Raw genomic sequence first — 70821 nt, 5'->3', positions numbered from 1 at the left:
CTGGTGGAGGGTCTAGGTGCCTGGTGGAGGGTCTAGGTGCCTGGTGGAGGGTCTAGGTGCCTGGTGGAGGGTCTAGGTGCCTGATGGAGGGTCTAGGTGCCTGGTGGAGGGTCTAGGTGCCTGGTGGAGGGTCTAGGTGCCTGGTGGAGGGTCTAGGTGCCTGGTGGAGGGTCTAGGTGCCTGGTGGAGGGTCTAGGTGCCTGGTGGAGGGTCTAGGTGCCTGACTGGAGGGTCTAGGTGCCTAGGGGAAGGGTCTAGGTGCCTGGTGGAGGGTCTAGGTGCCTGGTGGAGGGTCTAGGTGCCTGGTGGAGGGTCTAGGTGCCTGATGGAGGGTCTAGGTGCCTGGTGGAGGGTCTAGGTGCCTGGTGGAGGGTCTAGGTGCCTGGTGGTGGGTCTAGGTGCCTGATGGAGGGTCTAGGTGCCTAGGGGAAGGGTCTAGGTGCCTGGTGAAGGGTCTAGGTGCCTGGTGGAGGGTCTAGGTGCCTGGTGGAGGGTCTAGGTGCCTGGTGGAGGGTCTAGGTGCCTGGTGGAGGGTCTAGGTGCCTGGTGGAGGGTCTAGGTGACTGGTGGAGGGTCTAGGTGCCTGGTGGAGGGTCTAGGTGCCTGATGGAGGGTCTAGGTGCCTGGTGGAGGGTCTAGGTGCCTGGTGGAGGGTCTAGGTGACTGGTGGAGGGTCTAGGTGCCTGGTGGAGGGTCTACGGTGCCTGGTGGAGGGTCTAGGTGCCTGATGGAGGGTCTAGGTGCCTGGTGGAGGGTCTAGGTGCCTGGTGGTGGGTCTAGGTGCCTGGTGGAGGGTCTAGGTGCCTGGTGGAGGGTCTAGGTGACTGGTGGAGGGTCTAGGTGCCTGGTGGAGGGTCTAGGTGCCTGGTGGAGGGTCTAGGTGCCTGGTGGAGGGTCTAGGTGCCTGATGGAGGGTCTAGGTGCCTAGGGGAAGGGTCTAGGTGACTGGTGAAGGGTCTAGGTGCCTGGTGGAGGGTCTAGGTGCCTGGTGGAGGGTCTAGGTGACTGGTGGAGGGTCTAGGTGATTGGTGGAGGGTCTAGGTGCCTGGTGGAGGGCCTAGGTGCCTGGTGGAGGGCCTAGGTGCCAGGTGGAGGGCCTAGGTGCCTGGTGGAGGGTCTAGGTGCCAGGTGGAGGGTCTAGGTGCCTGATGGAGGGTCTAGGTGCCTGATGGAGGGTCTAGGTGCCTGATGGAGGGTCTAGGTGCCTGGTGGAGGGTCTAGGTGCCTGGTGGAGGGTCTAGGTGCCTGGTGGAGGGTCTAGGTGCCTGGTGGAGGGTCTAGGTGCCTGGTGGAGGGTCTAGGTGCCTGGTGGAGGGTCTAGGTGCCTGGTGGAGGGTCTAGGTGCCTGATGGAGAGTCTAGGTGCCTGGTGGAGGGTCTAGGTGCCTGGTGGAGGGTCTAGGTGCCTGGTGGAGGGTCTAGGTACCTGGTGGAGGGTCTAGGTGCCTGGTGGAGGGTCTAGGTGCCTGGTGGAGGGTCTAGGTGCCTGGTGGAGGGTCTAGGTGCCTGATGGAGGGTCTAGGTGCCTGGTGGAGGGTCTAGGTGCCTGGTGGAGGGTCTAGGTGCCAGGTGGAGGGTCTAGGTGCCTGGTGGAGGGTCCAGGGACCCGGTGGAGGGCCGAGGCGGGTCGGGGACGCGGTGGAGGGCCGCGGCGGGTCTAGGGACGTGGTGGAGGGCCGAGGCGGGTCGGGGACGCGGTGGAGGGTTGAGGCGGGTTGGGGACGTGGTGGAGGGCCGAGGCGGGTCGGGGACGCGGTGGAGGGCCGAGGCGGGTCGGGGACGCGGTGGAGGGCCGAGGCGGGTCAGGGACGCGGTGAAGGGGCCGAGGCGGGTCGGGGACGCGGTGGAGGGCCGAGGCGGGTCGGGGACGCGGTGGAGGGCCGAGGCGGGTCGGGGACGCGGTGGAGGGCCGAGGCGGGTCGGGGACGCGGTGGAGTGCCGAGGCGGGTCGGGGACGCGGTGGAGGGCCGAGGCGGGTCGGGGACGTGGTGGAGGGACCGAGGCAGGTCGGGGACGCGGTGGAGGGCCGAGGCGGGTCGGGGACGCGGTGGAGGGCCGAGGCGGGTCGGGGACGCGGTGGAGGGCCGAGGCGGGTCGGGGACACGGTGGAGGGCCGAGGCGGGTCGGGGACGCGGTGGAGGGCCGAGGCGGGTCGGGGACGTGGTGGAGGGCCGACGCGGGTCGGGGACGCGGTGGAGGGCCGAGGTGAGTCGGGGACGCGGTGGAGGGCCGAGGCGGGTCGGGGACGCGGTGGAGGGCCGAGGCGGGTCGGGGACGCGGTGGAGGGCCGAGGCGGGTCGGGGACGCGGTGGAGGGCCGAGGCGGGTCGGGGACGTGGTGGAGGGGCCGAGGCGGGTCGGGGACTTGGTGGAGGGCCGAGGCGGGTCAGGGACGCGGTGGAGGGCCGAGGCGGGTCGGGGGACGTGGTGGAGGGCCGAGGCGGGTCGGGGGACGTGGTGGAGGGCCGAGGCGGGTCGGGGACGTGGTGGAGGGCCGAGGCGGGTCGGGGACGTGGTGGAGGGGCCGAGGTGGGTCGGGGGCGTGGTGGAGGGCCGAGGCGGGTCGGGGACGTGGTGGAGGGCCGAGGCGGGTCGGGGACGCGGTGGAGGGCCGAGGCGGGTCGGGGATGTGGTGGAGGGCCGAGGCGGGTCGGGGACGTGGTGGAGGGCCGAGGCGGGTCGGGGGACGCGGTGGAGGGGCCGAGGCGGGTCGGGGGACGCGGTGGAGGGGCCGAGGCGGGTCGGGGACGTGGTGGAGGGCCGAGGCGGGTCGGGGACGCGGTGGAGGGCCGAGGCGGGTCGGGGACGTGGTGGAGGGCCGAGGCGGGTCGGGGACGCGGTGGAGGGCCGAGGCGGGTCGGGGACGCGGTGGAGGGCCGAGGCGGGTCGGGGACGCGGGTAATCACGGTCTCCACCTCAGGTTTATGGCGCCAAATGACACGTCTCTCCGGCGCTGATTAAACCTTTCCTGAGGTAACCTCAGCACCGTGTTGTGTTGGTCCTGGCGAGACCGTACACGGAGCATGATGCTCCTGGCTACTGCTGGAAGCATGCTGACGATGGTCGCTCCTGGGTACTGCTGGAGCATGCTGACGATGGATCGCTCCTGGGTACTGCTGGAGCATGCTGACGATGGTCGCTCCTGGGTACTGCTGGAGCATGCTGACGATGGTCGCTCCTGGGTACTGCTGGAGCATGACTGACGATGGACGCTCCTGGGTACTGCTGGAGCATGCTGACGATGGTCGCTCCTGGCTACTGCTGGAGCATGCTGACGATGGACGCTCCTGGGTACTGCTGGAGCATGCTGACAATGGATGCTCCTGGGTACTGCTGGAGCATGCTGACGATGGACGCTCCTGGGTACTGCTGGAGCATGCTGACGATGGTCGCTCCTGGGTACTGCTGGAGCATGCTGACGATGGATGCTCCTGGGTACTGCTGGAGCATGCTGACGATGGATGCTCCTGGGTACTGCTGGAGCATGCTGACGATGGATGCTCCTAGGTACTGCTGGAGCATGCTGACGATGGATGCTCCTGGGTACTGCTGGAGCATGCTGACAATGGATGCTCCTGGGTACTGCTGGAGCATGCTGACGATGGATGCTCCTGGGTACTGCTGGAGCATGCTGACGATGGATGCTCCTGGGTACTGCTGGAGCATGCTGACGATGGATGCTCCTGGGTACTGCATGGAGCATGCTGACGATGGCTGGATATGGATAGATGTATGGCAATAAAAGGGTAGACTGGGAGATAATAAACAGGGAACTTACAAACATTCCATGGGAAACTGTTCTAAGTAATACAAGTCCTACAGAAGGAATAGAAAAACTTACTTCAGCAGCGTATCAAGTCTGTCTGAAACATGTTCCTTTGAGGAAAGCCAGAAAGAGATCTAACGTAGAAAGAGAACGCAGACGACACTATAAACGCAGGAAAAAAATAACGGAACTGCTTATGCAGACACGAATTTCCCGTCAAAGAAGGAATAATTTAAATAGGGAGATTGAAGAAATCGAGCGGAAAGTCTTTCTTCAGTTATCAAACTGAAGAAAGGCAGTTAGAACAGAAAGCAATTCAGGAAATAAAGAAAAATCCAAAATATTTCTTCTCATATGCGAAATCAAAAGCAAAAACCACTGCCAGTATTGGGCCTATTCGTACAAGTGAAGGTTCATACACGGAGGATGACAAAGAAATTAGTGAAATCCTAAAAAAGCAGTATGAGGACATGTTTAGCACTCCAATAAACAACATGAAGGTGGAAGATCCAGACAATTTCTTTATGCGGGATATTCAAACCCCTGTAAATATAACTGATATCAACACGAGCGCACTAAATTTTGAAAGAGAAATTGAAAACATGCCCATGCACTCGGCCCCAGGTCCAGACTCATGGAATTCAATATTTATAAAGAAATGCAAAGTGCCGGTAGCACAGGCACTCAGTATAGTGTGGAGGAAGAGCTTGGACATGGGGGAGATACCAGATGCGCTTAAAGCAGCAGACATAGCCCCTCTACACAAGGGTGGGAGCAAAGCATTGGCAAAGAATTATAGATCAGTTGCACTAACATCGCACATCATAAAAGTATTTGAGAGAGTGATTAGGAGTCAGGTCACCAATTTCATGGAGACCAATGACTTTCATAACCCAGGCCAACATGGATTTCGAGCGGGAAGATCGTGCCTCTCACAGCTACTTGAGCACTACGACAAAGTCACTGAGGCATTAGAAGAAAAACAGAATGCTGATGTGATATACACGGACTTCGCAAAGGCTTTCGATAAATGTGACCATGGCGTGATAGCACACAAAATGAAGTCAGTGGGAATAACCGGTAAAGTAGCACGCTGGATACTCAGTTTTCTGTCAAACAGGACTCAGCGAGTAACGGTCAACCATATAAAATCTAGTCCAAGTGCAGTTAAAAGCTCTGTACCTCAGGGTACAGTCCTTGCACCGCTGCTTTTCCTTATTCTCATATCAGATATAGACAAAAATACAAGTCACAGCTTCGTATCATCCTTTGCAGATGACACAAAAATCAGTATGAAAATTATCTCGGCTGAAGACATTGAAAAACTTCAAGCTGATATTAATAAAGTTTTCGACTGGGCATCAGAAAATAACATGATGTTTAACAGTGATAAATTCCAGGTACGGTAAAAATGAGGACCTTAAACATAATACAGAGTACAAAACACAATCAAATGTACCCATAGTAGGAAAACAGCGTGTAAAGGATTTGGGAATAATAATGTCTGACGACCTAACGTTTAGGGAGCATAACCAAGCAAATATTGCGACAGCCAGAAAAATGATAGGATGGATTACGAGAACTTTCAAATCCAGGGATCCCATCACAATGGTTGTACTCTTCAAGTCACTTGTGTTGTCCCGTCTTGAGTACTGCTCAGTACTCACTTCCACCTTCAGAGCAGGAGAGATTGCTGAAATAGAAGGAATACAGAGAACATATATGGCACGCATAGACGCAATAAAGCTAATAAATAAATAAAAAAAAAATAAATAAATAAATAAAAAATAAATAAATAAATAAAAAATAATAAATAAATAAATAAATAAAACTCCTACAAAAAAAATATAAAACCAAAAAACCATTTGTGGTGGCGTCAGAAGTGTAACTACCCTGATGTTGCTAAGATTAGCCTCCTTCAGCCAACTCCATCGGCTCTAGTGCTTTAGGACACCAACAAGGTCACAAACACTAGCCCGCCCAGCCAATGTACTGACACCCCAACATAACACATACGCAAACAAACAACACATACAAAAATGTCAACCCATGGTGGACAGGCCACCGAACTTTCAAACCTCCTCTCTCTCTCTATACCCGCATCCTCTTCCTGAATTTCATCTCCCCATCCCTCTACCTCCCCCATCCTTTCCAATCCCTATGGACATCAAAGCTAAAAGCACCTAAATTATTGGGATCGTCTCAAAGCTCTCCAAATGTACTCACTAGAAAGAAGACGAGAGAGATAACAAATAATATACACGTGGAAGATACTGGAGGGCCAAGTACCAAATCTACACAGTAAAATAACAACGTACTGGAGTGAACGATATGGAAGAAAATGCAGAATAGAACCAGTGAAGAGCAGAGGTGCCATAGGCACAATCAGAGAACACTGTATAAACATCAGAGGTCCGCGGTTGTTCAACGTCCTCCCAGCGAGCATAAGAAATATTGCCGGAACAACCGTGGACATCTTCAAGAGGAAACTAGATTTATTCCTCCAAGGAGTGCCGGACCAACCGGGCTGTGGTGGGTATGTGGGCCTGCGGGCCGCTCCAAGCAACAGCCTGGTGGACCAAACTCTCACAAGTCAAGCCTGGCCTCGGGCCGGGCTTGGGGAGTAGAAGAACTCCCAGAACCCCATCAACCAGATGGATGCTCCTGGGTACTACTGGAGCATGGTGACGATGGTCGCACCTGGGTACTGCTGGAGCATGGTGACGATGGTCGCTCCTAGGTACTGCTGGAGCATGCTGACGATGGATGCTCCTGGGTACTGCTGGAGCATGGTGACGATGGTCGCTCCTAGGTACTGCTGGAGCATGCTGACGATGGTCGCTCCTAGGTACTGCTGGAGCATGGTGACGATGGTCGCTCCTAGGTACTGCTGGAGCATGGTGACGATGGTCGCTCCTGGGTACTGCTGGAGCATGGTGACGATGGACCCTCCTAGGTACTGCTGGAGCATGGTGACGATGGTCGCTCCTGGGTACTGCTGGAGCATGCTGACGATGGACCCTCCTAGGTACTGCTGGAGCATGGTGACGATGGTCGCTCCTAGGTACTGCTGGAGCATGCTGACGATGGACCCTCCTAGGTACTGCTGGAGCATGGTGACGATGGTCGCTCCTGGGTACTGCTGGAGCATGCTGACGATGGACCCTCCTAGGTACTGCTGGAGCATGCTGACGATGGTGACAGTGTCCAGGTGGTGTGGTGACAGTGTCCAGGTGGTGTGGGGGTAGTGTCCAGGTGGTGTGGGGGCAGACACAATAACTTTCACCCACTGCCCACACACACACGTGACGCGTCAGGAAGAAACACAGGTGTAATTATGGGAAAGGTCTTGTGTGTACTCACCTAGTTGTGCTTGCGGGGGTTGAGCTTTGGCTCTTTGGTCCCGCCTCTCAACTGTCAATCAACTGGTGTACTGATTCCTAAGCCTACTGGGCTGTCATATCTACACTGTAAACTGTGTATGGAGTCAGCCTCCACCACATCACTGCCTTATGCATTCCATCTGGTAACTACTTTCATTCTAGATGATGTACTAGATTTTTTTTCTCACAATCTTCTCCGTCACCTGACACTGTAGGCAAGTTACGACCACGGACTTGTAGTTCTCTGCCCTTTGTCTGTCATCCTTCTTGTATATCATTACTTTATTAGCCAGTTTACAATTTATTGGCAGTTTACCTGTTGCCAGTGACTTGTTATACACTATGGAGAGCGGGAGGCACAATGCTTCTGCTCCTTCCTTTAGTATCCATGATGAGATTCCACCTGGGTCTATAGCCTTTGTCACGTCCAACTCTAGAAGATGCTTCCCAACCTTCCCACTGGTAATCACAAACTCCTCTAGTGGTGTCTGGGGTTGATGTTCCCTCTCTTATCTCTGGGATTTCTCCTTGCTCTAAGGTGAAGACCTCCTGGAATTTCTTATTCAGTTCCTCACACACTTCCTTGTCGTTTGTAGTGAATCCTTCTGCCCCTATCCTTAATTTCATAACCTGTTCCTTTACTGTTGTTTTCCTCCTGATGTGGCTATGCAGCAATTTAGGCTGAGTCTTTGCCTTGCTTGCGATGTCATTTTCGTATTGTCTTTCTGCCTCTCTTCTCATCCTGATATATTCATTCCTGGCATTCTGGTATCTTTCTCTGCTCTCCAGTGTCCTGTTATTCCTATAGTTTCTCCATGCCCTTTTACTTTGCTGCTTAGCTAGCCTACATCTCTGATTAAACCATGGGTTTCTCATCTTCATTTCACTGTTTTCCTTTTGGGCTGGGACAAACTTGTTCGCTGCGTCCTTGCACTTCTGCGTGATGTCTTGGGCCGTCTTTCCCCCATGCCCTGTTACTCCATGGCATGGAGTAAGAGGGCATAGGGTGGGGATGTAGGGAGGGCATAGGGTGGGGGGAACATGGGACGCACAGGGTGGGGAAACCAGGGTGGACATTGTCTAGAGAGGAGTATGTAATGGTTGGAGAGACATAGGGGGTGACTGAGGGGAAAGAGCTGTGTGGTGTGACAGCAGTCGGGGGGGGGGGGGGGGGAGGGGGAGGTTCTGTTACACCCATCTCTGGGGAGGTTGGCCTGCTGCTGGAGGGCTCCCCACTCCCCTCTGAAGCTACTGAAGATACTGCGCGGAGGCCTGTGGCTTCCTCCATTCTCTTCCCACACCTTGTGTCTCTGTCCTGCTTCTGCTGCGTGCCTGCTCTCTTCTCTTGTCACGGCCCTCTGCAGAAAAACGTCCTTCTCTTCTTTGACCTGCGGAAGATTGCTCTTCCTGGATATGATTGCCAGTTCTGTTACCTCGTTTACGAACACTATCTTTATCAGTCGCTTCCTTTCCTTTTTGTAGCTACCTAGCCTGAAAACCTTCCCTACACTGCTATCAGCCTCTACCATATGCAAACCCTCCACGATCGATGAAGGTAGTGTCACCTTGAGAAGAACGGTAATTGTGCCCTTCTGGTCTCTTGACACCTGTTCCCATCTTCATCACCTTACACTTGCTGGTGTTGAAATCCAGCAGCCATTTCTTGAACCATCAGTGCAAGTTGTCTAAGTCATCTTAGCAGTTTAATATCCTCATCTGTCTAGACTCATCTCATTAATTTAAATCATGTGTAAACCTGGACACGAAGCGGTCTAACCGCGTAGTTTGGTCATTAATAGTTGGTATATTATTGGTGACACATCCCCCCCTTCCCCCCCCCCTTCCTGCGGCTCATCAACACACCTGAATCATCAAGCAATCATTAAAGTTCAGAGCTAAGCTTTACTGACCCCATGTGCAGCTTATTTTAGCACCTGTGGTTCTCTGGTGTGTCATCCAGCACCCGTGGTTCTCCAGTGTGTCATCCAGCACCTGTGGTTCTCCAGTGTGTCATCCAACACCTGTGGTTCTCTGGTGTGTCATCCAGCACCTGTGGTTCTCCAGTGTGTCATCCAGCACCTGTGGTTCTCCAGTGTGTCATCCAGCACCTGTGGTTCTCTGGTGTGTCATCCAGCACCTGTGGTTCTCCAGTGTGTCATCCAGTACCTGTGGTTCTCTGGTGTGTCATCCAGCACCTGTGGTTCTCTGGTGTGTCATCCAGCACCTGTGGTTCTCTGGTGTGTCATCCAGCACCTGTGGTTCTCTGGTGTGTCATCCAGCACCTGTGGTTCTCTGGTGTGTCATCCAGCACCTGTGGTTCTCTGGTGTGTCATCCAGCACCTGTGGTTCTCTTGTGTGTCATCCAGCACCTGTGGTTCTCTGGTGTGTCATCCAGCACCTGTGGTTCTCTGGTGTGTCATCCAGCACCTGTGGTTCTCTGGTGTGTCATCCAGCACCTGTGGTTCTCTTGTGTGTCATCCAGCACCTGTGGTTCTCTGGTGTGTCATCCAGCACCTGTGGTTCTCTGGTGTGTCATCCAGCACCTGTGGTTCTCTGGTGTGTCATCCAGCACCTGTGGTTCTCTGGTGTGTCATCCAGCACCTGTGGTTCTCTTGTGTGTCATCCAGCACCTGTGGTTCTCTGGTGTGTCATCCAGCACCTGTGGTTCTCTGGTGTGTCATCCAGCACCTGTGGTTCTCTGGTGTGTCATCCAGCACCTGTGGTTCTCTGGTGTGTCATCCAGCACCTGTGGTTCTCCAGTGTGTCATCCAGCACCTGTGGTTCTCTGGTGTGTCATCCAGCACCTGTGGTTCTCCAGTGTGTCATCCAGCACCTGTGGTTCTCTGGTGTGTCATCCAGAACCTGTGGTTCTCTGGTGTGTCATCCAGCACCCGTGGTTCTCCAGTGTGTCATCCAGCACCCTTGGTTCTCAACTGTGTCATCCAACACCCGTGGTTCTCCAGTGTGTCATCCAGCACCTGTGATTCTCCAGTGTGTCATCCAGCACCTGTGGTTCTCTGGTGTGTCATCCAGCACCCGTGGTTCTCCAGTGTGTCATCCAGCACCTGTGGTTCTCTGGTGTGTCATCCAGCACCCGTGGTTCTCCAGTGTGTCATCCAGCACCTGTGGTTCTCTGGTGTGTCATCCAGCACCTGTGGTTCTCCAGTGTGTCATCCAGCACCTGTGGTTCTCTTGTGTGTCATCCAGCACCCGTGGTTCTCCAGTGTGTCATCCAGCACCTGTGGTTCTCTGGTGTGTCATCCAGCACCTGTGGTTCTCTGGTGTGTCATCCAGCACCCGTGGTTCTCCAGTGTGTCATCCAGCACCCGTGGTTCTCTGGTGTGTCATCCAGCACCCGTGGTTCTCCAGTGTGTCATCCAGCACCCTTGGTTCTCAACTGTGTCATCCAACACCCGTGGTTCTCCAGTGTGTCATCCAGCACCTGTGATTCTCCAGTGTGTCATCCAGCACCTGTGGTTCTCAACTGTGTCATCCAGTACCCGTGGTTCTCAACTGTGTCATCCAGCACCCGTAGTTCTCCAGTGTGTCATCCAGCACCTGTGGTTCTCCAGTGTGTCATCCAGCACCCGTGGTTCTCCAGTGTCATCCAGCACCTGTGGTTCTCAACTGTGTCATCCAGCACCCGTGGTTCTCTGGTGTGTCATCCAGCACCCATGGTTCTCCAGTGTGTCATCCAGCACCCATGGTTCTCAACTGTGTCATCCAGCACCCATGGTTCTCAACTGTGTCATCCAGCACCTGTGGTTCTCGACTGTGTCATCCAGTACCCGTGGTTCTCAACTGTGTCATCCAGCACCTGTGGTTCTCAACTGTGTCATCCAGCACCCATGGTTCTCCAGTGTGTCATCCAGCACCCGTGGTTCTCAACTGTGTCATCCAGCACCCGTGGTTCTCAACTGTGTCATCCAGCACCTGTGGTTCTCAACTGTGTCATCCAGCACCCGTGGTTCTCAACTGTGTCATCCAGCACCCGTGGTTCTCCAGTGTGTCATCCAGCACCTGTGGTTCTCAACTGTGTCATCCAGCACCCGTGGTTCTCAACTGTGTCATCCAGCACCTGTGGTTCTCCAGTGTGTCATCCAGCACCCGTGGTTCTCCAGTGTGTCATCCAGCACCCATGGTTCTCCAGTGTGTCATCCAGCACCCGTGGTTCTCAACTGTGTCATCCAGCACCCGTGGTTCTCCAGTGTCATCCAGCACCTGTGGTTCTCCAGTGTGTCATCCAGCACCCGTGGTTCTCCAGTGTGTCATCCAGCACCTGTGGTTCTCCAGTGTGTCATCCAGCACCCGTGGTTCTCAACTGTGTCATCCAGCACCTGTGGTTCTCCAGTGTCATCCAGCACCTGTGGTTCTCCAGTGTGTCATCCAGCACCCGTGGTTCTCAACTGTGTCATCTAGCACCCGTGGTTCTCCAGTGTCATCCAGCACCTGTGGTTCTCCAGTGTGTCATCCAGCACCCGTGGTTCTCAACAGTGTCATCCAGCACCCGTGGTTCTCCAGTGTCATCCAACACCTGTGGTTCTCCAGTGTGTCATCCAACACCCGTGGTTCTCCAGTGTCATCCAGCACCTGTGGTTCTCCAGTGTGTCATCCAGCACCCGTGGTTCTCAACTGTGTCATCCAGCACCCGTGGTTCTCCAGTGTCATCCAGCACCTGTGGTTCTCCAGTGTGTCATCCAGCACCTGTGGTTCTCCAGTGTGTCATAACACCTGTCACAGCTGGTGTCATAACACCTGTCACAGCTGGTGTCATAAAACACCTGTCACAGCTGGTGTCATAACACCTGTCACAGCTGGTGTCATAAAACACCTGTCACAGCTGGTGTCATAACACCTGTCACAGCTGGTGTCATAAAACACCTGCCACAGCTGGTGTCATAACACCTGTCACAGCTGGTGTCATAAAACACCTGTCACAGCTGGTGTCATAAAACACCTGTCACAGCTGGTGTCATAAAACACCTGTCACAGCTGGTGTCATAAAACACCTGTCACAGCTGGTGTCATAACACCTGTCACAGCTGGTGTCATAAAACACCTGTCACAGCTGGTGTCATAAAACACCTGTCACAGCTGGTGTCATAAAACACCTGTCACAGCTGGTGTCATAAAACACCTGCTACCGGTCGTGTGAGAAGACGAGGAACATGTTGCAGACATTGAGAGGCAAGACTGAGGCAGGAGCCATGATAGGTAAGCAGCAGCAGCAGGGGAGACTGAGGGAAGGAGGAGCGTGAGGGGCATATATGAGGGGCCGGCCTCACATCCTGCCCACCTGCTGCCCACGTATGTACGTGGGCAGGGCGCGTGCCCAGGTGGTGGAGGGTGTGCCCAGCTTTCATCCGCACACACAACACCTCCGCCAGGCTGTGTGTATCTCCCACTCTCGCCTTGTTGTTTTGCTCGCATTTTCTGCCACTATCTTAACCAATTTTCTTTCATTTGTAACGGTAAACTTAATCATTTTTTACTCGCTAAGAATATGAGAATGATACATAGAGAGAAGTCAGACTAACGTGGAATACCAATGAGAGAATCTGTAGGAGTCGTGAGAAGGATTCGCACCTGGGATTTTGCTTGGGAATGTCCAGCGCGTTGGTTCGCATCCTCATGACGGCTCTTACCAGTTTTCTCATAACAATTATAGACATTGAAGAAGGCTTATTGGCCCATAAGCAGGCGACTCCTATTGATATCCTACCTAAGCTATTTATATACAAATGTCTAGCCATCGCTTGAAACAACCCAGCGAGCCTACTGCTGTTTTGTTGCCCGGTAATTGTTTCATAAATCATCAACCAACTTCAGTCAGGTGTACACAGCCTGTATGTCATATATGATGAACTTCAGGCAGGTGTCACCAGCCTGTGCATCATATATGATGAACTTCAGGCAGGTGTCCCCAGCCTGTGTATCATGTATGATGAACTTCAGGCAGGTGTCCCCAGCCTGTATATCATATATGATGAACTTCAGGCAGGTGTACACAGCCTGTGTATCATGTATGATGAACTTCAGGCAGGTGTCACCAGCCTGTGCATCATGTATGATGAACTTCAGGCAGGTGTCACCAGCCTGTGCATCATGTATGATGAACTTCAGGCAGGTGTCACCAGCCTGTGCATCATGTATGATGAACTTCAGGCAGGTGTCACCAGCCTGTGCATCATGTATGATGAACTTCAGGCAGGTGTCACCAGCCTGTGCATCATATATGATGAACTTCAGGCAGGTGTCCACAGCTTGTATATCATGTATGATGAACTTCAGGCAGGTGTCCACAGCTTGTATATCATGTATGATGAACTTCAGGCAGGTGTCCCCAGCCTGTGTATCATGTATGCAGATAGAGCAGCGTGAGACAAAAAAGCTTGTGGTCCCCAAGCAGAGAGGGACCACACCACCAGCATAGCTTCAGGGACGGTAAGTCGTGCCTTGGACGCTTAATAGGCCATAATAATTAAGCAAGAACCAAAAGGATGGGCAGATTTCGCCCTCCTGGGCTGAGGTATGTTGAACTCTGTAACTACTATATGAGTACTGGAACACTTGATGATATATTGGACTTGTGCCCAAGATTGACCATGTAATGTATCAATTATACAATGTATGTATGTGATGTAACTATATAACCTGAGCTTGTAACAGCACCTTAATCACCTCCAGTGGTTAAGTGCTTAATAACACACTAGTTTCTCTATCAGCTATCTCACCCTATCAGAGTAGGAGAGACATAAATGTATGTGTATGTATGTGTGTGTGTATAAATATGTATATATATGTGTGTGTATGAATATGTATGTATGTGTATACAGTATATGTGGAAGCTTATCAGAATTACATTTCACCTTTGTAAATGTACATTAATGACACTATGTAAAAGACACATCGAACACTTTATGTAGGGCATACGTAAATCTGTGTATCTATGTATTTACGTATGTAGGTTAGCTTAGCATTTTAAAAGCACCGAAGCACCTTCTGTGGTTGAGTGTTCAAAAACCCTTGAACTATATGTTTAACACATCTCTAACACTGTCCATGGAGGACAGAAGAAAATGTATATATGCTGGTTAGCATTGTTAATGTCTGGCCACGTCTGTGGTAGGATAAATAACTGCATTTTCTCGGACTGTCTGAGAGCCTTTGACATAATACCCCACCAGTGGTGGGTGTCTCCACCACTGGTGGGTGTCTCCACCACTGGTGGGTGTCTCCACCACTGGTGGGTGTCACCATGTACCCGCAGGTCACTAACCATGTACCCGCAGGTCACCATGTACCCGCAGGTCACTAACCATGTACCCGCAGGTCACCATGTACCCGCAGGTCACTAACCATGTACCCGCAGGTCACTAACCATGTACCCGCAGGTCACCATGTACCCGCAGGTCACTAACCATATACCCGCAGGTCACCATGTACCCGCAGGTCACCATGTACCCGCAGGACACCATATACCCGCAGGTCACCATGTACCCGCAGGTCACTAACCATATACCCGCAGGTCACCATGTACCCGCAGGTCACCATGTACCCGCAGGACACTAACCATATACCCGCAGGTCACCATGTACCCGCAGGTCACTAACCATGTACCCGCAAGTCACCATATACCCGCAGGTCACCATTTACCCGCAGGTCACCATGTACCCGCAGGTCACTAACCATGTACCCGCAGGACACTAACCATATACCCGCAGGTCACCATGTACCCGCAGGTCACCATGTACCCGCAGGTCACTAACCATGTACCCGCAGGTCACCATGTACCCGCAGGTCACTAACCATGTACCCGCAGGTCACCATGTACCCGCAGGTCACCATGTACCCGCAGGTCACTAACCATGTACCCGCAGGTCACTAACAATGTACCCGCAGGTCACCATGTACCCGCAGGTCACTAACCATGTACCCGCAGGTCACTAACCATATACCCGCAGGTCACTAACCATGTACCCGCAGGTCACTAACCATGTACCCGCAGGTCACCATGTACCCGCAGGTCACTAACCATGTACCCGCAGGTCACCATGTACCCGCAGGTCACCATGTACCCGCAGGTCACCATGTACCCGCAAGTCACTAACCATGTACCCGCAGGTCACCATGTACCCGCAGGTCACTAACCATGTACCCGCAGGTCACTAACCATGTACCCGCAGGTCACTAACCATGTACCCGCAGGTCACTAACCATGTACCCGCAGGTCACTAACCATGTACCCACAGGTCACTAACCATGTACCCGCAGGTCACCATGTACCCGCAGGTCACTAACCATGTACCCGCAGGTCACCATGTACCCGCAGGTCACTAACCATGTACCCGCAGGTCACCATGTACCCGCAGGTCACCATGTACCCGCAGGACACTAACCATGTACCCGCAGGTCACTAACCATGTACCCGCAGGTCACTAATTATGTACCCGCAGGTCACTAACCATGTACCCGCAGGACACTAACCATGTACCCGCAGGTCACCATGTACCCGCAGGACACTAACCATGTACCCGCAGGACACTAACCATGTACCCGCAGGTCACCATGTACCCGCAGGTCACTAACCATGTACCCGCAGGTCACCATGTACCCGCAGGACACTAACCATGTACCCGCAGGTCACCATGTACCCGCAGGACACTAACCATGTACCCGCAGGTCACCATGTACCCGCAGGTCACCATGTACCCGCAGGACACTAACCATGTACCCGCAGGACACTAACCATGTACCCGCAGGTCACCATGTACCCGCAGGACACTAACCATGTACCCGCAGGACACTAACCATGTACCCGCAGGACACTAACCATGTACCCGCAGGTCACTAACCATGTACCCGCAGGTCACTAACCATGTACCCGCAGGTCACCATGTACCCGCAGGTCACTAACCATGTACCCGCAGGTCACCATGTACCCGCAGGTCACTAACCATATACCCGCAGGTCACTAACCATGTACCCGCAGGTCACCATGTACCCGCAGGTCACCATGTACCCGCAGGTCACTAACCATATACCCGCAGGTCACTAACCATGTACCCGCAGGTCACAATGTACCCGCAGGTCACTAACCATATACCCGCAGGTCACCATGTACCCGCAGGTCACCATGTACCCGCAGGTCACCATATACCCGCAGGTCACCATGTACCCACAGGACACTAACCATGTACCCGCAGGTCACCATGTACCCGCAGGTCACTAACCATGTACCCGCAGGTCACTAACCATGTACCCGCAGGTCACCATATACCCGCAGGTCACCATATACCCGCAGATCACCATGTACCCGCAGGTCACTAACCATGTACCCGCAGGACACTAACCATATACCCGCAGGTCACGATGTACCCGCAGGTCACCATGTACCCGCAGGCCACTAACCATGTACCCGCAGGTCACCATGTACCCGCAGGTCACTAACCATGTACCCGCAGGTCACTAACCATGTACCCGCAGGTCACTAACCATGTACCCGCAGGTCACCATGTACCCGCAGGTCACCATGTACCCGCAGGTCACTAACCATGTACCCGCAGGTCACTAACCATGTACCCGCAGGTCACCATGTACCCGCAGGTCACCATGTACCCGCAGGTCACCATGTACCCGCAGGTCACTAACCATGTACCCGCAGGTCACCATGTACCCGCAGGTCACCATGTACCCGCAGGTCACTAACCATGTACCCGCAGGTCACCATGTACCCGCAGGTCACTAACCATGTACCCGCAGGTCACCATGTACCCGCAGGACACTAACGATGTACCCGCAGGTCACCATGTACCCGCAGGTCACTAACCATGTACCCGCAGGTCACCATGTACCCGCAGGTCACCATGTACCCGCAGGACACTAACCATGTACCCGCAGGTCACCATGTACCCGCAGGTCACTAACCATGTACCCGCAGGTCACCATGTACCTGCAGGTCACAGGTCACTAACCATGTACCCGCAGGTCACCATGTACCCGCAGGTCACTAACCATGTACCCGCAGGTCACCATGTACCCGCAGGTCACCATGTACCCGCAGGTCACTAACCATGTACCCGCAGGTTACTAACCATGTACCCGCAGGTCACCATGTACCCGCAGGTCACTAACCATGTACCCGCAGCTAGGTCACTTACCATGTACCCGCAGGTCACTAACCATGTACCCGCAGGTCACTAACCATGTACCCGCCTCCAACACCTTCAGGAATGCAGGAAAGCTCCAAGTCCGGCTCATCTCTCAGTCACGTCCAACCAGTCCAACACATCCTGCATGTGATGAGGTCCCAGCCCCCAGGACACATCCCTGGCCGCTCCCAGCCCCCAGGACACATCCCTGGCCGCTCCCAGCCCCCAGGACACATCCCTGGCCGCTCCCAGCCCCCAGGACACATCCCTGGCCGCTCCCAGCCCCCAGGACACATCCCTGGCCGCTCCCAGCCCTCAGGACACATCCCTGGCAGGTCCCAGCCCCCAGGACACATCTCTGGCCGCTCCCAGCCCCCAGGACACATCTCTGGCCGCTCCCAGCCCCCAGGACACATCCTTAGCAGTTCTCAGCCCCCAGGACACATCCCTGGCCGCTCCCAGCCCCCAGGACACATCCCTAACCGCTCCCAGCCCCCAGGACACATCCCTGGCCGCTCCCAGCCCCCAGGACACATCCCTGGCCGCTCCCAGCCCCCAGGACACATCCTTAGCAGGTCCCAGCCCCCAGGACACATCCCTGGCCGCTCCCAGCCCCCAGAACACATCCCTAACCGCTCCCAGCCCCCAGGACACATCCCTGGCCGCTCCCAGCCCCCAGGACACATCCCTGGCCGCTCCCAGCCCCCAGGACACATCCCTAGTAGGTCCCAGCCCCCAGGACACATCCCTGGCCGCTCCCAGCCCCCAGGACACATCCTTAGCAGGTCCCAGCCCCCAGGACACATCCCTAGCAGGTCCCAGCCCTCAGGACACATCCCTAGCCGCTCCCAGCCCCCAGGACACATTCCTAGCAGGACCCAGCCTCCAGGACACATCCCTAGCAGGTCCCAGCCCTCAGGACACATCCCTAGCCGCTCCCAGACCCCAGGACACATCCCAAGCCGCTCCCAGCCCCCAGGACACATCCCTAGCAGGTCCCAGCCCCCAGGACACATCCCTAGCAGGTCCCAGCCCCCAGGACACATCCCTAGCCGCTCCCAGCCCCCAGGACACATCCCTAGCCGCTCCCAGCCCCCAGGACACATCACTAGCCGCTCCCAGCCCCAATGTGGCTGGGAGCCACATTGGGGCTGGGGGCCACATTGGAGCTGTGGGCCACATTGGGGCTGTGGGCCACATTGGGGCTGGGAGCCAAATTGAGGCTGGGGGCTACATTGGGGCTGGGAGCCACATTGGGGCTGAGAGCTACATTGGGGCTGGGGGCCTCATTGGGGCTGGGGGCCACATTGGGGCTGGGAGCCACATTGGGGCTGGGAGCAACATTGGGGCTGAGAGCCACAGTGGCACTGAGAGCCACATTGGGGCTGAGAGCCACATTGGGGCTGGGAGCCACATTGGGGCTGGGGGCCACATTGGGGCTGGGAGCAACATTGGGACTGGGGGCCACATTGGGGCTAGGGACCACATTGGGGCTGGGAGCCACATTGGGGCTGGGAGCAACATTGGGGCTGCAGGTCACATTTGGGCTGAGAGCCACATTGGGGCTGGGGGCCACATTGGGGCTGGGGGCCACATTGGGGCTGGGAGCCACATTGGGGCTGGGAGCAACATTGGGGCTGAGAGCCACATTGGGGCTGGGAGCCACATTGGGGCTGGGAGCAACATTAGGGCTGCAGGTCACATTTGGGCTGAGAGCCACATTGGGGCTGGGAGCCACATTGGGGCTGGGGGCCACATTGGGGCTGGGAGCCACATTGGGGCTGGGAGCAACATTGGGGCTGGGAGCCACATTGGGGCTGGGAGCAACATTGGGACTGGGGGCCACATTGGGGCTGGGGACCACATTGGGGCTGGGAGCCACATTGGGGCTTGGAGCAACATTGGGGCTGCAGGTCACATTTGGGCTGAGAGCCACATTGGGGCTGGGGGCCACATTGGGGCTGGGGGCCACATTGGGGCTAAGGGGCACATTGGGGCTGGGGGCACATTGGGGCTGGGAGCCACATTGTGGCTGGGAGTCACATTGGGGCTGGGGGCCTCATTGGGGCTGGGAGCCACATTGGGGCTGAGAGCCATATTAGGGCTTGGGGCCACATTGGGGCTGGGGACCACATTGGGGCTGGGGGCCACATTGGGGCTGGGGACCACATTAGGGCTGGTGGTAACATTGGGGCTGAGAGCCTCATTGGGGCTGGGAGCCACATTGTGGCTGGGGGCCACATTGTGGCTGGGAGCCACATTGGGGCTGGGGGCCATATTGGGGCTGGGGGCCACATTGGGGCTGGGGGCCACATTGCTGATAGCCACATTGGGACTGAGAGCCACATTGGGGCTGGGAGCAACATTGGGGCTGGGAGCCACATTGGGGCTGGGAGCAACATTGGGACTGGGGGCCACATTGGGGCTGGGGACCACATTGGGGCTGGGAGCCACATTGGGGCTTGGAGCAACATTGGGGCTGCAGGTCACATTTGGGCTGAGAGCCACATTGGGGCTGGGGGCCACATTGGGGCTGGGGGCCACATTGGGGCTAAGGGGCACATTGGGGCTGGGGGCACATTGGGGCTGGGAGCCACATTGTGGCTGGGAGTCACATTGGGGCTGGGGGCCTCATTGGGGCTGGGAGCCACATTGGGGCTGAGAGCCATATTAGGGCTTGGGGCCACATTGGGGCTGGGGACCACATTGGGGCTGGGGGCCACATTGGGGCTGGGGACCACATTAGGGCTGGTGGTAACATTGGGGCTGAGAGCCTCATTGGGGCTGGGAGCCACATTGTGGCTGGGGGCCACATTGTGGCTGGGAGCCACATTGGGGCTGGGGGCCATATTGGGGCTGGGGGCCACATTGGGGCTGGGGGCCACATTGCTGATAGCCACATTGGGACTGAGAGCCACATTGGGGCTGTGGGCCACATTGGAGCTGGGAGCCATATTGTGGCTGGGAGTCGCATTGGAGCTGGGAGCCATATTGGTACTGGGGACCACATTGGGGCTGGGAGCCACATTGAGGCTGATAGCCACATTGGGACTGAGAGCCACATTGGGGCTGGGAGTCACATTGGGGCTGGGAGCCACATTGAGGCTGGTAGCCACATTGGGACTGAGAGCCACATTGGGGCTGGGGGCCACATTGTGGCTGGGAGTCACATTGGGGCTGGGGCCCTCATTGGGGCTGGGAGCCACATTGGGGCTGAGAGCCATATTGGGGCTGGGGGCCACATTGGAGTTGGAGGCCACATTGGGGCTGGGAGCCACATTGGGTCTGGGAGCCACATTGGGGCTGGGGGCCACATTGGGGCATGGAGCCACATTGGGGCTGAGAGCCACATTGGGGCTGGGGGCCACATTTGGGCTGGGGGCCATATTGGGACTAGGGGCCACATTGGTGCTGGGGGCCACGTTGGGGCTGAGAGCCACATTGGGGCTGGGGGCCACATTTGGGCTGGGGGCCACATTGGGACAGGGGCCACATTGGGGCTGAAAGTCACATTGGGGCTGGGAGCCACATTGGGGCTGGGAGCCACATTGGTGTTGGGGACCACATTGGAGCTGAGAGCCACATTCGGGCTGGGAGCCACATTGGGGTTGGGGGCCACATTTGGGCTGGGGACCACATTGAAGCTTGGGGCCACATTGGGGCTAAGAGCCATATTAGGGCTGGGGACCACATTGAAGCTTGGGGCCACATTGGGGCTGGGGCCACATTGGGGCTGAGAGCCTCATTGGGGCTGCGAGCCACATTGGGGCTGGGAGCCACATTGTGGCTGGGAGCCACATTGTGGCTGGGGGCCACATTGGGGTTGGGGGCCACATTGGGGCTGGGGGCCACATTGGGGTTGGGGGCCACATTTGAGCTGGGGCCACATTGTAGCTGGGGACCATATTGGGGCTGGGGGCCACATTGGGGCTGGGGGCCACATTGGGGCTGGGGGCTACATTGGGGCTGATAGCCACATTGGAGCTGGGAGCCATATTGGTGCTGGGGACCACATTGGGGCTGGGAGCCACATTGAGGCTGATAGCCACATTGGGACTGAGAGCCACATTGGGGCTGGGGGCCACATTGGTGTTGGGAGCGACATTGTGGCTGGGAGTCACATTGGGGCTGGGGGCCTCATTGGGGGCTGGGAGCCACATTGGGGCTGAGAGCCACATTGGGGCTAGGAGCCACATTGGAGTTGGAGGCCACAATGGGCTGGGAGCCACATTGGGTCTGGGAGCCACATTGGGGCTGGGAGCCACATTGGGACTAGGGGCCACATTGGGGCTGGGGGCCACGTTGGGGCTGAGAGCCACATTGGGGCTGGGGGCCACATTTGGGCTGGGGGCCACATTGGGACTGGGGGCCACATTGGGACTAGGGGCCACATTGGGGCTGGGAGTCACATTGGGGCTGGGGGCCACATTTGAGCTGGGAGCCACATTGAGGCTAAGTGCCACATTGGGGCTGGGGGCCACATTGGGGCTGGGAGCCACATTAGGGCTGGGAGCCACATTGGGGCTGGGAGCCACATTGGGGCTGGGAGCCACATTGGGGCTGGGGGCCACATTGGGGCTGGGGGCCACATTGGGCCTGGGAGCCACATTGGGGCTGGGAGTCACATTGGGGCTAAGATCCATATTAGGGCTGGGGGACACATTGGGGGTGGGGACCACATTGAAGCTGGGGGCCACATTGGGGCTGGGGACCATATTAGGGCTGGGGTAACATTGGGGCTGAGAGCCTCATTGGGGCTGGGAGCCACATTGTGGCTGGGGGCCGCATTGGGGCTGGGGGCCACATTGGGGTTGGGGGCCACATTTGAGCTGGGGGCCACATTGTAGCTGGGGGCCACATTGGGGCTGGGGGCCACATTGGGGCTGGGGGCCACATTGGGGCTGGGGACCACATTGGGGCTGATAGCCACATTGGAGCTGGGAGCCATATTGGTGCTGGGGACCACATTGGGGCTGGGAGCCACATTGAGGCTGATAGCCACATTGGGACTGAGAGCCACATTGGGGCTGGGGGCCACATTGGAGCTGGGAGCCACATTGTGGCTGGGAGTCACATTGGGGCTAGGAGCCACATTGGGGCTGGGGGCCTCATTGGGGCTGGGAGCCACATTGGGGCTGAGAGCCACATTGGGGCTGGGGGCCACATTTAGGCTGGGAGCCACATTGGGGCTGGGGGCCTCATTCTGGCTGGGAGCCACATTGGGGCTGAGAGCCACATTGGGGCTGGGAGCCACATTGGAGTTGGAGGCCACATTGGGGCTGGGAGCCACATTGGGTTTGGGAGCCACATTGGGGTTGGGGGCCACATTGGGGCTGGGAGCGACATTGGGGCTGAGAGCCACATTGGGGCTGGAGGCCACATTTGGGCTGGGGGCCACATTGGGACTGGGGCCACATTGGGGCTGAGAGCCATATTGGGGCTGGGGTCCACATTTGGGCTGGGGGCCACATTGGGACTGGGGGCCACATTGGGGCTGGGGCCACTTTGGGGCTGGGAGCAACATTCGGGCTGGGAGCCACATTTGGGCTGGGAGCCACATTGAGGTTGAGAGCCACATTGGGGCTGGGAGCCACATTGGGGCTGGGAACCACATTGGGATTGGGGGCCACATTGGGGCTGGGACCACATTGTAGCTGGGAGCCACATTGGGGCTGAGAGCCACATTGGTGCTGGGGGCCACATTGGGGCTGGGGGCCACATTTGGGCTGGGGGCCACATTCGGGCTGGGCGCCACATTGGGACTGGGGGCCACATTAAGGCTGGGAACCACATTGGGGCTGAGAGCCACATTGGGTTTGGGGGCCACATTGGGGCTGGGGGCCACATTGGGGCTGGGAGTCACATTGGGGCTGGGAGCCACATTGGGGCTGGGAGCCACATTGGAGCTGAGAGCCACATTGGGGCTGGGAGCCACATTGGGGCTGGGGCCCACATTGGGGCTTGGAGCCACATTGGGGCTGGGAGCCACATTGGTGTTGGGGGCCACATTGGGGCTAGGGGCCACATTGGGGCTGAAAGCCACATAGTGCTGGGAGCCACATAGTGCTAGGAGCCTTATAAAGCTGGGAGTTTCATAGTGCTAGGAGCCACATATGGCTGGGAGCCACATAGGGGATGGGAGCCACATAGTGCTGGGAGCCACATAGTGCTGGGAGTCACATAGTGCTGGGAGCCTCATAGTGCTGGGAGCCACATAGTGCTGGGAGCCTCATAGTGCTGGGAGCCTCAAAGTGCTGGGAGCCTCATAGTGCTGGGAGCCACATAGGGCTGGGAGCCACATAGTGCTGGGAGCCACATAGTGCTGGGAGCCACATAGGGGCTGGGAGCCACATAGTGCTGGGCGCCACATAGTGCTGGGAGCCACATAGTGCTGGGAGCCACATAGTGCTGGGAGCCACATAGTGCTGGGAGCCACATAGTGCTGGGAGCCACATAGGGGCTGGGAGCCACATAGTGCTGGGAGCCACGTAGTACTGGGAGCCACATAGTGCTGGGAGCCACATAGGGGCTGGGAGCCACATAGTGCTGGGAGCCACATAGTGCTGGGAGCCACATAGTGCTGGGAGCCTCATAGTGCTGGGAGCCTCATAGTGCTGGGAGCCACATAGTGCTGGGAGCCACATAGGGCTGGGAGCCACATAGTGCTGGGAGCCACATAGTGCTGGGAGCCACATAGTGCTGGGAGCCTCATAGTGCAGGGAGCCTCATTGTGCTGGGAGCCACATAGTGCTGGGAGCCACATAGGGCTGGGAGCCACATAGTGCTGGGAGCCACATAGTTTTTTTTTTTTTTTTTTTTTTTTTTATTATTTTCTACCACAGACGTGGCCACACATTTACAATGCTAACCAGCATATATACATTTTCTTCTGTCCTCCATGGACAGGGTTAGAGAAGTGTTAAACATACAGTTCAAGGGTTTATTGAACACTCAACCACAGAAGGTGATTCGGTGCTTTTAAAATGCTAAGCTAACCTACATACGTAAATACAAAGATACACAGATTTACGTACGCCCTACATAAAGTATTAGATGTGTCTTTTACATAGAGTCATTAATGTACATTCACAAAGGTGAAATGTAATTCTGATCAGCTTCCATATTTGCTTTATACCCATACATATACATACACACACACACATACACATACATATATACACACATACATGCATTCACATACATTTGTCTCATTTACCCTGACAGGGTGAGGTAGCTGATAAAGAAACTAGTGTGCAATTAAGCACTTAATCACTGAAGGTGATGAAGGTGCTTTTACAAGCTCAGGTTATATAGTTACATCACATACATACATTGTATGATTGATACATTACATGGTCAATCTTGGGTACAAGTCCAATATATCATCAAGTGTTCCAGTACTCATATAGTAACTACAGAGTTCAGCATACCTTAGCCCAGGAGGGCGAAAGTCAGTCAGTATGGGACATTCACATAGTGCTGGGAGCCACATAGGGGCTGGGAGCCACATAGTGCTGGGCGCCACATAGTGCTGGGAGCCACATAGTGCTGGGAGCCACATAGTGCTGGGAGCCACATAGTGCTGGGAGCCACATAGGGGCTGGGAGCCACATAGTGCTGGGAGCCACGTAGTGCTGGGAGCCACATAGTGCTGGGAGCCACAAAGGGGCTGGGAGCCACATAGTGCTGGGCGCCACATAGGGGCTGGGAGCCACATAATGCTGGGAGCCACGTAGTGCTGGGAGCCACATAGTGCTGGGAGCCACATAGTGCTGGGAGCCACATAGGGGCTGGGAGCCACATAGGGGCTGGGAGCCACATAGTGCTGGGAGCCTCATAGTGCTGGGAGCCACATAGTGCTGGGAGCCACATAGGGGCTGGGAGCCACATAGGGGCTGGGAGCCACATAGTGCTGGGAGCCACATAGTGTTGGGAGCCTCATAGTGCTGGGAGCCACATAGTGCTGGGAGCCACTTAGTGCTGGGAGCCTCATAGGGGCTGGGAACCACATAGTGCTGGGAGCCACTTAGTGCTGGGAGCCACATAGTTCTGGGAGCCACATAGGGGCTGGGAGCCACTTAGTGCTGGGAGCCACATAGTGCTGGGAGCCTCATAGTGCTGGAAGCCACATAGTGCTGGGAGCCTCATAGTGCTGGGGGTTACATAGTGCTGGGAGCCACATAGGGGCTGGGAGCCACATAGTGCTGGGAGCCTCATAGTGCTGGGAGCCACATAGTGCTGGGAGCCTCATAGTGCTGGGAGTCACGTAGTGCTGGAAGCCACATAGTGCTGGGAGCCACATAGTGCTGGGAGCCACATAGTGCTGGGAGCCACATAGGGGCTGGGAGCCACATAGTGCTGGGAGCCACATAGGGGCTGGGAGCCACATAGTGCTGGGAGCCACATAGTGCTGGGAGCCACATAGGGGCTGGGAGCCACATAGTGCTGGGAGCCACATAGGGGCTGGGAGCCACATAGTGCTGGGAGCCACATAGTGCTGGGAGCCTCATAGTGCTGGGGGTTACATAGTGCTGGGAGCCACATAGGGGCTGGGAGCCACATAGGGGCTGGGAGCCACATAGGGGCTGGGAGCCACATAGTGCTGGGAGTCACATAGTGCTGGAAGCCACATAGTGCTGGGAGCCACATTGTGCTGGGAGCCACATAGTGCTGGGAGCAACATAGTGCTGGGAGCCACATAGCGCTGGGAGCCACATAGTGCTGGGAGCCACATAGGGGCTGGGAGCCACATAGTGCTGGGAGCCACATAGTGCTGGGAGCCACATAGTGCTGGGAGCCACATAGTGCTGGGAGCAACATAGTGTTGGAGCCACATAGTGCTGGGAGCCACATAGTGCTGGGAGCCACATAGTGCTGGGAGCCACATAGGGGTTGGGAGCCACATAGTACTGGGAGCCACATAGTGCTGGGAGCCACATAGTGCTGGGAGCCACATAGTGCTGGGAGCAACATAGTGCTGGGAGCCTCATAGTGCTGGGAGCCACATAGTGCTGGGAGCCACATAGTGCTGGGAGCCACATAGTGCTGGGAGCCTCATGGTGCTGGGAGCCACATAGTGCTGGGAGCCACATAGTGCTGGGAGCCTCATAGTGCTGGGAGCCACATAGTGCTGGGAGCCACATAGTGCTGGGAGCCACATAGTGCTGGGAGCCTCATGGTGCTGGGAGCCGCATAGGGGCTGGGAGCCACATAGTGCTGGGAGCCACATAGTGCTGGGAGCCACTTAGTGCTAAGAGCCTCATAGGGGCTGGGAGCCACATAGTGCTGGGAGCCACTTAGTGCTGAGAGCCACATAGTGCTGGGAGCCACATAGGGGCTGGGAGCCACATAGTGCTGGGAGCCACATAGTGCTGGGAGCCACATAGTGCTGGGAGCCACTTAGTGCTGGGAGCCACATAGTGCCTGGAGCAACATAGTGCTGGGAGCCACATAGTGCTGGGAGCCACATAGTGCTGGGAACCACATAGTGCTGGGAGCCACATAGTGCTGGGAGCCACATAGTGCTGGGAGCCACATAGTGCTGGGAGCCACATAGTGCTGGGAGCCACATAGGGGCTGGGAGCCACATAGTGCTGGGAGCCACATAGTGCTGGGAGCCACATAGTGCTGGGAGCCACATAGTGCTGGGAGCCACATAGTGCTGGGAGCCACATAGGGGCTGGGAGCCACATAGTGCTGGGAGCCACATAGTGCTGGGAGCCACATAGTGCTGGGAGCCACATAGTGCTGGGAGCCACTTAGTGCTGGGAGCCACATAGTGCTGGGAGCCACATAGTGCTGGGAGCCACATAGTGCTGGGAGCCACATAGTGCTGGGAGCCACATAGTGCTGGAGCCACATAGTGCTGGGAGCCACATAGTGCTGGGAGCCACATAGTGCTGGGAGCCACATAGGGGCTGGGAGCCACATAGTGCTGGGAGCCACATAGTGCTGGGAGCCACATAGTGCTAGGAGCCACATAGTGCTGGGAGCCACATAGTGCTGGGAGCCACATAGTGCTGGGAGCCACATAGTGCTGGGAGCCACATAGTGCTGGGAGCCACATAGGGCTGGGAGCCACATAGTGCTGGGAGCCACATAGTGCTGGGAGCCACATAGTGCTGGGAGCCACATAGTGCTGGGAGCCACATAGTGCTGGGGGTTACATAGTGCTGGGAGCCACATAGTGCTGGGAGCCACATAGTGCTGGGAGCCACATAGTGCTGGGAGCCACATAGGGCTGGGAGCCACATAGTGCTGGGAGCCACATAGTGCTGGGAGCCACATAGTGCTGGGAGCCACATAGTGCTGGGAGCCACATAGGGCTGGGAGCCACATAGTGCTGGGAGCCACATAGTGCTGGGAGCCTCATAGTGCTGGGAGCCACATAGTGCTGGGAGCCACATAGTGCTGGGAGCCACATAGTGCTGGGAGCCACATAGTGCTGGGAGCAACATAGTGCTGGGAGCCACATAGTGCTGGGAGCAACATAGTGCTGGGAGCAACATAGTGCTGGGAGCCTCATAGTGCTGGGAGCAACATAGTGCTGGGAGCCTCATAGTGCTGGGAGCCACATAGTGCTGGGAGCCACATGGGGGCTGGGAGCCACATAATGCTGGGAGAGACATAGGGGCTGGGAGCCACATAGTGCTGGGAGCCTCATAGTGCTGGGAGCCACATAGTGCTGGGAGCCTCATAGTGCTGGGAGCAACATAGTGCTGGGAGCCACATAGGGGCTGGGAGCCACTTAGTGCTGGGAGCCACATAGTGCTGGTAGCCACATAGTGCTGGGAGCCACATAGTGCTGGGAGCCACATAGTGCTGGGAGCCTCATAGTGCTGGGAGCCACATAGTGCTGGGAGCCACATAGTGCTGGGAGCCACATAGTGCTGGGAGCCACATAGTGCTGGGAGCCACATAGTGCTGGGAGCCACATAGTGCTGGGAGCCACATAGTGCTGGGAGCCACATAGTGCTGGGAGCCACATAGTGCTGGGAGCCACATAGTGCTGGGAGTCACATAGTGCTGGGAGCCACATAGTGCTGGGAGCCACATAGTGCTGGGAGCCACATAGGGGCTGGAAGCCACATAGTACTGGGAGCCACATAGTGCTGGAAGCCACATAATGCTGGGAGCCACATAGTGCTGGGAGCCTCATAGTGCTGGGAGCCACATAGTGCTGGGAGCCACATAGTGCTGGGAGCCACATAGTGCTGGGAGCCTCATGGTGCTGGGAGCCACATAGTGCTGGGAGCCACATAGTGCTGGGAGCCACATAGTACTGGGAGCAACATAGTGCTGGGAGCCACATAGTGCTGGGAGCCACATAGTGCTGGGAGCAACATAGTGCTGGGAGCCACATAGTGCTGGGAGCAACATAGTGCTGGGAGCCACATAGTGCTGGGAGCCACGTAGTGCTGGGAGCAACATAGTGCTGGGAGCAACATAGGGCTGGGAGCCTCATAGTGCTGGGAGCAACATAGTGCTGGGAGCCACATAGTGCTGGGAGCCACATAGTGCTGGGAGCCACATAGTGCTGGGAGCCACATAGTGCTGGGAGCCACATAGTGCTGGGAGCCACATAGTGCTGGGAGCCACATAGTGCTGGGAGCCTCATAGGGCTGGGAGCCACATAGTGCTGGAGCCACATAGTGCTGGGAGCCACATAGTGCTGGGAGCCACATAGTGCTGGGAGCCACATAGTGCTGGGAGCCACATAGTGCTGGGAGCCACATAGTGCTGGGAGCCACATAGTGCTGGGAGCCACATAGTGCTGGGAGCCACATAGTGCTGGGAGCCACATAGTGCTGGGAGCCACATAGTGCTGGGAGCCACATAGTGCTGGGAGCCACATAGTGCTGGGAGCCACATAGTGCTGGGAGCCACATAGTGCTGGAGCCACATAGTGCTGGGAGCCACATAGTGCTGGGAGCCACATAGTGCTGGGAGCACATAGTGCTGGGAGCCACATAGGTGCTGGGAGCCACATAGTGCTGGGAGCCACATAGTGCTGGGAGCCACATAGTGCTGGGAGCCACATAGTGCTGGGAGCCACATAGTGCTGGGAGCCACATAGTGCTGGGAGCCACATAGTGCTGGGAGCCACATAGTGCTGGGAGCCACATAGTGCTGGGAGCCACTTAGTGCTGGGAGCCACATAGTGCTGGGAGCCACATAGTGCTGGGAGCCACATAGTGCTGGGAGCCACATAGTGCTGGGAGCCACATAGTGCTTGGAGCCACATAGTGCTGGGAGCCACATAGTGCTGGGAGCCACATAGTGCTGGGAGCCTACATAGGGGCTGGGAGCCACATAGTGCTGGGAGCCACATAGTGCTGGGAGCCACATAGTGCTAGGAGCCACATAGTGCTGGGAGCCACATAGTGCTGGGAGCCACATAGTGCTGGGAGCCACATAGGGCTGGGAGCCACATAGTGCTGGGAGCCACATAGGGGCTGGGAGCCACATAGTGCTGGGAGCCACATAGTGCTGGGAGCCACATAGTGCTGGGAGCCACATAGTGCTGGGAGCAACATAGTGCTGGGAGTAACATAGTGCTGGGAGCCACATAGGGGCTGGGAGCCACATAGTGCTGGGAGCCACATAGGGGCTGGGAGCCACATAGTGCTGGGAGCCACATAGTGCTGGGAGCCACATAGTGCTGGGAGCCACATAGGGGCTGGGAGCCACATAGTGCTGGGAGCCACATAGTGCTGGAAGCCACATAATGCTGGGAGCCACATAGTGCTGGGAGCCACATAGTGCTGGGAGCCACATAGTGCTGGGAGCAACATAGTGCTGGGAGTAACATAGTGCTGGGAGCCACATAGGGGCTGGGAGCCACATAGTGCTGGGAGCCACATAGGGGCTGGGAGCCACATAGTGCTGGGAGCCACATAGTGCTGGGAGCCACATAGTGCTGGGAGCCACATAGGGGCTGGGAGCCACATAGTGCTGGGAGCCACATAGTGCTGGGAGCCACATAGTGCTGGGAGCCACATAGTGCTGGGAGCAACATAGTGCTGGGAGTAACATAGTGCTGGGAGCCACATAGGGGCTGGGAGCCACATAGTGCTGGGAGCCACATAGTGCTGGGAGCCACATAGGGGCTGGGAGCCACATAGTGCTGGGAGCCACATAGTGCTGGGAGCCACTTAGTGCTGGGAGCCACATAGTGCTGGGAGCCACATAGGGGCTGGGAGCCACATAGTGCTGGGAGCCACATAGTGCTGGGAGCCTCATAGTGCTGGGAGCCACATAGTGCTGGGAGCCACATAGTGCTGGGCGCCACATAGTGCGGGGAGCCACATAGTGCTGGGAGCAACATAGTGCTGGGAGCCACATAGTGCTGGGAGCAACATAGTGCTGGGAGCAACATAGTGCTGGGAGCCTCATAGTGCTGGGAGCAACATAGTGCTGGGAGCCTCATAGTGCTGGGAGCCACATAGTGCTGGGAGCCACATGGGGGCTGGGAGCCACATAGTGCTGGGAGAGACATAGGGGCTGGGAGCCACATAGTGCTGGGAGCCTCATAGTGCTGGGAGCCACATAGTGCTGGGAGCCTCATAGTGCTGGGAGCAACATAGTGCTGGGAGCCACATAGGGGCTGGGAGCCACTTAGTGCTGGGAGCCACATTGTGCTGGTAGCCACATAGTGCTGGGAGCCACATAGTGCTGGGAGCCACATAGTGCTGGGAGCCTCATAGTGCTGGGAGCCACATAGTAGCTGGGAGCCACATAGTGCTGGGAGCCACATAGTGCTGGGAGCCACATAGTGCTGGGAGCCACATAGTGCTGGGAGCCACATAGTGCTGGGAGCCACATAGTGCTGGGAGCCACATAGTGCTGGGAGCCACATAGTGCTGGGAGTCACATAGTGCTGGGAGCCACATAGTGCTGGGAGCCACATAGTGCTGGGAGCCACATAGTGCTGGGAGCCACATAGTGCTGGGAGCAACATAGTGCTGGGAGCCACATAGTGCTGGGAGCAACATAGTGCTGGGAGCCACATAGTGCTGGGAGCCACGTAGTGCTGGGAGCAACATAGTGCTGGGAGCAACATAGTGCTGGGAGCCTCATAGTGCTGGGAGCAACATAGTGCTGGGAGCCTCATAGTGCTGGGACTTACATAGTGCTGGGAGCCACAAAGGGGCTGGGAGCCACATAGTGCTGGGAGAGACATAGGGGCTGGGAGCCACATAGTGCTGGGAGCCTCATAGTGCTGGGAGCAACATAGTGCTGGGAGCCACATAGGGGCTGGGAGCCACTTAGTGCTGGGAGCCACATAGTGATGGGAGCCACATAGTGCTGGGAGCCACATAGTGCTGGGAGCCACATAGTGCTGGGAGCCTCATAGTGCTGGGAGCCACATAGTGCTGGGAGCCACATAGTGCTGGGAGCCACATAGTGCTGGGAGCCACATAGTGCTGGGAGCCACATTGAGCTGGGAGCCACATAGTGCTGGGAGCCACATAGTGCTGGGAGCCACATAGTGCTGGGAGCCACATAGTGCTGGGAGCCACATAGTGCTGGGAGCCACATAGTGCTGGGAGCAACATAGTGCTGGGAGCCACATAGTGCTGGGAGCCACATAGTGCTGGGAGCCACTTAGTGCTGGGAGCCTCATAGGGGCTGGGAGCCACATAGTGCTGGGAGCCACATAGTGCTGGGAGCCACTTAGTGCTGGGAGCCTCATAGGGGCTGGGAGCCACATAGTGCTGGGAGCCACTTAGTGCTGGGAGCCACATAGTGCTGGGAGCCACATAGGGGCTGGGAGCCACATAGTGCTGGGAGCCACTTAGTGCTGGGAGCCACATAGTGCTGGGAGCCACATAGTGCTGGGAGCCACTTAGTGCTGGGAGCCACTTAGTGATGGGAGCCTCATAGGGGCTGGGAGCCACATAGTGCTGGGAGCCACATAGTGCTGGGAGCCACTTAGTGCTGGGAGCCACATAGTGCTGGGAGCAACATAGTGCTGGGAGCCACATAGTGCTGGGAGCCACATAGTGCTGGGAGCCACATAGTGCTGGGAGCCACATAGTGCTTGGAGCCACATAGTGCTGGGAGCCACATAGTGCTGGGAGCCACATAGTGCTGGGAGCCACATAGTGCTGGAAGCCACATAGTGCTGGGAGCCACATAGTGCTGGGAGCCACATAGTGCTGGGAGCCACATAGTGCTGGGAGCCACATAGTGCTGGGAGCCACATAGGGGCTGGGAGCCACATAGTGCTGGGAGCCACATAGGGGCTGGGAGCCACATAGTGCTGGGAGCCACATAGTGCTGGGAGCCACTTAGTGCTGGGAGCCACATAGTGCTGGGAGCAACATAGTGCTGGGAGCCACATAGTGCTGGGAGCCACATAGTGCTGGGAGCCACATAGTGCTTGGAGCCACATAGTGCTGGGAGCCACATAGTGCTGGGAGCCACATAGTGCTGGGAGCCACATAGGGGCTGGGAGCCACATAGTGCTGGGCGCCACATAGTGCTGGGAGCCACATATTGCTGGGAGCCACATAGTGCTGGGAGCCACATAGTGCTGGGAGCCACATAGTGCTGGGAGCCACATAGGGGCTGGGAGCCACATAGTGCTGGGAGCCACATAGGGGCTGGGAGCCACATAGTGCTGGGAGCCACATAGTGCTGGGAGCCACATAGTGCTGGGAGCCACATAGTGCTGGGAGCAATATAGTGCTGGGAGTAACATAATGCTGGGAGCCACATAGTGCTGGGAGCCACATAGGGGCTGGGAGCCACATAGTGCTGGGAGCCACATAGTGCTGGGAGCCACATAGGGGCTGGGAGCCACATAGTGCGGGGAGCCACATAGTGCTGGGAGCCACTTAGTGCTGGGAGCCACATAGTGCTGGGAGCCACATAGGGGCTGGGAGCCACATAGTGCTGGAAGCCACATAGTGCTGGGAGCCTCATAGTGCTGGGAGCCACATAGTGCTGGGAGCCACATAGTGCTGGGCGCCACATAGTGCTGGGAGCCTCATAGTGCTGGGAGCCACATAGTGCTGGGAGCCACATAGGGGCTGGGAGCCACATAGTGCTGGGAGAGACATAGGGGCTGGGAGCCACATAGTGCTGGGAGCCTCATAGTGCTGGGAGCAACATAGTGCTGGGAGCCACATAGGGGCTGGGAGCCACTTAGTGCTGGGAGCCACATAGTGCTGGGAGCCACATAGTGCTGGGAGCCACATAGTGCTGGGAGCCTCATAGTGCTGGGAGCTACATAGTGCTGGGAGCCACATAGTGCTGGGAGCCACATAGTGCTGGGAGCCACATAGTGCTGGGAGCCACATAGTGCTGGGAGCCACATAGTGCTGGGAGCCACATAGTGCTGGGAGCAACATAGTGCTGGGAGCCACATAGTGCTGGGAGCCACATAGTGCTGGGAGCCACATAGTGCTGGGAGCCACATAGTGCTGGGAGCCACATAGGGGCTGGGAGCCACATAGTGCTGGGAGCCACATAGTGCTGGGAGCCTCATAGTGCTGGGAGCCACATAGTGCTGGGAGCCACAAAGTGATGGGCGCCACATAGTGCTGGGAGCCACATAGTGCTGGGAGCAACATAGTTCTGGGAGCCACATAGTGCTGGGAGCAACATAGTGCTGGGAGCAACATAGTGCTGGGAGCCTCATAGTGCTGGGAGCAACATAGTGCTGGGAGCCTCATAGTGCTGGGAGCCACATAGTGCTGGGAGCCACATAGGGGCTGGGAGCCACATAGTGCTGGGAGAGACATAGGGGCTGGGAGCCACATAGTGCTGGGAGCCTCATAGTGCTGGGAGCAACATAGTGCTGGGAGCCACATAGGGGCTGGGAGCCACTTAGTGCTGGGAGCCACATAGTGCTGGGAGCCACATAGTGCTGGGAGCCACATAGTGCTGGGAGCCACATAGTGCTGGGAGCCACATAGTGCTGGGAGCCACATAGTGCTGGGAGCCACATAGTGCTGGGAGCCACATAGTGCTGGGAGCAACATAGTGCTGGGAGCCACATAGTGCTGGGAGCCACATAGTGCTGGGAGCCACATAGTGCTGGGAGCCACATAGTGCTGGGAGCCACATAGTGCTGGGAGCCACATAGGGGCTGGAAGCCACATAATACTGGGAGCCACATAGTGCTGGGAGCCACATAATGCTGGGAGCCACATAGTGCTGGGAGCCTCATAGTGCTGGGAGCCACATAGTGCTGGGAGCCACATAGTGCTGGGAGCCACATAGTGCTGGGAGCCTCATGGTGCTGGGAGCCACATAGTGCTGGGAGCCACATAGTGCTGGGAGCCACATAGTGCTGGGAGCAACATAGTGCTGGGAGCCACATAGTGCTGGGAGCAACATAGTGCTGGGAGCCACATAATGCTGGGAGCCACATAGTGCTGGGAGCAACATAGTGCTGGGAGCCACATAGTGCTGGGAGCCACATAGTGCTGGGAGCCACATAGTGCTGGGAGCCACATAGTGCTGGGAGCCACATAGTGCTGGGAGCCACATAGTGCTGGGAGCCACATAGTGCTGGGAGCCACATAGTGCTGGGAGCCACATAGTGCTGGGAGCCACATAGTACTGGGAGCCACATAGTGCTGGGAGCCACATAGTGCTGGGAGCCACATAGTGCTGGGTGCAACATAGTGCTGGGAGCCACATAGTGCTGGGAGCCACATAGTGCTGGGAGCCACATAGTGCTGGGAGCCACATAGTGCTGGGAGCCACATAGTGCTGGGAGCAACATAGTGCTGGGAGCCTCATAGTGCTGGGAGCCACATAGTGCTGGGAGCCACATAGTGCTGGGAGCCACATAGTGCTGGGAGCCACATAGTGCTGGGAGCCACATAGTGCTGGGAGCTACATAGTGCTGGGAGCCACATAGTGCTGGGAGCCACATAGTGCTGGGAGCCTCATAGTGCTGGGAGCCACATAGTGCTGGGAGCCACATAGTGCTGGGAGCCACATAGTGCTGGGAGCCTCATAGTGCTGGGAGCCACATAGTGCTGGGAGCAACATAGTGCTGGGAGCCTCATAGTTCTGGGAGCCACATAGTGCTGGGAGCCACATAGTGCTGGGAGCCTCATAGTGCTGGGAGCCACATAGGTCTGGGAGCCACATAGTGCTGGGAGCCTCATAGTTTTGGGAGCCACATAGTGCTGGGAGCCACATAGTGCTGGGAGCCTCATAGTGCTGGGAGCCACATAGTGCTGGGAGCAACATAGTGCTGGGAGCCTCATAGTGCTGGGAGCCTCATAGTGCTGGGAGCCACATAGTGCTGGGAGCCACATAGTGCTGGGAGCAACATAGTGCTGGGAGCCACATAGTGCTGGGAGCCACATTGTGCAGGGAGCCACATAGTGCTGGGAGCCACATAGTGCTGGGAGCCACATAGTGCTGGGAGCCACATAGGGGCTGGGAGCCACATAGTGCTGGGAGCCACATAGTGCTGGGAGCCACATAGTGCTGGGAGCCACATATAGAAGACCTTGCAGCCATCGTGTCAGGTGTAAGAGGCAGCTATAATTATATAATTAGGGTGACCTGAAGACGTGAGAGTTATGTAAAAGTGTGAGGTGTGTACACTAACCTGGAGGCACGCCAGGCCCTCACCCAACCACTCGTGCACACAGGCAACCAGCACCCAGGTACCAGGAGATGCAGCAATGGCATGCGGGACCCCCACAATGGGTGCCACCTTTGCTGAAATGCTGAAGAGCCCAGATGCTATGCGCACAGTCAAGGAAGTTGTAATGCAAGCAGTAACCTCCTAGGAGGCAGCTAGATGCACAAGCCAGCTAATGGAAAGGAAAAGAGCTGTAGTAGTGGTAGGTGTGAAGGAACAAGAGGGCTCCACAAGGGAGGAATGGAGGACTAAAGACAAAGCTGCAGTGGCAGGGATATTAAAGGAGATAGGAATGGAAGGGGCTGAACGTGACATAGAACAGTTTTTCCGGATTGGCCAGTACAACAGAGACAAAAAGAGATTGATCAAGGTAGTATTCAAGAGCGAGGACATCAAAGAGGACATCCTAGTAATGAAGAGCAATCTTGAGGTATGCAAGGATCTACAAAGAGGTATATGTTCAGAGGGACATGACCAGAGACGAGATAGCAAGGGCAGCAGATGCAAGGAAAAGGCGCAAGGAGAGGGAAGAGAGCCAGGGAACCTCAGCCTCCAACTCAGCAATCCCAGAGGGGAGTGGGGAACCCTAATCCAGCAACTCAGGAACCCCAGGGGGGAATGCAACACCCCAGTCCACCACCCAATAGGCCCCCCTCCCCTATCCCCCAGCACAAACCTTTCCTTGCCCCTGCATAATGCCCATCATAAAACCCAAATCCTCCCTCTCCCCTTACCCTAAGTATCCCCTGCTTCCCCAGCCCCTGGTCTTCTTCCTGCCCCAAGCAGGCCTGAGGAAGACCTAAACCCTCCATTCCCCACTCCACCTCCCCCTGAACCCCTGGAAACTACCTCACAGGAGGAGGAGCCTACCCAAGTAGCAATGACCATAGAACAACCTCCTACACTTGTAGGGAGTGTGGGTGAAATTGGATATAAGAAAGTGAGCTTTAAGGTAATGTACTCAAACATTGATGGGATTACCAATAAAGCAAATGAACTGGCAGAAAGGGCGCAAAAAGAATACCCTGATGTAATAGGCCTCATGGAAACAAAATTGTCACATCATAACAGATGCTGTGTTTCCAAAGGACTACTATATAGTAAGGAAAGAGAGGGAAGGGAGAGGAGGTGGAGGAGAGGCCCTGCTGATAAGGAAGGACTGGAGTTTTGATGAGATGGAAATTCCGGTCTGTGACGGATTCAGAGATTACATAACAGGAACTATAACAATGGGCGGACCTAAGATAATAGTGGCAGTCATTTACAACCCTCCCCTAAATGACAGAAGACCTAGACAGGAGTTTGATAGGAACAACATGGCAACCAATAATTTAATAGAGAGAGCAGCTTCAGTTGCCTGCAGGAATGGCTCAAGACTCTTAATCATGGGTGATTTCAACCATGGAAAGATAGACTGGGAGAATGGGGACCCACATGGTGGTGCAGATACGTGGCGAGCTAAACTCTTGGAAGTGGCAACAAGGAACTTTCTGAGCCAGCATGTCAAGGAACCCACAAGAGTGAGAGGTAATGCTGAACCAGCTAGACTCGACCTGATATTCACCCTGAATGAGTCAGAAATAAGGGAAGTCAAAGTTGAAGCCCCCATAAGAATGAGTGACCACAGTACACTGACCTTTGAGTACTTGGTGGAGGTAGGGATAACCTATCCAAGGATGGGATCGGAGGTGATGAAAAGACTAAATTACCGAAGAAGAAAATATGACGAGATGAGGAACTTCCTCAGGGGAATACCATGGGAAACAGAACTTAGAGACAAGAATGTGCAGGACATGATGGATTTTGTCACCCAGAAGTGCCAGGAAGCTGCAGACAGGTTTATCCCCGTCCAAAAGGAGAAAAACGAAAAGCAACAGAAAAACCCATGGTTCAACCAGGAATGCAAGGTAGCAAAGCAACTGAGTAAAAGAACTTGGAGAAACTACAGAAATAACAGAACACCAGAGAGCAGGGAGAGATACCAGAGGGCCAGAAATGAGTACCTCAGAGTGAGGAGGGAAGCAGAGAGACAGTATGAAAATGACATAGCGAGTAAAGCCAAGACCCAACCAAAGCTGCTCCACAGCCACATCAGGAGGAAAACAGCAGTGAAGGAACAAGTGATGAAATTGAAAAAAGGGGAGAACAGATACACAGAGAATGACAAGGAGGTGTGTGAAGAACGCAACAAGAGATTCCAGGTCTTCATAATAGAACAAGGAGAAACCCCTGCACTAAATGAGGAGGCAAACCAAGCAACCTTGGAGGAATTTGACCTCACCAGTGATGAGGTCAAAAGGTGTCTGCTGGAGCTGGATGTGACAAAGGCTGTTGTGGCTGACAGAATCTCACCATGGATACTAAAGGGAGGTGCAGAAGCACCAAGTGTGCCACTCTCTATGGTGTATAACAGGTCACTGGAAACAGGAGACCTACCAGAAAGTTGGAAGACAGCTAACGTAGTCCCAATGTACAAGAAGGGTGACTGGCAAGAGGCACTGAACTACAGGCCAGTTTCCTTAACTTGTATACCATGCAAGGTGATGGAGAAGATCGTGAGGAAAAGGCTCGTAGAGCATCTGAAGGGAAATAACTTTGTAACGCACCACCAACATGGGTTCAGGGATGCTAAATCGTGCCTCACAGGTTTACTAGAATTCTATGACCAGGCAACAAAAATTAGGCAGGAAAGGGAAGGGTGGGCAGACTGCATTTTCCTGGACTGCCAGAAAGCCTTTGACACAGTACCCCATAAAAGGCTGTTACAAAAGTTGGAGCAGTAGGCAGGAGTAAAAGGGAAGGTGGTCCAGTGGATAAGAGAGTACTTAAGCAACAGGAAACAGCGAGTAACGGTGAGGGGGGAGACATCAGAGTGGCGAGATGTCACCAGCGGAGTCCCACAGGGCTCAGTACTTGGACCCATCCTGTTTCTAATATATGTAAACGATCTTCCGGAGGGTATAGACTCGTTCCTCTCAATGTTTGCTGATGATGCAAAAATTATGAGAAGAATCAAGACGGATGAAGATAGACAGAGACTACAGGATGACCTGGATAAACTGGAGGAATGATTTAGAAAATGGCTGCTAAAGTTCAACTCAGGAAAGTGTAAGGTGATGAAATTAGGCGAAGGGAGCAGGAGGCTGAACACAAGGTATCATCTGGGAGGTGAAATCCTGCAAGAGTCAAATAGAGAGAAAGATCTGGAGGTTGATATCACACCAAACCTGTCCCCAGAGGCCCACATCAAAAGGATATCATCAGCGGCATATGCTAGACTGGCCAATATAAGAACTGCCTTTAGAAACTTGTGTAAGGAATCGTTCAGGACCCTGTATACCACTTATGTAAGACCAATCCTGGAGTATGCAGCTCCAACCTGGAGTCCATACCTAGTTAAACACAAGACAAAGTTAGAGAAGATTCAGCGGTATGCCACCAGGCTCGTCCCGGAACTGAGAGGAATGAGTTACGAGGAAAGGCTAAAGGAGCTGAACCTCACATCCCTGGAAAACAGAAGAGTAAGGGGAGACATGATAACCACCTACAAAATTCTCAGGGGAATTGACAGGGTGGACAAAGACAAACTCTTCAGCACGGGTGGGACACGAACAAGGGGACACAGGTGGAAACTTAGTACCCAGATGAGCCACAGAGACGTTAGAAAGAATTTTTTCAGTGTCAGAGTAGTTAACGGATGGAATGCACTAGGCAGTGATGTGGTGGAGGCTGACTCCATACACAGTTTCAAGTGTAGATATGATAGAGCCCAGTAGGCTCAGTAATCTGTACACCTGTTGATTGACAGTTGAGAGGCGGGACCAAAGAGCCAGAGCTCAACCCCCGCAAGCACAACTAGGTGAGTACAATTAGGTGAGCACAGCCCAGGATAGTATTGACTATCCTGCCTTGACCCTCAGACCTGCACACATGTTGCACAAAATGTCATGGCAACATGCAACCGTGACGAGTACCATCACGCCTCTAAACAACAGGTTGATGGATCAAGAAGATGAGGAATTGTTAAGAGACCTTCACAGAGCTGTCAACGGCCGCCCATCCTCCCTACCCAGCTGGGAGAGTTCCCACTTCTGGTCACCTTTAAGACGGCAGGACGAGCTGTGAAGGGTCATCACTTGCACCACCAGACCAGATCACTACTGCTACTGCACGCAAAGTGGGACTATTGCACGCAAAGTGAATCACTGGCAGAGTAGGGAGACGGATCTTGCTCACAAGGCAGATGGTAATAGTCAACACATTACAGTCCGGATCATCATAATAGGTGAGTGCCCCCTCAGGCTACCGTACTCCCTACGGTACGCCTGCTAATATCAGACATGGCCAGGGACACAAACTATAGTACGGTACCATCACTGGCTGATGACCTGAGGGTGTTGATGCTAGTAGACAACATTGAGGACCCGACAACCCTTCCCTCTAATGCTGACCAAACACACACACTAGAAACTGAAGAGAAGACGACGTTTCGGTCCGTCCTGACCCAAGTCAATCTCCACTCTAATGTTACTCTGGGCAGCCAACGGGCCGCAGGTAAGAATGACAGCGCCGCATTACGGAAACCAACGGTAAACTTTGTAACGGCAAATCAAATTGTAAACACACAGAAAACGCGATCTAATAACACAATGGAAAGAAAACGCATAATTTGGGAGTAATCACTAAGTAAGACATTCCATATAAGAGGCTCATGTAGGTACTGTCTGGGTACTGTCCAGCTGGTGTAGACAGCTGGGTACTGTCCAGTTGGTGTAGACAGCTGGGTACTGTCCAGTTGGTGTAGACAGCTGGGTACTGTCCAGTTGGTGTAGACAGCTGGGTACTGTCCAGCTGGTGTAGACAGCTGGGTACTGTCCAGTTGGTGTAGACAGCTGGGTACTGTCCAGTTGGTGTAGACAGCTGGGTACTGTCCAGCTGGTGTAGACAGCTGGGTACTGTCCAGCTGGTGTAGGCAGCTGGGTACTGTCCAGCTGGTGTAGACAGCTGGGGTACTGTCCAGCTGGTGTAGACAGCTGGGTACTGTCCAGTTGGTGTAGACAGCTGGGTACTGTCCAGTTGGTGTAGACAGCTGGGTACTGTCCAGTTGGTGTAGACAGCTGGGTACTGTCCAGCTGGTGTAGACAGCTGGGTACTGTCCAGTTGGTGTAGACAGCTGGGTACTGTCCAGCTGGTGTAGACAGCTGGGTACTGTCCAGCTGGTGTAGACAGCTGGGTACTGTCCAGCTGGTGTAGACAGCTGGGTACTGTCCAGCTGGTGTAGACAGCTGGGTACTGTCCAGCTGGTGTAGACAGCTGGGTACTGTCCAGCTGGTGTAGACAGCTGGATACTGTCCAGTTGGTGTAGAAAGCTGGGTACTGTCCAGCTGGTGTAGAAAGCTGGGTCCTGTCCAGCTGGTGTAGACAGCTGGGTACTGTCCAGCTGGTGTAGACAGCTGGGTACTGTCCAGCTGGTGTAGACAGCTGGGTACTGTCCAGTTGGTGTAGACAGCTGGGTACTGTCCAGTTGGTGTAGACAGCTGGGTACTGTCCAGTTGGTGTAGAAAGCTGGGTACTGTCCAGTTGGTGTAGACAGCTGGGTACTGTCCAGTTGGTGTAGACAGCTGGGTACTGTCCAGTTGGTGTAGAAAGCTGGGTACTGTCCAGTTGGTGTAGACAGCTGGGTACTGTCCAGCTGGTGTAGACAGCTGGGTACTGTCCAGTTGGTGTAGACAGCTGGGTACTGTCCAGCTGGTGTAGACAGCTGGGTACTGTCCAGTTGGTGTAGACAGCTGGGTACTGTCCAGTTGGTGTAGACAGCTGGGTACTGTCCAGCTGGTGTAGACAGCTGGGTACTGTCCAGTTGGTGTAGACAGCTGGGTACTGTCCAGCTGGTGTAGACAGCTGGGTACTGTCCAGCTGGTGTAGACAGCTGGGTACTGTCCAGCTGGTGTAGACAGCTGGGTACTGTCCAGCTGGTGTAGACAGCTGGGTACTGTCCAGCTGGTGTAGACAGCTGGGTACTGTCCAGCTGGAGTAGACAGCTGGGTACTGTCCAGTTGGTGTAGACAGCTGGGTACTGTCCAGTTGGTGTAGACAGCTGGGTACTGTCCAGTTGGTGTAGACAGCTGGGTACTGTCCAGCTGGTGTAGACAGCTGGGTACTGTCCAGTTGGTGTAGACAGCTGGGTACTGTCCAGCTGGTGTAGACAGCTGGGTACTGTCCAGTTGGTGTAGAAAGCTGGGTACTGTCCAGTTGGTGTAGACAGCTGGGTACTGTCCAGTTGGTGTAGACAGCTGGGTACTGTCCAGCTGGTGTAGACAGCTGGGTACTGTCCAGCTGGTGTAGACAGCTGGGTACTGTCCAGCTGGTGTAGACAGCTGGGTACTGTCCAGCTGGTGTAGACAGCTGGGTACTGTCCAGCTGGTGTAGACAGCTGGGTACTGTCCAGCTGGTGTAGACAGCTGGGTACTGTCCAGCTGGTGTAGACAGCTGGGTACTGTCCAGCTGGTGTAGACAGCTGGGTACTGTCCAGCTGGTGTAGACAGCTGGGTACTGTCCAGCTGGTGTAGACAGCTGGGTACTGTCCCTCCTGCCTCCCCCTCCCTGTCTCTCCTGCCTCCCCCTCCCTGTCCCTCCTGCCTCCCCCTCCCTGTCCCTCCTGCCTCCCCCTCCCTGTCCCTCCTGCCTCCCCCTCCCTGTCCCTCCTGCCTCCCCCTCCCTGTCCCTCCTGCCTCCCCCCTCCCTGTCCCTCCTGCCTCCCCCTCCCTGTCCCTCCTGCCTCCCCCTCCCTGTCCCTCCTGCCTCCCCCTCCCTGCACCTCCTGCCTCCCCCTCCCTGCACCTCCTGCCTCCCCCTCCCTGCACCTCCTGCCTCCCCCTCCCTGCACCTCCTGCCTCCCCCTCCCTGTCCCTCCTGCCTCCCCCTCCCTGTCCCTCCTGCCTCCCCCCTCCCTGTCCCTCCTGCCTCCCCCTCCCTGTCCCTCCTGCCTCCCCCTCCCTGTCCCTCCTGCCTCCCCCTCCCTGCACCTAATAGTTGATGCTGTGCTCGACTGCTTCAATAAGTACCTGGTAGGAGCAGGCAGGAGACCGCCAATACGGACATTCAGTGTTGTGTCACAACTGCTGGTAAAGTATGGCACGGCGGGCTCTGTGGCTCCGCGCGGGGTGCCAGCAACAATGCCACCCGCAGTGCCAGACGGGCTGAGGGGTAACGAGATGTTTGGTGTCCACATGCTGGAGTATATGCCAGGCACAGCATCACGGGAGGAGGGTAAACGTGCCTATATTGTATGCAAGAACACTACCCCGAAGAGAACAAAAGCGGAGATGCATCAGCACCTGGGGCGTTAAGTGCAAGGTTCCACTCGGGCCCCGTTGGCTGTTTCCTAGCATATCCCACACTCGCGGAGTTCTGAGAGTGTTGATGGTGTGTATATAGTGTGTGATACTGTACGATACTGTACAGTGTGTTAATAAATTGTAAATATACATAAATGTGCATGACACATTGGAAATATGTACAACATATGTGAAGACACTTGTGATGCATGTAACACAGTGTCTTCAGACTGTACGGATGTTCTACTGCCATAATATAGTGTTCGTGTTCATTATACAGTACATAGGACAGGCAAGAAAAAACAAAACAAATGTATTTGGAACTGTGCGCAAAAAAATAAAAAAAACAGCGTTGAATGTAATGGGCGAGTCCCGGAGGCTGTCAGGAGCTATCCAGGCTGAATGAATATGTATAACTTTCTGGCATCAGTCAGTGCTTGAAGTTCTTGCCTACCGGAGACCACAAGCCATAACCTGGCCCCTCTATAGAGGCATGAGGAACAATGGCATACGGAGACCCCCCCCCCCTTATGATTGGGAGCATTCTATGTCTTCCACCGACTGGCACAGGCACCCAGAAAGGTAGGTGCCCCAAAACAAACCTCTATTCTGGTAAACTATTGCGACCGAAGGCCGAACAAGTGGACAGAACTTCCCAAACAAAAATTAGCAAACAAGCATGACGTCATCATGTCGCCGCGCCGCTGTCTGCGCACCCCCCCCCCCACTCCTCGGGCGGGGGAAGGGGGAGCCCGCGACCCAACCTTCAGTTCTGAGGCTGGATGTCAAAAAGCTAGACAAACACCGCTGACCGGAGGGAGGGAGGGAGGGATGCCGGGGAGCCTCCGGGACTCACCCAGAAAATAGCGTTTCATTACATTCAACGCTGGTTGTCTTGGGGGAGCCCCGTCGGCTCCCTGGAGCTACCTCACCACAGATAAGGACAAGAGGGAAGGATCCGGGAGGTGGACGCCACGCACCCTATCATAAAAACAAAGCCACAGACTAAACGAAAGACTTGCCAACGACCCGGGAGACCCGAACCCCAGAACAGGAAGGAGGGAAGTAAGGGAATCCGGGCAAACCAAAACACGTACACAGCCCCAGAGGCCAAGACGCGCAGAGAACAGTGAAAAGCCTCAACCGAACCACAAAAGAAAGCACCCCCGGCCTGACCAACCAAGCAGCAGCCCAAGGACCCCTCAGGAAGCAGCAGACCCAAACCTCACCCGAGAAGAAGGAGACTGCATCATAAGAACAACCTACGACAAGGACCAACAGGACAGAAAAATACGGGCGCAGGAAAGTCTCCGACCCGACCCATTGAGGTCAACACCAACAGGAGACCTGAAAAACAAAATACATCAGAACTGAAGGGATCACGACAATCGAGGAGAAGAAAATAGACCACCTGGGCCGACGACCAGGACAGCACCAGAAGCGCAAAATCAGGCCGGAGGAGAAACAATGCCCAAGACAGCAAGTGGAACAGAGCAGAATGAAAAGCAATACCGAACTCAAGCTGGAGAGGCTCCGCCAGTGCCATCCAACACGAGGCAACAGTACACGGCACCAGAAGATGGTCCTGGATCTATCCCGAAGGGAAAGACAAGACAACCCTATCAGAGACCGAAGAACCCTTTGCAGTGATAGGAACATCAGAAGGACCGCCAGGAAACTACACACCGCCACCGAGTCGAAGCACGCAGGCAGGAGGCAGGAGACCAACAACGAAGCCATCAGCGTCCCCACAAGCGACAAGAACACGAGACAAAACCCCAGACACGAACACTCGAGGGGAACCACGAACCAGCCCCATGCAGGGCTGGACTGATCCGCAAAAAGAGGCGGGGGTTGGACAGGCTGGCCAGGGCGTGGGGTGGACGGACTAGCCAGAGCGTGGAGTGGACGGGCTGGCCAGGGCGTGGTGCGGACGGGTTGGCCAGGGCGTGAGGTGGACGGGCTGGCCAGGGCGTGGGGCAGGACAGGCTGGCCAGGGCATGGGGCAGACTGGCTGGTCAGGGCGTGGTGCAGGCAGGCTGGTCAGGGCGTGGTGCAGACGGGCTGGTCAGGGAGTGGTGCAGAAGGGCTAGTCACCTTACTACCTTGAGGTTACCTTGAGGTGCTTCCGGGGCTTAGCGTCCCCGCAGCCCGGTCGTCGACCAGGCCTCCTGGTTGTTGGACTGATCAACCAGGCTGTTGGACGTGGCTGCTCGCAGCCTGACGTATGAGTCACAGCCTGGTTGGTCAGGTATCCTTTGGAGGTGCTTATCCAGTTCTCTCTTGAACACAGTGAGGGGTCGGCCAGTTATGCCCCTTATGTGTAGCGGAAGCGTGTTGAACAGTCTCGGGCCTCTGATGTTGATAGAGCTCTCTCTCATAGTACCTGTTGCACCTCTGCTTTTTAACGGGGGTATTCTGCACATCCTGCCATGCCTTCTGGTCTCATGTGGTGTTATTTCTGTGTGCAGGTTTGGGACCAGCCCCTCAATTATTTTCCACGTATAGATTATTATGTATCTCTCCCGCCTGCGCTCAAGGGAGTACAGATTTAGGCTCTTTAGTCGGTCCCAATAGTTTAGATGTTTTACTGAGTGGATTCTAGCAGTAAAGGATCTCTGCACGCTCTCCAGGTCAGCAATTTTTCCAGCTTTGAAAGGGGCTGTCATTGTGCAGCAGTACTCCACTCTAGAGAGCACAAGCGTTTTTGAAAAGTATCATCATCGATATAGCATATCTAGTGTGAAAAGTTCTTGTTATCCAACCTGTCATTTTTCTTGCAGTTGTGACAGCTACTTTATTGTGTTCTTTAAAGGTAAGGTCTTCCGACATGAGTACACCCAGATCCTTTACATTGCCTTTTCGTTCTATGTTATGATTTGCCTGAGTTTTGTACGTGGTTTCCGTTTTTATATTTTCATTTTTTCCATAGCGCATGAGCTGGAACTTATCTTCGTTAAACACCATATTATTTTCTGTAGCCCATAGAAAGACCTGATCTACATCTGATTGGAGGTTTGCCGTGTCCTCTATGTTGCCTACTCTCATGAAGATCCTAGTGTCATCTGCAAAGGATGATACAGTGCTATAGGTTGTGTTCTTGTCTATGTCCGATATGAGGATGAGAAAAAGTACTGGAGCAAGCACAGTACCCTGGGGGACTGAGCTCTTCACGGTTGATGGGCTGAATTTTATTTTGTTGACTATTACACATTGGGGGTCTGCTAGTCAGGAAATTGTAGATCCATCTGCCTTTTTTTCCGGTAATTCCTTTTGAACGCATTTTATGTGCAATAACACCATGGTCACATTTATCAAAAGCTTTTGCGGAATCTGTGTAAATTACATCAGCATTTTGTTTGTCTTCCATAGCATCTAATGCCATATCATAGTGGTCCAGCAACTGCGACAGGCAAGAGCGCCCTGTTCTGAAACCATGTTGTCCGGGGTTATGGAGATGCTGTGATTCCATGTATTTTGTGATCTTACTTCTTAGCACTCTCTGAAAGATTTTTATGATGTGCGATGTTAGTGCTATCGGTCTGTAATTTTTTGCCTCTGCCTTATTTCCTCCTTTATGGAGTGGTGCTATCTCTGCTATTTTTAGTATATCAGAAATAACGCCAGTATCTAGGCTTTGTCTCCACAGAATGTGGAGGGCCTACGATAGTGGTTTTTTACAGTTCTTGATGAATATGGAGTTCCAAGAATCCGGGCCTGTCCTGGCCAGGGCGTGTGGTGGACGGGCTGGCCAGGGCATGGGGCAGACGGGCTGGCCAGGGCGTGGAGTGGACGGGCTGGCCAGGGCGTGGGGTGGACGGGCTGGCCAGGGCGTGGTGCAGATGGGCTGGCCAGGGCGTGGGGTGGACGGGCTGGCCAGGGCGTGGGGCTGAGGGAAGTAGTGGAAATGGTCCCAATGACCGACCATTTTAATATTTTCCCGGGTCGGTCATTGGCGCAGGGGTATTTTCAATTGTTTTCCTGCCAGCAGGCAACGCTCTTAGGATGTTTACATTCTTCGTAACATTTATAATCTTAGCTCTTCGAGAAAATATATAATTTTCTAAAAAGGAGTACTGAAAGGCTCCCTCCTTGCCCCTGAAAATTTCGTTCAAGGGGATTAAAAGGCCGGTCCCTGTCATAGCCGAATTACGTTACCTCGGTGACCCTGCACAGACATCGCTAATGGTCAGTGACGTCACCAGCTAGCCGCTCAGTGACCCTGCACAGACATCGCTAATGGTCAATGACATCACCAGGTAGCCGCTCAGTGACCCTGCACAGACATCGCTATTGGTCAATGACATCACTAGCTAGCCGCTCAGTGACCCTGCACAGACATCGCTAATGGTCAGTGACGTCACCAGCTAGCCGCTCAGTGACCCTGCACAGACATCGCTAATGGTCAATGACATCACCAGGTAGCCGCTCAGTGACCCTGCACAGACATCGCTATTGGTCAATGACGTCACTAGCTAGCCGCTCAGTGACCCTGCACAGACATCGCTAATGGTCAGTGACGTCACCAGGTAGCCACTCAGTGACCCTGCACAGACATCGCTAATGGTCAATGACATCACCAGGTAGCCGCTCAGTGACCCTGAGTAGTGTAAACCGGGCCAAGTACGTGCGATTTTGGTTTTTTCCCACGCACGTACTTGGCCCCTGGGTTTTACAAACTTTTTTTCCCACGCACGTACTTGGCCCCTGGGTTTTACGAACTTTTTTTCCCACGCACGTACTTGGCCCCTGGGTTTTACGGACTTTTTTTCCCACGCACGTATTTGGCCCCTGGATTTTACGAACTTTTTTTCCCACGCACGTACTTCGCCCCTGGGTTTTACGAACTTTTTTCCCACGCACGTACTTGGCCCCTGGGTTTTACGAACTTTTTTTCCCACGCACGTATTTGGCCCCTGGATTTTACGAACTTTTTTTTCCAACGCACGTACTTGGCCCCTGGGTTTTACGAACTTTTTTTCCCACGCACGTACTTGGCCCCTGGGTTTTACGAACTTTTTTTCCCACACACTTATTTGGCTCCTGGATTTTACGAACTTTTTTTCCCACGCACGTACTTGGCCCCTGGGTTTTACGAACTTTTTTTCCCACGCACGTACTTGGCCCCTGGGTTTTACGAACTTTTTTCCCATGCACGTACTTGGCCCCTGGGTTTTACGAACTGTTTTCACCATGCCTGTCATTGGCCCCTGCCATTTTCGCTCAAGGGGATTAAACGGCCGCCTCCAGTCATCCCAAAATTTCGTTAGCTCAGTGACCCTGCACAGGCATGTTAAAGGGGATTAAAAAGCCGGTCATTGGCCCCAGGGTTCTCTCAAATTTTCTTTCATAGCCGGTCTTTGGCCCGTGCATGGGTCAGCGGGGTAACGAAAAATACACGGGCCAAAGACCGGCTATGAAAGAAAATTTGAGAAAACCCTGGGGCCAATGACCGGCCTTTTAATCCCCTTTAACATGCCTGTGCAGGGTCACTGAGCTAACGAAATTTTGGGATGACTGGAGGCGGCCGTTTAATCCCCTTGAGCGAAAATGGCAGGGGCCAATGACAGGCATGGTGAAAACAGTTCGTAAAACCCAGGGGCCAAGTACCGGCTTGGGAAAAAAAAAGTTCGTAAAACCCAGGGGCCAAATACGTGCGTGGGAAAAAAAGTTTGTAAAACCCAGGGGCCAAATACGTGCATGGGAAAAAAAGTTCGTAAAACCCAGGGGCCAAGTACGTGCGTGGGAAAAAAAGTTCGTAAAACCCAGGGGCCAAATACGTGCGTGGGAAAAAAAGTTCGTAAAATCCAGGGGCCAAGTACGTGCGTGGGAAAAAAAAGTCCGTAAAACCCAGGGGCCAAATAAGTGCGTGGGAAAAAAGTTCGTAAAACCCAGGGGCCAAATAAGTGCGTGGGAAAAAAAGTTCGTAAAACCCAGGGGCCAAGTACATGCGTGGGAAAAAAAGTTCGTAAAACCCAGGGGCCAAGTACGTGCATGGGAAAAAAGTTCGTAAAACCCAGGGGCCAAGTACGTGCGTGGGAAAAAACCAAAATCGCACGTACTTGGCCCGGTTTACACTACTACCCTGCACAGACATCGCTAATGGTCAGTGACGTCACCAGCTAGCCGCTCAGTGACCCTGCACAGACATCGCTAATGGTCAGTGACGTCACCAGCTAGCCGCTCAGTGACCCTGCACAGACATCGCTAATGGTCAGTGACGTCACCAGCTAGCCGCTCAGTGACCCTGCACAGACATCGCTAATGGTCAGTGACGTCACCAGCTAGCCGCTCAGTGACCCTGCACAGACATCGCTAATGGTCAGTGACGTCACAAGCTAGCCGCTCAGTGACCCTGCACAGACATCACTATTGGTCAGTGACGTCACTAGCTAGCCGCTCAGTGACCCTGCACAGACATCGCTATTGGTCAGTGACGTCACTAGCTAGCCGCTCAGTGACCCTGCACAGACATCGCTATTGGTCAGTGACGTCACTAGCTAGCCGCTCAGTGACCCTGCACAGACATTGCTAATGGTCAATGACGTCACTAGCTAGCCGCTCAGTGACCCTGCACAGACATCGCTATTGGTCAGTGACGTCACTAGCTAGCCGCTCAGTGACCCTGCACAGACATCGCTATTGGTCAGTGACGTCACTTGCTAGCCGCTCAGTGACCCTGCACAGACATTGCTAATGGTCAATGACGTCACCAGGTAGCCGCTCAGTGACTCTGCACAGACATCGCTAATGGTCAATGACGTCACCAGGTAGCCGCTCAGTGACCCTGCACAGACATTGCTAATGGTCAATGACGTCACCAGGTAGCCGCTCAGTGACCCTGCACAGACATCGCTAATGGTCAATGACGTCACCAGGTAGCCGCTCAGTGACCCTGCACAGACATCGCTAATGGTCAATGACGTCACCCAGAGTCTTCATCTTCCTTGTATAAGACCGTTTTCTGTTGTGTTGTATTTATTCCCGACCCTTACTTATCTGGAAGATTTAGTGTCCAACCAAGGATCGTTTATTGAGCATAGAAATGGATGAAATCCACTATCTCTTTGTCACGGCCCAACTGGTGCGTAACCGGGTTCTTTTCTGGTGTTATTAGAATTTGGGAATCCAGCCCCAAGTTAGTAGAGGCTTTCAAGGGATGTGTTCCGTAACGCAAGTTAACTTAAAGGGGGAGGGATACAAATGTTCTGATTTATATATATTATTTCACCACCACCACATAAATAAATAACAATCACACGGGGTTTATAACTACATGAAAATATACAGAGTTGTCTTCCTCTGAAGACACAGGATGCTCCACGGTGCGCACTTTGAGTAGCCCTGGTTCCTTCCTCCGTGGCCCACGATGAATCCTCTTGGCTTCTCTCGGCGAATCTACCCTGGCCACAGGCCAGCCAAATCACAGTCCCACTGGGTGCTCCGTCGTGGAGGCCTTCAACCACAATCCAGCCTGTAGCTGGCAGGTTCCAATCAGCTCCGCTGTGTAGGCCACTCCACGACCGATACTAGGGTTGCGAGCCCTAGGCAGGAGCCTCGTGTGATTCCGCTGATCACTCTCCTCTCTCAGTACCACAGTGGCTAGTCTCTTCCACCAGCCAGCCCCGGATATGGCGATTCCTGATACTGCCACGTTACAGGCAGGCTAACACTCTCAACAGTGTTCGTCCGGGGGTGACTCACAGCTTCTTCAGAGCAAACTCGTGGAGAGGCTTTGGCTGCCTTGGGTAGACTGATCCATCGTCCAATACAGCAGTCCCAGGTTGACTCTGTAATCAGACACGTCATTAGTACTAGGGACGCTCTAGGGCACCTCACTTACAGGCTTAGACACAAACGTCCACCTATCCACTCCATAGATGGCGTTGCTGTCTAAGCGCCACCTCACCAGAGGTCAGCAGCGGCTATGTTACGAGCTGATTAAGATGGGAATCCAGCACCTGTGGCCGGTATATCACGTCCTCACTAGATGGCGTCGTCCATTTGGAGGGGGTTTCGGGAGCGGACTCACAGATGGCGTTGCCGTCACTGCTCCGTGCTACGACGCTGGACTCGGGTCCATAACACCTCCCCACCAAAAGGAATTTGGTTTGGGTTTCTATAAAAGAAAAACAAACCAAATTAGTACGTGGGTACAACTCCAAACGGACTCACATAAACTATGAACTGGAATGGCGAGGATGTCTTGTCCGAAAAACTGTCCTAATGAGAGACTCTGGCATAAAGGAAACTTGCAGATGAAAGGCAATGACCTGCCTGATGTGCCTTCATACATCACTGAGATGTTAATCAGGGGCATAACCATCTCACGTGCCTCGAGTAAGGATCGGTACAGACGCGATCTGGGGTGAATTGACACCTCCCTGTGTCGTGGCACCGTTGATGGCTGGTCACAGACGGCATTTCTTGTGCCGGTCCTTTAGTCCTTCAGGGAGACGGGAACCTGGAATACAGGGGTCTGATAATTTAGAGTGACAGCTATAGTTGTTAAGACAGTACTTACAGCACCACCGTTTACTAGGCCTACACCTAGTCCAAACAGAGCTGCTTGTACAATGAAGATGGTGTTTGCTCTGCCACCGTCAGGTCGACCAACGTTCCGCATAACGCTGCATCCAGGCTCAGCAATCACGCGGGGGGTGTCGACCTGTCGGAAACAGTCACTCATAATGTCATTTCTCATACCTCCTGTATCTACCATCACCTTCCAGGTCCCTTCTTCGACTGCAACACTCACAGTGCACGTCTCTAATCCCTGGGATCTCTTCGCGATGTTTATGGGAGCCATCATCTGTCGGGTTGTCCACTGGTCCTTACTGAGAACACACGAGAAGAAAACAAAATACTGCTAAGAAACATTTGGCTAACTTGGGAATAAGTTTCATGAGCCTGTAATGTCCATAGCCGGCTATATCCATTAGCCTGGTTTGGACCGAAGAGGGCACTAGAACTTCCGCACATACCTCACATACCTCCGACGTCTGGGGAATCTCCGGCTGGTTCAGCATACATTGTACTTTGCCATACCGCAAGTACTCAGGTGCCTTCACTCCAGACTCTGGGGTATCCGTGGGTGTTTGTACACGAGGCCTCTCTTCTCGCTCAGTCGCTTCTGCCACCATAACCTCATGCTTCTTGTCGGGAGAAGAACCAGGAGACTCTGCTAGAATGCTCTCGATCTGTTGGGTAGAGGAAGGATTAGACAAGTTAAGTAGTCCGTCTGCCTGTACCTGGATATTACCATTTCCAGCTGTTACCTCGGACCTTGCTGTTCCGGCTGACTCGTCCACAACCTTGAGATGTTTGTAGTCCCAACCTGTCACCAAGTCGTTGGCTAGTATCACGTCAATCGCAGCTATAGGCAAGGTATCAACTACTACCAACGCACATGTGCCGCTGAAGTCAGGCGAGTCTAGATGTACCGACATTAAGGGGGCAACATACTGCGTCCTAGGAAACCCAGCCAGGACAACCTTTTGTCTCCCGTCCACACTCACTCCCTTGGGAAACGAGTTTCTCACGATCAGGGACTGGGCTGCTCCACTATCTCTGAGCACTACAACTGACCTACCAGTATGATCACTCGATACATACCCGCCTGAAGTGTGAGGGGCAAACAATCTTGGTCCTTCCTGACTAGTCATCAGAGACTGGGTTCCTACTGATGGTGTCACACAGCCCATCAGCATCACCTCCCTACGTGGGCCGCTACCTCTTCTGCCTCGGCACATAGCAGCTACATGCCCTTTCTGCCCACAAGTCCAGCACACCATATTCCTCCTCGGACTACGGTGTTTCAGACTGCTAGGACTCGTCCTTCGAGGGCTACTTGGGGGTGTCTTCACAGCGCTTTGTGGGACGGGTCTTTCTTCTTCCTGACGAGGCTTGCCAAACAGACGTGGGTAATTCCTTGGGACATACTTAGTGGAAGACCTATGTGTCAAGATGTACTCCTCAGCCATGGTGGCTGTTGCACTTAAGGTCTCTACCTGTTGCTCTTCTAAGTACGTCTTCAGATCTCCAGAGAGACAGTCTTTGAAGTCCTCCAACAATATGAGCTGCTCGAGGTCTTCTTTGGTCTCCACCTTCCGAGAGGCACACCACTCTTGGAAAAGCCGTTCCTTGATGGTCGCGAATTCGGTGAACGTGTGCTCCGAGGTCTTTTTCAGGTTCCTGAACTTCTGCCTGTAAGCCTCACGTACCAATTGGTAAGCCATGAGCACTACCTTCTTCACCTTGTAATCGCCGGAGTCATCAAGGGACAACGTGGAGTAGGCGATTTGGGCCTTCCCAGTCAAGACGGACTGTATCATGAAGGCCCAATTCTCCTTTGGCCACTCCAAAGAGGCTGCGACTTTCTCGAAGGCCGCGAAGAACTTTGAAACTTCCTTCTCGTTGAAGGAACGTTGCTGCAGTGATGGCGTTGCCGTCACTGCTCCGTGCTACGACGCTGGACTCGGGTCCATAACACTCTTATTCGTATGAAACAAGGGGGATCAGCACAGAGCGTGAACTATCATGTGTCTCAGCGTTCACTCCTGTTACAGAACTAGTATTTACCCAGGTCTTTTTTTCATAAATCTTAAACTTATCCAATTTATACCCATTGTTTCGTGTTCTGTCTCGTGTTGATACTTTTAATGGGCTATTAATATCCCCCTTTGTCATGTCCATTCTCTCACCCCTCTATCATGTCGCCCATATTTCTTCTTCACCTTTCTAGAGAATGTAATTTAAGCTTTGTCAATCTTTCTTCAAGGATTGTTTATCGAGCATAGGGCAAATAAAAATGAAAACCGCTATTAGCCATGTGTATGAAAACAGACCCCCCCCCCAGGCATGGTGACTTCAATAGGGAGTTCAGTAGTAATCCAAATATAAATGCATGAACATATATGCACGTCTCACATTCGCTCAAAAACATGCCTCCCACACCTTACTGTAGCATATAACAAATCAAAATACTCATTCAGTGCACACAAATATGAACTGCAATGAGTAAAAGCAGCTTAACATGTTTTGAAATAAGGCCTTCTGCAGTTACCTTCATTCTGAGGGCTTCATCCCTAATGCAGTTCCATTTACCAATGAGCGCATAGCTTTTAGCCGGCGGTTTCTAGGAGGTTCATGCACACATTAGTACAATCACTTAATCGCTCTCAATACCTCAACTGTACTCTGTGACATCACAGACGATATTCGGATGCCTATGCTCGTATTTTCGATCATTGCTCATATTTTCTTGACCACACCACACACTAGAAGGTGAAGGGACGACGACGTTTCGGTCCGTCCTGGACCATTCTCAAGTTGATTGTGAATGACGATTCACAATCAACTTGAGAATGGTCCAGGACGGACCGAAACGTCGTCGTCCCTTTACCTTCTAGTGTGTGGTCTGGTCAAGAAAATACGAGCAAAGGCATCCACCCCACGCCCTGGCCAGCCCGTCCACCCCACGCCCTGGCCAGCCCGTCCACCCCACGCCCTGGCCAGCCCGTCTGCCCCACGCCCTGGCCAGCCCGTCTGTCCCACGCCCTGGCCAGCCCGTCCACCCCCGCCCTGGCCAGCCCGTCCACCCCACGCCCTGGCCAGCCCGTCTGCCCCACGCCCTGGCCAGCCCGTCTACCCCACGCCCTGGCCAGCCCGTCCACCCCACGCCCTGGCCAGCCCGTCTGCCCCACGCCCGGGCCAGCCCGTCCACCCCCGCCCTGGCCAGCCCGTCCACCCCCCGCCCTGGCCAGCCCGTCCACCCCACGTCCTGGCCAGCCCGTCTGCCCCACGCCCTGGCCAGCCCGTCCACCCCCGCCCTGGCCAGCCCGTCCACCCCCCCGCCCTGGCCAGCCCGTCCACCCCACGCCCTGGCCAGCCCGTCCACCCCACGCCCTGGCCAGCCCGTCCACCCCACGCCCTGGCCAGCCCGTCCACCCCACGCCCTGGCCAGCCCGTCCACCCCACGCCCTGGCCAGCCCGTCCACCCCACGCCCTGGCCAGCCCGTCCACCCCACGCCCTGGCCAGCCCGTCCACCCCACGCCCTGGCCAGCCCGTCCACCCCACGCCCTGGCCAGCCCGTCCACCCCACGCCCTGGCCAGCCCGTCCACCCCACGCCCTGGCCAGCCCGTCTGCCCCGCGCCCTGGCCAGCCCGTCCACCCCACGCCCTGGCCAGCCCGTCCTCCCCACGCCCTGGCCAGCCCGTCCACCCCACGCCCTGGCCAGCCCGTCCACCCCACGCCCTGGCCAGCCCGTCCACCCCACGCCCTGGCCAGCCCGTCCACCCCACGCCCTGGCCAGCCCGTCTGCCCCACGCCCTGGCCAGCCCGTCTGCCCCACGCCCTGGCCAGCCCGTCCACCCCACGCCCTGTCCGTCAACCATCATCACCGTCAACTATCACCACCGTCAACCATCAGTACCGTCAACCATCACCACCGTCAACCATCACCACCGTCAACCATCACCACCGTCAACCATCACCACCGTCAACCATCACCACCGTCAACTATCACCACCGTCAACCATCACCACCGTCAACCATCACCACCGTCAACCATCACCACCGTCAACCATCACCACCGTCAACCATCACCACCGTCAACCATCACCACCGTCAACCATCACCACCGTCAACTATCACCACCGTCAACCATCACCACCGTCAACCATCACCACCGTCAACCATCACCACCGTCAACCATCACCGTCAACCATCACCACCGTCAACCATCACCACCGTCAACCATCACCACCGTCAACCATCACCACCGTCAACCATCACCACCGTCAACCATCACCACCGTCAACCATCATCACCGTCAACCATCACCACCGTCAACCATCACCACCGTCAACCATCACCGTCAACCATCACCACCGTCAACCATCACCACCGTCAACCATCACCACTGTCAACCATCACCACCATCACCACCGTCACCCATCACCACCGTCAACCATCACCACCGTCAACCATCACCACCGTCAACCATCACCACCGTCAACCATCATCACCGTCAACCATCACCACCGTCAACCATCACCACCGTCAACCATCACCACCGTCAACCATCACCACCGTCAACCATCATCATCGTCAACCATCACCACCGTCAACCATCACCACCGTCAACCATCACCGTCAACTATCACCACCGTCAACCATCAGTACCGTCAACCATCACCACCGTCAACCATCACCACCGTCAACCATCACCGTCAACCATCACCACCGTCAACCATCACCACCGTCAACCATCACCACCGTCAACCATCACCACCGTCAACCATCACCGTCAACCATCACCACCGTCAACCATCACCACCGTCAACCATCACCGTCAACCATCACCACCGTCAACCATCACCACCGTCAACCATCACCACCGTCAACCATCACCACCGTTAACCATCACCACCGTCAACCATCACCACCGTCAACCATCACCACCGTCAACCATCAGCGTCGTCAGTGGTGGTATTGCCACACTGTACTCTCCTAATTGTGCTTGCGGGGGTTGAGCTCTGGCTCTTTGGTCCCGCCTCTCAACTGTCAATCAACTGGTGTACAGGTTCCTGAGCCTACTGGGCTCTATCATATCTACATTTGAAACTGTGTATGGAGTCAGCCTCCACCACATCACTTCCTAATGCATTCCATTTACTAACTACTCTGACACTGAAAAAGTTGTTTCTAACGTTCCTGTGGCTCATGTGGGTACTCAGTTTCCACCTGTGTCCCCTTGTTCGCGTACCACCAGTGTTGAATAGTTTATCCATGTTTACCCCTGTCAATTCCCCGTGAGGATTTGTAGGTAGTGATCATGTCTCCCCTCACTCTTTTGTTTTCCAATGTCGAAAGGCGCATTTCCCGCGGCCTTTCCTCGTAACTCATGCCTCTTAGTTCTGGGACCAGTCTAGTGGCATACCTCTGGACTTTTTCCAGCTTCGTCTTGTGTTTGACAGGGTGCGGGCTCCATGCTAGGGCCGCATACTCCAGGATTGGTCTTACATATGTGGTGTACAAGATTCTGAATGATTCCTTACACAGGTTCCTGATTGCTGTTCTGATGTTAGCCAGCCTCGCATATGCCGCAGAAGTTATTCTTTTTATGTGGGCTTCAGGAGACAGGTTTGGTGTGATATCAATTCCTAGATCTTTCTCTCTCTCCGTTTCATTAAGTACTTCATCTCCTATTCTGTATCCTGTGTCTGGCCTCCTGTTTCCACCGCCTAGTTTCGTTACTTTGCATTTACTCGGGTTAAACTTTAACAGCCATTTGTTGGACCATTCATTCAGTCTGTCTAGATCGTCCTGTAGCCTCCTACTATCATTCTCTGTTTCAATCCTCCTCATAATTTTAGTATCATCAGCAAACCTTGAGAGAAACGATTCTATACCCTCTGGGAGATCATTTACATATACCAGAAACAGTATAGGTCCAAGGACTGACCCCTGCGGGACTCCACTTGTAACGTCTCGCCAATCCGAGACCTCACCCCTCACACAGACTCGTTATCTCCTGTTGCTTAGGTACTCCTGTATCGAACGGAGTACCTTCCCTTTCACTCTAGCCTGCATCTCCAGCTTTCTCACTAGCCTCTTGTGTGGCACTGCATCAAAGGCTTTTTGACAGTCCAAAAATATGCAGTCTGCCCACCCTTCTCTTTCTTGCCTGATTTTTGTTGCCTGGTCGTAGAATTCAATTAGCCCTGTGAGGCAGGACCTGCCATCCCTGAACCCATGTTGATGCTGTGTTACAAAGTTCTTTCGCTCCAGACTTTCCACTAGCTTTCTTCGCACAATCTTCTCCATCAGCTTGCATGGTATGCAGGTTAGGGACACTGGCCTGTAGTTCAGTGCCTCCTGTCTATCCCCTTTCTTGTATATTGGAACTACATTAGCTGCCTTCCAAATTTCTGGTAGTTACCCTGTTGCCAGTGATTTGTTATACACTATGGAGAGTGGCAGGCACAGTGCTTCTGCTCCTTCCTTTAGTATCCAAGGGGAGATTCCATCTGGGCCTATAGCCTTTGTCACATCCAACTCTAGTAAACACTTCCTTTCTTCCCCGCTGGTAATCTCAAACTCTTCCAGTGGTTCCTAGTTAGCTATTCCTTCTCTTATCTCTGGAATCTCTCCTTGCTCTATGGTGAAGACCTCCTGGAATTTCTTATTCAGTTCCTCATACACTTCCTTGTCGTTTGTAGTGGATCCTCCTGCCCCTATCCTTATATTCATTACCTGTTCCTTTACTGTAGTTTTTCTCCTGATGTGGCTATACAGCAACTGGGGTTGAGTCTTTGCCTTGCTTGCGATGTCGTTTTCGTATTGTCTTTCTGCCTCTCCTCTCATCCTGACATATTCATTCGTGACATTCTGGTATCTTTCTCTGCTCTCCAGTGTCCTGTTATTCCTATAGTTTCTCCATGCCCTTTTACTGTGCTGCTTAGCTAGCCTACATCTCTGATTAAACCATGGGTTTCTCATCTTCATTTCACTGTTTTCCTTTTTGACTGGGACAAACTTGTTTGCTGCGTCCTTGCACTTGTGCATGATTAAGTCCATCATGTCTTGGGCCGTCTTTTCCCTGAGCTCTGTTTCCCATGATATATCTGTTAGGAATTTTCTTAACTCCTCATAGTTTCCCTTTCGGAATGCCAGTTTTTTGTTTTCAGTATCCCTCATTGAGTTCAATAACCCTTCCTCAACCAGGTACTCAAACACCAATACACTGTGGTCGTTCATTCCTACTGGGGCCTCATAGCCGATTTCCCTTATGTCGGAGTCTTTCAGAGTGAAGACTAGGTTGAGTCTCGCTGGTTCATCATTTCCTCTCATCCTAGTGGGCTCCCTGACATGTTGGCTTAGAAAGTTTCTTGTCGCCACCTCCACTAGTTCGGCTCTCCATGTATCCTCTCCTCCATGCGGTTCCTTGTTCTCCCAGTCTATCCTTCCATGATTGATGTCGCCCATGATGAGCAGATGGGATCTATTTCTACAGGCAGCAGAGGCTGTAATCTCAATTATAGTGTAAACTGCCATGTTGTTGTTGTCATACTCTTGCCTTGGCGTTCTGTCATTTGGTGGAGGGTTGTATATCACGGCTACTACTACTCTTGGTCCTCCCATTGTCATGGTGCCTGTTATGTAGTCTCTGAAGCCCTCGCAGCCTGGGATGACCATCTCCTTGAAGCTCCATTCCTTTCTCATGAGTAGGGCCACTCCACCTCCACCACTCCACTGTGGGAGTGTGGTGGGTGTTGCCTCACTGTGGGAGTGTGGTGGTGGTGGTGTTGCCTCACTGTGGGAGTGTGGTGGTGGTGTTCCCTCACTGCGGGAGTGTGGTGGTGGTGTTCCCTCACTGTGGGAGTGTGGTGGTGGTGGTGCCTCACTGTGGGAGTGTGGTGGTGGTGCCTCACTGTGGGAGTGTGGTGGTGGTGGATGTTGCCTCACTGTGGGAGTGTGGTGGTGGTGGTGTTGCCTCACTGTGGGAGTGTGGTAGTGGTGGTGTTGCCTCACTGTGGGAGTGTGGGGGTGGTGGGTGTTGCCTCACTGTGGGAGTGTGGTGGTGGGTGTTGCCTCACTGTGGGAGTGTGGTGGTGGTGGGTGTTGCCTCACTGTGGGAGTGTGGTGGTGGGTGTTGCCTCACTGTGGGAGTGTGGTGGTGGGTGTTGCCTCACTGTGGGAGTGTGGTGGTGGTGGTGTTGCCTCACTGTGGGAGTGTGGTGGTGGTGGTGTTGCCTCACTGTGGGAGTGTGGTGGTGGTGGGTGTTGCCTCACTGTGGGAGTGTGGTGGTGGGTGTTGCCTCACTGTGGGAGTGTGGTGGTGGGTGTTGCCTCACTGTGGGAGTGTGGTGGGTGTTGCCTCACTGTGGGAGTGTGGTGGGTGTTGCCTCACTGTGGGAGTGTGGTGGTGGTGGGTGTTGCCTCACTGTGGGAGTGTGGTGGTGGTGGTGTTGCCTCACTGTGGGAGTGTGGTGGTGGTGGTGTTGCCTCACTGTGGGAGTGTGGTGGTGGTGGTGTTGCCTCACTGTGGGAGTGTGGTGGTGGGTGTTGCCTCACTGTGGGAGTGTGGTGGTGGTGTTGCCTCACTGTGGGAGTGTGGTGGTGGGTGTTGCCTCACTGTGGGAGTGTGGTGGTGGTGGTGGTGCTGCCTCACTGTGGGAGTGTTGTGGTGGTGGGTGTTGCCTCACTGTGGGAGTGTGGTGGTGATGGTGTTGCCTCACTGTGGGAGTGTGGTGGTGGTGTTGCCTCACTGTGGGAGTGTGGAGGTGGTGTTGCCTCACTGTGGGAGTGTGGTGGTGGTGGTGTTGCCTCACTGTGGGAGTGTGGTGGTGGTGGTGTTGCCTCACTGTGGGAGTGTGGTGGTGGTGGGTGTTGCCTCACTGTGGGAGTGTGGTGGTGGTGCCTCACTGTGGGAGTGTGGTGGTGGTGTTGCCTCACTGTGGGAGTGTGATTGTGGTGCCTCACTGTGGGAGTGTGGTGGTGGTGGTGTTGCCTCACTGTGGGAGTGTGGTGGTGGTGTTGTTGCCTCACTGTGGGAGTGTGGTGGTGGTGGGTGTTGCCTCACTGTGGGAGTGTGGTGGTGTTGCCTCACTGTGGGAGTGTGGTGGTGGTGTTGTTGCCTCACTGTGGGAGTGTGGTGGTGGTGGGTGTTGCCTCACTGTGGGAGTGTGGTGGTGGTGGTGTTGCCTCACTGTGGGAGTGTGGTGGGTGTTGCCTCACTGTGGGAGTGTGGTGGTGGTGGGTGTTGCCTCACTGTGGGAGAGTGGTGGTGGTGGGTGTTGCCTCACTGTGGGAGTGTGGTGGTGGTGGTGTTGCCTCACTGTGGGAGTGTGGTGGTGGTGGTGTTGCCTCACTGTGGGAGTGTGGTGGTGGTGGTGTTGCCTCACTGTGGGAGTGTGGTGGTGGTGGTGGTGCCTCACTGTGGGAGTGTGGTGGTTGATGGTGTTGCCTCACTGTGGGAGTGTGGTGGTTGGTGGTGTTGCCTCACTGTAACACCACTCTATTGTAACACCACCCTAAAATGTACCACTATAATGGAACACCACTATAATGGAACACTAAACTATCCTGAGTAACACTTCCCCATTGGTTGCACTTGGTAACACTGTTATGGGCTGACATATGATGATTACACCGGGACTACAAAGTACACTGCCAACAAGGAGATGCTAACACAGGATGAAATACGCTGCCACCATCTGCCTTTGACCATTGAAACTATATCAAGCAACGAGGCAAGAAACATTGCTTGACTTGGAGAGTACTTTCTATGACTGTCATTAATTATGTAAACGGTTGTCAGCCACTATATCCAAAAGGCTAAGAGGATTCAACAACTGACACAGACGGGAAATTTAACGAGTTTATTGAGACCAAAATTATGTCAATCACCACTTATAAATGCTGCTCTAACACTGGCAAAAAGTTAAGAAATTTGGACATGGAACAAAAACTCAGAGATCACACACATTACCTTAAGCTATCTGTCTCTCCCTGGCTGAGATGTTCTTCACAGCCCCGCTCTCGATCCCGGTGTACCGCACTCTGCCTTTCTAAGTCCCTCCAGGACCTCTATATACAACCCCCACAGGGGGAGGGGGAGATCTGCTGTTGCTACCCACCAAAAGTGTACAAACACTCAAGAAATATTTCAAAAAGCTTGTTTGACATTCACCATACACTCTTCAAGAGAGGAGTTATTAATTACATGTGTGACTGACCTCTGACCTGGCCAAAAGGGGGAGATCCAGGGATGTTTACACATAAGAATCTGGAGTCTAATTTCCTTGCATGAAATATTACATACTTGAAACTATGCTGACTAAGACTAACCCAGGAATTTTTAATCAATATACAAGATAAACCGGAGGTCATCTGGGCTGACCTCTTGGAGAAGGCTTCCCTGGGTGTGAACTCTAAGGGGGGGGGAGATCATGGGTGTTACATCACTGTGGGAGAGTGGTGGTGGTGGGTGTTGCCTCACTGTGGGAGTGTGGTGGTGGTGGTGTTGCCTCACTGTGGGAGTGTGGTGGTGGTGGTGTTGCCTCACTGTGGAAGTGTGGTGGTGGTGGTGTTGCCTCACTGTGGGTGTGTGGTGGTGGTGGTGTTGCCTCACTGTGGGAGTGTGGTGGTGGTGGTGGTGCCTCACTGTGGGAGTGTGGTGGTTGATGGTGTTGCCTCACTGTGGGAGTGTGGTGGTTGGTGGTGTTGCCTCACTGTGGGAGAGTGGTGGTGGTGGTGTTGCCTCACTGTGGGAGTGTGGTGGTGGTGGTGGTGCCTCACTGTGGGAGTGTGGTGGTTGATGGTGTTGCCTCACTGTGGGAGTGTGGTGGTTGGTGGTGTTGCCTCACTGTGGGAGTGTGGTGGTGTTGTTGCCTCACTGTGGGAGTGTGGTGGCAGTGGTGTTGCCTCACTGTGGGAGTGTGGTGGTGTTGCCTCACTGTGGGAGTGTGGTGGTGGTGGTGTTGCCTCACTGTGGGAGTGTGGTGGTGGTGGTGTTGCCTCACTGTGGGAGTGTGGTGGTGGTGGTGTTGCCTCACTGTGGGAGTGTGGTGGTGGTGGTGGTGCCTCACCTGTGGGAGTGTGGTGGTTGATGGTGTTGCCTCACTGTGGGAGTGTGGTGGTTGGTGGTGTTGCCTCACTGTGGGAGTGTGGTGGTGGTGGTGTTGCCTCACTGTGGGAGTGTGGTGGTGGTGAGTGTTGCCTCACTGTGGGAGTGTGGTGGTGGTGGTGTTGCCTCACTGTGGGAGTGTGGTGGTGGTGGTGTTGCCTCACTGTGGGAGTGTGGTGGTGGTGTTGCCTCACTGTGGGAGTGTGGTGGTGGTGTTGCCTCACTGTGGGAGTGTGGTGGTGGGTGTTGCCTCACTGTGGGAGTGTGGTGGTGGTGGGTGTTGCCTCACTGTGGGAGTGTGGTGGTGGTGGTGTTGCCTCACTGTGGGAGAGTGGTGGTGGTGGTGTTGCCTCACTGTGGGAGTGTGGTGGTGGTGGTGTTGCCTCACTGTGGGAGTGTGGTGGTGGTGGTGTTGCCTCACTGTGGGAGTGTGGTGGTGGTGAGTGTTGCCTCACTGTGGGAGTGTGGTGGTGGTGGTGTTGCCTCACTGTGGGAGAGTGGTGGTGGTGGTGTTGCCTCACTGTGGGAGTGTGGTGGTGGTGGGTGTTGCCTCACTGTGGGAGTGTGGTGGTGGTGGGTGTTGCCTCACTGTGGGAGTGTGGTGGTGGTGGTGTTGCCTCACTGTGGGAGTGTGGTGGTGGTGGTGTTGCCTCACTGTGGGAGGGTGGTGGTGGGTGTTGCCTCACTGTGGGAGTGTGGTGGTGGTGTTGCCTCACTGTGGGAGTGTGGTGGTGGTGTTGTTGCCTCACTGTGGGAGTGTGGTGGGTGTTGCCTCACTGTGGGAGTGTTGCCTCACTGTGGGAGTGTTGCCTCACTGTGGGAGTGTGGTGGTGGTGGTGGTGCCTCACTGTGGGAGTGTGGTGGTGGTGGGTGTTGCCTCACTGTGGGAGTGTGGTGGTGGTGGTGTTGTTGCCTCACTGTGGGAGTGTGGTAGTGGTGGTGTTGCCTCACTGTGGGAGTGTGGTGGGTGTTGCCTCACTGTGGGAGTGTTGCCTCACTGTGGGAGTGTTGCCTCACTGTGGGAGTGTGGTGGTGGTGGTGTTGCCTCACTGTGGGAGTGTTGCCTCACTGTGGGAGTGTTGCCTCACTGTGGGAGTGTTGCCTCACTGTGGGAGTGTGGTGGTGGTGGTGTTGCCTCACTGTGGGAGTGTGGTGGTGGGTGTCGCCTCACTGTGGGAGTGTGGTGGTGGTGTTGCCTCACTGTGGGAGTGTGGTGGTGGTGGTGTTGCCTCACTGTGGGAGTGTGGTGGTGGTGTTGTTGCCTCACTGTGGGAGTGTGTTGGTGGTGGGTGTTGCCTCACTGTGGGAGTGTGGTGGTGGTGGTGTTGCCTTACTGTGGGAGTGTGGTGGTGGTGGTGTTGCCTCACTGTGGGAGAGTGGTGGTGGTGGGTGTTGCCTCACTGTGGGAGAGTGGTGGTGGTGAGTGTTGCCTCACTGTGGGAGTGTGGTGGTGGTGGTGTTGCCTCACTGTGGGAGTGTGGTGGTGGTGGGTGTTGCCTCACTGTGGGAGTGTGGTGGTGGTGGTGTTGCCTCACTGTGGGAGTGTGGTGGTGGTGGTGTTGCCTCTCTGTGGGAGTGTGGTGGTGTTGCCTCACTGTGGGAGTGTGGTGGTGGTGGTGTTGCCTCACTGTGGGAGTGTGGTGGTGGTGGGTGTTGCCTCACTGTGGGAGTGTGGTGGTGGTGGTGTTGCCTCACTGTGGGAGTGTGGTGGTGTTGCCTCACTGTGGGAGTGTGGTGGTGGTGGTGTTGCCTCACTGTGGGAGTGTGGTGGTGGTGTGTGTTGCCTCACTGTGGGAGTGTGGTGGTGGTGGTGAGTGTTGCCTCACTGTGGGAGTGTGGTGGTGGTGGTGTTGCCTCACTGTGGGAGTGTGGTGGTGGTGAGTGTTGCCTCACTGTGGGAGTGTGGTGGTGGTGGTGGTGCCTCACTGTGGGAGTGTGGTGGTGGTGAGTGTTGCCTCACTGTGGGAGTGTGGTGGTGGTGGTGTTGCCTCACTGTGGGAGTGTGGTGGTGGTGGTGTTGCCTCACTGTGGGAGTGTGGTGGTGGTGGTGTTGCGTCACTGTGGGAGTGTGGTGGTGGTGGTGTTGCCTCACTGTGGGAGTGTGGTGGTGGTGGTGTTGCTTCACTGTGGGAGTGTGATGGTGGGTGTTGCCTCACTGTGGGAGTGTGGTGGTGGTGGTGTTGCCTCACTGTGGGAGTGTGGTGGTGGTGGTGGTGAGTGTTGCCTCACTGTGGGAGAGTGGTGGTGGTGTTGCCTCACTGTGGGAGTGTGGTGGTGGTGGGTGTTGCCTCACTGTGGGAGTGTGGTGGTGGTGGTGTTGCCTCACTGTGGGAGTGTGGTGGTGTTGCCTCACTGTGGGAGTGTGGTGGTGGTGGTGTTGCCTCACTGTGGGAGTGTGGTGGTGGTGAGTGTTGCCTCACTGTGGGAGTGTGGTGGTGGTGGTGAGTGTTGCCTCACTGTGGGAGTGTGGTGGTGGTGGTGTTGCCTCACTGTGGGAGTGTGGTGGTGGTGAGTGTTGCCTCACTGTGGGAGTGTGGTGGTGGTGGTGGTGCCTCACTGTGGGAGTGTGGTGGTGGTGAGTGTTGCCTCACTGTGGGAGTGTGGTGGTGGTGGTGTTGCCTCACTGTGGGAGTGTGGTGGTGGTGGTGTTGCCTCACTGTGGGAGTGTGGTGGTGGTGGTGTTGCGTCACTGTGGGAGTGTGGTGGTGGTGGTGTTGCCTCACTGTGGGAGTGTGGTGGTGGTGGTGTTGCTTCACTGTGGGAGTGTGATGGTGGGTGTTGCCTCACTGTGGGAGTGTGGTGGTGGTGGTGTTGCCTCACTGTGGGAGTGTGGTGGTGGTGGTGGTGAGTGTTGCCTCACTGTGGGAGAGTGGTGGTGGTGTTGCCTCACTGTGGGAGTGTGGTGGTGGTGGGTGTTGCCTCACTGTGGGAGTGTGGTGGTGTTGCCTCACTGTGGGAGAGTGGTGGTGGTGAGTGTTGCCTCACTGTGGGAGTGTGGTGGTGGTGGGTGTTGCCTCACTGTGGGAGTGTGGTGGTGGTGTTGCCTCACTGTGGGAGTGTGGTGGTGGGTGTTGCCTCACTGTGGGAGTGTGGTGGTGGTGGTGTTGCCTCACTGTGGGAGTGTGGTGGTGGTGTTGCCTCACTGTGGGAGTGTGGTGGTGGTGGTGTTGCCTCACTGTGGGAGTGTGGTGGTGGTGGTGTTGCTTCACTGTGGGAGTGTGGTGGTGGTGGGTGTTGCCTCACTGTGGGAGTGTGGTGGTGGTGGTGTTGCCTCACTGTGGGAGTGTGGTGGTGGTGGTGTTGCCTCACTGTGGGAGTGTGGTGGTGGTGGGTGTTGCCTCACTGTGGGAGTGTGGTGGTGGTGCCTCACTGTGGGAGTGTGGTGGTGGTGGTGTTGCCTCACTGTGGGAGTGTGGTGGTGGTGGTGTTGCCTCACTGTGGGAGTGTAGTGGTGGTGCCTCACTGTGGGAGTGTGTTAGTGGTGCCTCACTGTGGGAGTGTTGCTTCACTGTGGGAGTGTGGTGGTGGTGGTGTTGCCTCACTGTGGGAGTGTGGGGGTGGAGGTGTTGCCTCACTGTGGGAGTGTGGGGGTGGTGGTGTTGCCTCACTGTGGGAGTGTGGTGGTGGTGCCTCACTGTGGGAGTGTGGTGGTGGTGCCTCACTGTGGGAGTGTTGCTTCACTGTGGGAGTGTGGTGGTGGTGGTGTTGCCTCACTGTGGGAGTGTGGGGGTGGAGGTGTTGCCTCACTGTGGGAGTGTGGTGGTGGTGCCTCACTGTGGGAGTGTGGTGGTGGTGCCTCACTGTGGGAGTGTGGTGGTGGTGCCTCACTGTGGGAGTGTGGTGGTGGTGCCTCACTGTGGGAGTGTTGCTTCACTGTGGGAGTGTAGTGGTGGTGGTGTTGCCTCACTGTGGGAGTGTGGGGGTGGAGGTGTTGCCTCACTGTGGGAGTGTGGTGGTGGTGTTGCCTCACTGTGGGAGTGTTGCCTCACTGTGGGAGTGTGCTCCCACGGGGCACCCAAGCCAGGGTGCAGCCTTTACCCTGGGTATGTGGGGGTTGGGTCAATATGCGTAGTGAGGCGGGCGGGGCCGGGTCACGAAGCCTGGTGCCCCGGGGTAGGCCTCGCCCCAGGTACAGGTTCCAGCCCCCGCCCACTGGTCGCCTCACGCACAGGTCCTCCACAGGTACCTGGTCATCAACCCTCCGCTGCCAGTCACGCTCAACTTGTTACCCTCGGGGTTGTAAGCTGCGGCTCAGTGCCAGCTCTGAGTGTCAAGGCTTGCCGCGTGATGACCGCGAGTGAACCCGTTACCCAGAGTGCCACAAGACCTGTGTAGGGGCGACGCGCCCCATGCCCGGGCAGCCTGGTAGCCGTGCCCGAGCCTGGTACCGTCACGTGCAGGTGGGCAGCAGCCACAGCTGTGCCCGGGACGGCCATGTCCTCAGGTAGGGCAGGTGGTGGACCGGTCCGGCCGGCCGGCCGGCTGCCGTGGTATTTGGCCTCAATTGGTACTTTGGTGAGGGCAGAATGGCAGCTTTCCTGCGGCCCGCCTCCGTGCCCCGCCGCCGCCACCTAAGCATGCAAGGGGCCGAGCCCGTCAGGCCTCAGGCTGATTTTTTTGTCACGTTGCAATTGCAAGATTCGTGGCTGCCATGTTGAGCCGTAGGAGGTCCGCTCCGCTCTCCCGCCTTACCTGGGATCTTGATTTAACCAATTTCACTGCAACTTTGAGTTATCTGCAACGAGCAATATTGAGGAGGGAGTAATGGTACAGTAAAGTATTGTTGTGTGCTGCAAGATGACGGGCTACGGTGCATCAAGCCTGGTATTTGGTGCCGGCCTGCCGCTCCCATGGGCACGGGGCCCACCCTGGGCACGGGGGCCCCATCCTGGGCACGGGGGCCCACCCCTGGGCACGGGGCCCACCTTGGGCACGGGGGCCCACCCTGGGCACGGGGGCCCTCCCTGGGCACGAGGGCTCACACGGGGCACGGGGGCCCCACCCTGGGCACGGAGCCCACCCCTGGGCACAGGGCCCACCTTGGGCACGGGGCCCACCCTGGGCACGGGGGCCCACCCTGGGCACGGGGGCCCACCCTAGACACGGGGGCCCACCCTAGACACGGGGGCCCACCCTGGGCACGGGGGCCCACCCTGAGCACGGGGGCCCCCACCCTGGGCACGGGGGCCCACCCTGGGCACGGGGGCCCACCCTGAGCACGGGGGCCCACCCTGGCCACGAGGCCCACCCTGGGCACGGGGACCCACATCCTGGGCACGGGGCCCACACCCTGGGCACGGAGCCCACCCCTGGGCACGGGGCCCACCTTGGGCACGGGGCCCACCCTGGGCACGGGGGCCCACCCTGGGCACGGGGGCCCACCCTAGACACGGGGGCCCACCCTAGACACGGGGGCCCACCCTGGGCACGGGGGCCCACCCTGGGCACGGGGGCCCACCCTGAGCACGGGGGCCCACCCTGGCCACGAGGCCCACCCTGGGCACGGGGACCCACACCCTGGGCACGGGGCCCACACCCTGGGCACGGAGCCCACCCCTGGGCACGGGGCCCACCTTGGGCACGGGGCCCACCCTGGGCACGGGGACCCACACCCTGGGCACGGGGGCCCTGGCAACACCTGCCCGTCACGAATCCTTGCCCACTACCACCACACACTCACCGTCTCTAGCACACACCTACACCATCCACACCTTGCACTCAAGAGTCATATTGAGTGCAAGAGCCGGCGAGGCCAGCAATATGGCAACTGTGGGCAGGTTGTCACGCACTCTCTCAAATTCCTGGGGCGCTGCGTCGCTTCCTGTAAGGCTCAGTTTCCGTTGATATTGACCAGGTGACCGCCCCAACACCTGGCCGGGCCGTACACACCTGTGGCTTCACTCACTATGCTTCCCCCTCCTAACATTCCCGCTTATTTCTTCCTTCCAAAATCTTTAACAGCATTTAAGAATGAAATTGTGAATGCGCGCCGTCCATTCATGAATGGGTAACGGGCCCCAAAACACCCCTAAAGTGCGTGCGTGTGTGTGTGTGTGGGGGGGGGGGCACTTGTTGACTTGTGAGCGGGTGTGTGAGGGTAATACAGCAGTTGTTTATAGTGGTCAAGGGAACGAGGTGGCTGCCTCATCACGCCACTAACGACCCCTTAAGAGTAGGTAGAGAGGTTGTAGTGGAGAGGTGGAGAGTAGTGGTGGAGGTGAAGGGCAGGAGGTGGAGGAGCGAGGAGTCTACCCGCTGGTCCGGTCCGCTCCTAATTAGTATTGGAGGCATGACCACTGCCTGCCGCCGCCGCCGCCTAGCCCACCCCGCCGCCTAGCCCCACGGAGGGACGACCCGCCACCACACATCTTCGCTCACTGCTGTGTTAGTCTAGGTGGGTGTTGTCGTGGCCGCCACCACCACCACCCCACGCCTGCTAGTGGCAGCCGCTCCTGCTGGTGTCCGGCTAGTGCACGGAGGAGGGACGCTCTACAACAGAACATGACGAACCTCAGTGAGTGTTGTGGTGGCCCGGGGCCGGCCTGACCACCTCCACCACCGGCCACCACCGCTGTTTATGGGCCTGCATAGCTCCGCCATTTATGTAACTCACCTTAACGGGGTCCACGTAAGCCCCCATACAACCACCACCTTAGTTAACACCGAGGCGACTACGGTGATAACGGAGTAGTGTACAGTGACGGCTCACGCTAGTGCTGGAGGAATAATGACTTAGTAAGAGTGAGTGTAGGAGTGTAAGAGTGAATATTGGAAGATCAGGTGTTGGCGAGGGTCACCGTTCTCCGCTTGCACACACTCATCAGCTGGCGCTACGGACGCGCCGGGTGCTGGCGACAGTGGAGCTTGGCCTAGCGTCGCCTCGCACCTTTACGCACTATGTCGTGAGTGAAGTGTTAGAGAAGAGGGGCAGGGGCAGGGGGAGGGGCGAGGGGAGGTGATCCCGTCACGTGGGGGCCGCGTATTGACTCACTCGCCTCCGTGACGAATCAACATCCAGCGGCTCCCGGGCCCAAGTGCGTCCTAGCCGGCGCGCACGCTACTCACACCGACTTGTTTTTATGGCTTTTGGAGAAGTAGCCGCGTGTGTTTTCCCCATTTCTCCGTCATCATGTGCAGTGTTTCGTGTCGTGGCAAGCGTGATTCGTGAAGCCGGACGCGATCTAGTGCGGAAATGGGCAGGCTTGGCCGAGGTGGGTGTAGCCCGCTAGAACGATCTGTTATAAATTTCCCGTCACGTTCCTAGTCGTGCGTGTGACCGTGACACATTCTACAGTACACTCACGCACGCGCGCCCGCCCGAGCCAGTTGTGTGCTTGGCGTGGGCCGGTGCGAATATGACAGAGGTCGTGGACAAGACGTTTATCGAAAGGTTGATCCTCGAGCATTCCGACCGCTTGGAGCTGGAGATCAACCAAAAAGCGCGCGCTGATGCTTGGAAATTCTATTATCGTGTGAGAGTGGACCATGTGATCCGGCCGTTCGCCGTGTGTAAGGTATGTTACCGGGTGCTGCACTGCGACTCCCGCAGCGGCACCGCCAGCCTCCTGCGCCATCCCTGCAACCCCCTCTCAGAGAGGTCCCCGGTCAACCGTGCCGTCAAGCTCTCGGCCAAGCTTAACCTGCCGGTGGACACGGCGGCGGCGGCGGCCGGCCTCAAGACCCCCGCCGACAAGGGTGACACATTCTTGTTGAGTGACAACAACAGTGTGAAGGAGGAGGCGATCTCCATCAAGCATGAGGAGGTGCCAGTGTACAGTGATGGCGGGAGTGCCCGGTCCTCGCCCGTGTCCCTCACCACCACGGCCTCCCGCTCCTCGCCCACCAGCACGGGCTCGCCGCCCACCGCCGCCCAGCCCACCACCACCCTCACCGCCTCCCACGGGAGCCGCAAGCGGAAGGCCGGCGCCCCTC

The 70821-nt window shown here is 55.6% G+C and overlaps 3 protein-coding genes across 4 annotated transcripts in view; 1 reads left to right on the top strand and 2 right to left on the bottom strand.

Moving 5' to 3' along the window:
• Positions 1–1656: 1656 nt before the first annotated feature.
• LOC123764599 (uncharacterized) lies at positions 1657–3232 on the bottom strand. Its single transcript, XM_069314708.1, has 2 exons — positions 3130–3232; positions 1657–2951 (listed from the first exon to the last, which is right to left on the bottom strand). The coding sequence occupies exons 1-2, from the start codon at positions 3230–3232 to the stop codon at positions 1657–1659; spliced, it is 1398 nt and encodes a 465-aa protein (XP_069170809.1).
• A 15174-nt stretch (positions 3233–18406) lies between these two features.
• On the bottom strand, positions 18407–52703 carry LOC123764598 (nascent polypeptide-associated complex subunit alpha, muscle-specific form-like). Its single transcript, XM_069314707.1, has 7 exons — positions 52401–52703; positions 42982–43196; positions 22011–23330; positions 21201–21948; positions 19861–20924; positions 19289–19777; positions 18407–19205 (listed from the first exon to the last, which is right to left on the bottom strand). The coding sequence occupies exons 1-7, from the start codon at positions 52701–52703 to the stop codon at positions 18407–18409; spliced, it is 4938 nt and encodes a 1645-aa protein (XP_069170808.1).
• Positions 52704–69848: 17145 nt separating this feature from the next.
• The window catches only part of LOC138357604 (uncharacterized), a 158703-nt gene continuing 157730 nt past the window's right edge, over positions 69849–70821 (top strand). For both annotated transcript variants that reach the window (XM_069314580.1, XM_069314579.1), the window contains exon 1: positions 69849–70821. This exon is cut by the window's right edge and continues 1931 nt beyond it. In XM_069314580.1, the coding sequence (XP_069170681.1) occupies positions 70245–70821 (577 nt within the window). In that variant the 5' untranslated portion in view covers positions 69849–70244.

The sequence above is a fragment of the Procambarus clarkii genome, chromosome 79, assembly GCF_040958095.1.
Source record: "Procambarus clarkii isolate CNS0578487 chromosome 79, FALCON_Pclarkii_2.0, whole genome shotgun sequence".
NCBI lineage: Eukaryota > Metazoa > Arthropoda > Malacostraca > Decapoda > Cambaridae > Procambarus > Procambarus clarkii.
The sequence above is the reverse complement of the archived record's forward strand: the minus strand, read 5'-3'. Positions and strand labels throughout refer to the sequence as shown.

Bases quoted from the DNA above. Each gene is read 5' to 3' on its own strand.
- LOC123764599 (XM_069314708.1), bottom strand. From the start codon at position 3,232: ATGCTCCAGCAGTACCCAGGAGCGTCCATCGTCAGTCATGCTCCAGCA. The intron at 2,952-3,129 runs GTCAGCATGCTC...AGGTTTAATCAG, and splicing joins AGTACCCAGGAGCGACCATC to CGCCGGAGAGACGTGTCATT.
- LOC123764598 (XM_069314707.1), bottom strand. From the start codon at position 52,703: ATGTCGGTACATCTAGACTCGCCTGACTTCAGCGGCACATGTGCGTTG. The intron at 43,197-52,400 runs GTTATGGTGGCA...CATACAATATAG, and splicing joins CTCCCGACAAGAAGCATGAG to GCACGTTTACCCTCCTCCCG. The intron at 19,778-19,860 runs GTGCCCCTTAGC...TGTGACCTGCAG, and splicing joins AATGTGCCCCCAGCCCCAAT to CCCCAATGTTGCTCCAAGCC.